Source organism: Mustela nigripes, chromosome 14 (genome assembly GCF_022355385.1).
Source record: "Mustela nigripes isolate SB6536 chromosome 14, MUSNIG.SB6536, whole genome shotgun sequence".
NCBI classification, from domain to species: Eukaryota; Metazoa; Chordata; class Mammalia; order Carnivora; family Mustelidae; genus Mustela; species Mustela nigripes.
This window is the reverse complement of record NC_081570.1, coordinates 19,013,203-19,081,058: the sequence shown is the minus strand read 5'-3', so window position 1 is coordinate 19,081,058 and position 67,856 is coordinate 19,013,203. Positions and strand designations below refer to the sequence as shown.

Here is a 67,856-nt window from a genome sequence, read left to right as displayed (position 1 = left end):
TGGCTCAGTGGATTAAGCCTCTGCCTTCAGCTTGGGTCATGGTCTCAGGGTCCTAGGATCGAGCCCCGCATTGGGCTCTCTGCCCAGCCAGGAGCCTGCTTCCCCCTCTCTCTCTGCCTGCCTCTTTGCCTACTTGTGATCTCTCTCTCTGTCAAATAAGTAAAAATTTTGAAACAAAACAAAAGAAGGTGGTATAAAACTCGAGATTCTGAGACAGCCACTCTCTGTCATGTGTGCTAAGAGGTGGGGGAGCCAGTGTGTAGAGGGAGGAACAGAGCAGGTTCAGGTAAAGAATGGGAGGAGAGAGAAGGGGAGTTCCCTGATTCCTGCCACTTGGACAGTTCCAAGTCCTAGTCTCTGGAGAACCTGCTTGGAGCCTATCCTTGGCCTCCAGGAGACACTTTTTTTTTTTTTTTAAAGATTGTATTTATTTATTTGAGAGAGAGAGCACAAGCAGGGAGAGCAACAGAGGGAGAAGGACAAGCAGACTCCCCACTGAGCAGTGAGCCTGAGTAGGCCTTGACGTGGAGCTTGATGCAGGACTCAATCCCAGGACTCTGGGGTCTTGACCTGAGCTGAAGGCAGATGCTTAACCTACTGAGCCACTCAGGAGCCCCCAGGAAACACCCTATAATAAGTTCTCCTGTCTTCACTGAGCAGCCCAGTTGGGTTTCTGTTACTTGTCTGGCAAGGTTGTTTTTTTAGAGATACTAATTTGATTTGTTCTTTGATTTCTCTCTCATTCCAACAGGCAGTCTGGGCTTTGGGGTGTTTGAAGGACGCAAACTGTTTGAAGTCAAGGGCTCTTTTTGTCTCCTAAAAGTCGAATCTGAAGCCTGGCACTAGGGTGCCGGGCTGCTGTAGTCGTGGAATATGGGGCTCTTGATCTCAGGGTTGTGAGTTCAAACCCCACGTTTGTTGTAGAGATTATTTAAAAATAAGATCTTGAAACAAATGAAGAGACAACCCTGAGGGAGGGAAGGGAGAGGAGTAGAGGGGAAGGAGGGAGGAGGTGGGGAGGGAGTCACTCTCACTCTGGGAATCAGGAGGCTGGGGCGTCTGCATCTTCAAGTCCTCTTTAGGACATTTTAGTTTCATGGATCAACAAATTCTGTTTTATTTTTTTTCACGGTATCTATCTATCTATCTATCTATCTATTTGACTCAAGCCAGTCAGAGTTGGGTTTTCTGCCACTTGCAATACACAGTGTCCTGATACATGTCAAACAGTGATGCTTTTGGGGTGATGAAAGAGAAGCTCATACTTAACCCTTCCCTTCTTTCTGTGCCTGCTCTTTCCAAGTTTTTTTTTTTTTTTTAGATTTTATTTATTTATTTAACACAGAGAGAGCACAAGCAGAGGGAGCAATAGACAGAAGGAGAGGGAGAAGCAGACTCCCCATTGAGGAATGGGATGTGGGACTCGATCCCAGGACCCTGGGATCATGACTTGAGCCGAAGGCAGATGCTTAACCAACTAAAACACCCAGGCGCCCCCTCTTTCCACACTTCCTACTGAATTTGGGATGAACTGTTTAAAAGTCATTAAAAAGCAAAACATAATGGAGATACTAGTGTTAAATGCATCTGGTCATTAAAAAGCAAAACATAATGGAGATACTAGTGTTAAATGCATCTGGGCTTATTATTTTGAATTTAAAGACTTTTCTCCTTTTCCTTTTTAAAAGCTCACTGTTTTCTGTTTTGGCAGGCAGGTTTGGTTGGAGGATTGGGTTATAATTTAAGAGCAGGTGCTTTGTACCAATATGTGCTCGGCGGGGGCAGGGTGGGGGTCAACTCAGTCATATAACTTTCTGCTGTTGCAGTCAGCAGTATCTTGTGATACAGAATGCCAAATAATCATATCAATAAAGCTAACCCTCATAAACACAAATGCTATGCAGTAAACATGCTCTTATTACTCCCAGCAGAAGAAAATGAGGCGTAGTTCAAACCCAGACAGTCTATGTTGCAGAGTCCATGTTCCTACCAACCCGGAAAAAAATTAACACCAAAACAAAAGCTGTCTCATTCTCAGTGCATGAAAACACAATGATATACTTCCTAATTTCTAGGGAAGGATTTTACAGCATTTTGCAAGTATCTCACCAATACGGTTTGTTGACAAATGGACAACCTTCTAATGCACCAGCACATACTCAGGGCTTTACTAACCCCCACCCCACCCCGGGTTGGGCTGGTCACCCCAGTCACTTCTGCCTGCTCCACTCTGCTCTACTTTCATTTGAATTCCTCTCCTCTGCAGCTGGGTATATTCCAAGGGGCTGCATAAGTGTTCCTCAGAATGAGGAGTCTAGGAACAGATACTCTGGGGAAATGCATGCTATGATCTGCTTTAAAAATATTATTTTTAAGGGAGTCTTGGAATTTTAAAGGCTCTGAAAAGTCCTGCAGTCAAGAAACTATTTTGTTTAATCTGGTATTTTCCCAATATATTTAACAACAGAACCCTTCTGAGTGTGTGAAACATCTGTTGAAATCCAACATTGAAATCCCATTCTCTGGTCAGCTGGGGTCCCTAGGGTTGGGGGCTGATGAATTGTCCATTCTAGCTCTGCTACAGAGTGAATTTTTATGTTAGGTTAAATCCTAACACTGAATAATGATGGTATTAGGAGGTAAGAACTTTGGGGGTGATTAGTTCATGAAGACAGGTCCACACGGATGGGATTATTGCCCTTATAAAGGAGACCCCAGAGAGCCCTCTTGCCCCGTTGTACTACGTGAGGACACAGAGAGAAGACTGCGAACCAGGAGGTGGGCTCTTACCAGATACCTAATCTGCTGGTGCCTTGACCTTAGACTTCTAGCCTCCAGAACTATGAGAAATAAAATTCTGTTCTTTAAAAGCTGCCCAGTCTGTGGTATTCTCTCCCAGCAGGCTAAACCTACTGTCACAACATATGCTCGGCTGCTTGTCCTCTTCCTAGAAAATCACCTCTACCCAACGGACTCTTCAGATGCCAGTGTCTGGCCAAACCTCACTGGTCCTCCCATAGTCGCTGGACGCACATTTTGTCTGGGCCGTCCCAGAGTTACAGTGTCCATTCTGGCCCCCGCCTCTTCTTTGCTGTAAAGACAGGAGCTGCTCCGACTCACCTGAGTGGGCGCAGTAGTTGTCCTTGCACGTATAAACACCCCCACCAGCTGGGTACTCATCCAAAGCATGGGCTCCTGCTCCGGGACTACTGCTCTCGGTGCATTTAGGGACACCTGACTGGACCCGTTCAAGTCAGAGGACTTTGCTGTCCCTGAGGAGCTGGGTGATGAGGGCTGTTGAGTGAGCAGCTACTGTCTCAGGTGACTAGGCTGCTGCAGCACCAACACTCGGGCTGATTCCACTGGCCAGGAAGGTGTCTGTGTGGCAGCGCTGTGATGTGTTTTAGACAGTATGCTTATCATGAGGGCTATTGTTGGGGCTGGGTGTGCAGCTGTACTTTCCCCTTGCTGAGCCCTGGACATGCTTGTTCCAGGAACAGTTATCCCTAGGATGGTCAAGGCTAGTGAAGTGGTGTGGATGACCGCACTAGTTGTCGTGGGTAGAGATTCTTTCACATTGGTGATCTTGTTCAGTGTGGTTGAGGAAATCATTGTAGCTTACTCCTCAGACACAGTGGCTGTCATGGACCCCATTGATAGGACGCCATCGCCTGGTATGCTTAATGCTGTTAGAACTGTGATCGTGGCTGATATCTGAGAGTCAGTGGACACTGATGATTCCAATCCATTGATTATGGAGCTTGATGCTAATGGGGCTCTGATTGGAGCTCTCTGATTTTGTTTTAGTGCTTAGCTGAAGTAGCTGTTCTAGATGAGGCTGTGCTTCTGGATCTCTCATTTGGAGTCTCAAGTATTGGGGTAGTCTGCTCAGTGGACCCAGCAGAGCTGTTGGCTTGTGGTAAAATGGGAGGAGTAGCTAGTGGTGTACTCTTCTGGACTCTGACATTACTGTCCTCCTGGTTGTTGGTGAGAGGTTAAGGGGAACTGCAGAGCTGTTGTCTCTTCCATTGTTGGATACAGCCAAGGTTTCAGTGAGCATGCTGTAGGTCCCTTAGGCACAGAGATTTTTGTGGAGTCTGCTGTATTTGATTCAACCCCCTGAGTTGTAATAGTGCCTGCAAACAAACAAACAAACAAAAAGAAACCAATACACCTGTTCCCTCCACCAATCCAGAGTTCTTTTCAAATGTTCTGTTGATGAATTATCTTTATTTGAAGAGTCAATAAAAATCTTATCAACACCAACTACACTATTGCGGACTCACTTTCATTTATGTGCCAGCCCTGTGTGAATAGATCTGAACTGATGCATGATCTTCATTCCTCTTACAGATGAATTTCACTAGTGCTGGCAACTATGTCTCCTGTTCAATGACTACTCTAGAGACAGAGTCAGCAAAAGATGGAAATCTGCAATTGCATTTGGTCTTCAGTATCCAGATGACTTTCTTTTTCTTTTCTTTTTTTTTTTTAAGATCTTATTTGACAGAGAGAGAGAAATCACGAGTAGGCAGAGAGGCAGGCAGAGAGAGAGGGGAGGAAGCAGGCTCCCTGCAGAGCAGAGAGCCCGACGTGGGGCTTAATCCCAGGACCCTGGGATCATGACCTGAGCCGAAGGCAGAGGCTTTAACCCACCGAGCCACCCAGGCGCCCCTCCAGATGACTTTCTTGATGTGAATTTCCTACTACATTGAATATGGTTCTAATATTTAAAGATATACATTTTTTGGTATAATGTGATCCCTACTTGCAATCCAAGTGCTTCATTTAATGCAGTAGCTGTCCAGGATAGTTTTGACATCATTCAGTTTTCACCTTGACCAAGTAAGGTGCTGTTCCATTGCACAAGTATTGTTGCATTTAATCCTCACAAGCAACATGAGGTAAAGATTATTATTTCTATAATAATGAAATGATGAAGAAACTGAGGTTCAGACAGGCAAAGAGAACTGTGCAAGGTCACACAGCCAGAAAGTGGTGACACTGCATTTGAAATGAGGTCTGTTAGATTCTAGAGCCCAATGTCTTCCCTGTCACACTCTACCACCCTGCAAAAATGTAGCTTCGTACTCCTGGTTGAGTCAACCACTCTAGAGAGAAAGTCCCAAATCAGCTAAGAGCTGGGTCTCTTGGAAACCTTCCTCTTTCCCCTGGGCGATGGGCAGAAATAGGTCCTTAACCCAATGTTCTCTCATTGCATCCTTGGCACAGTCATCAAAGGACTAATTCCAAAAACTTGAAGTGGCCCAACCCAGGTGTTAGGCTCATCATCCTTCCCACAACCTAGCTTTGAAGAGGCACTAACCCTTGTCTTCAATCCTGCCCCCATCTGGCACCTGCCCCCTCCACACCTCACTTTATTCTAGCCTTGTGCAGAGCTAAGGGGTCACAACAGGGCAGGAGAGCTGGCCAGAATGTGTGGAAAGAGTAAGAAGACCAAGGTTCTAGAGCTGGCTCTATTACTGACTTGCTGTGTAATCTTGAGGAAGACCCAACCCTCTTCATGCTTCCATGTCCCCCTCAAAACAGTGAGGGGCTTGGGCTCAATATTATAGAAGTTCTTTAAGTTCCAGTGATCTGTGAGTCTATTTGCAACAAAAATCCTGATTGTAATGAATAGAGGCCATGCCACAAATTTTAATTTGCAGGGAGAGACGTTTCCATTGGATCTGATTTTATGGGTTTTTTCCCCCTCATGTATTTAACCAGTTGTCCCTGCCATGCTATGGTAAAGTCCATCCTTCCCTCACTGATTTGTCATGCTATATGTCATTATATATCCAGACCAATTTCCATGCTCTTTTGTTCCTTTGGTTCACTTGTCTATCACTGCACTGACATCATATTATCTTACTTTAATGTAAATCTCAGTATCTGGTAGAGTGAGTTTCCCATCTTGCTCTTCAAAATTATCTCAGCTATTGTTGGCTTTTAGTTCTACCATATAGTTTAGAATCTGTTTATCAAGTTCTACAAAACCCCTGTTGGGATTTTGGTTGGAAGTGTGCTACAATTATAGATGTGGTAAGAGTGGACAACTTTATGATAATGAGGTTTCCCCATCCACAGCAGTATTTTTGAGAAGGAGTGGGGTGTAGGCTGGCCTCTGAAGTCTGACCTGGGATAGAATCACGTTCATGAGCCTCAGTTTCTTCAGCTATACAACAGGGATATTAATAGTACCCACTTCGCTGATGGTCATGAGGGTTAAATGAGAAGATACCTATAAAGCACTTAGCATGGTGCTTAGCCCATAGTAGGTGCTCAATAAGTAGAGCCTGCTAGTAGTAATGATTATCCCCTCTGTTCCTTTCACCAAGATCGGTATCTGCTTCCTGGGTGCTCGCCAAAGATACTTCTCTCTGGCAAAAGTTATAGATTCATGGGAGCAATAAGACATCTAATTTCCTGCCACCTCCCAAGATCTTCCCCCATACTGTCCTAGAAGCTCAGGACCCAGGGATGCACTCCTATCTGGGCTCAGAGAGGCTTTGGAGATGGTCGTTGTTCTTCACTGGAGTAGGGCAGGGGAGGGCAGTAGGGGTCCAAGGCCTCCAGTCTGGGCCATCTTAAGAGGGAACTACCCAAGCTATTGGCCTGGCAACAGATGGGAAAGACAGAGAGCAAGGGAGAGACAGCTGGGCTGATAGACAAGATGGAGGGAGTGGACAAAGATAGCATCCTGGGAGAGGATGGATGAGCAAAGCCAGAAGTCCCTTGGAGGTTATCCTGTCATGCTCCTGCCTCCAAATTCACTGGTGTCCCAAGCCATTCAGACAACTTAGGGTTGGGCGGGGGATGGCTATACTCACATTATATGATCTTCTTGGGGACATTACCTTCTGTCTCTTCTTTTGACAGCTTCTTCCCCTCTATTTGGGTCTGTGAGAGCCCCCAGAGCAGGATAGATGGAAAAGGTATAATGTGGGTGCTCACCAGGAAGATTAAGGTCTCCTTCCAAAGAGATGGCAGTAGTCGCAAAAATCACTGGATACCCATGGTCCTGCTGTTGATGGTCCTGGAGAGCACTGAGCTCAAACAGGGGAACAGACAGCAGGTGATCCAAGACAGCGAGGTGCTGCTGGCACTGGTGCCATCTCTCTTCTGCTTGAGTATATTACCACCCCTGTCCCCAATTGTCCAGACTCCTTCCTAGCTGGCCCCAGGGGACTTTACAGGGCTGGAACCAATGCAGACAAGAGGTGGATGGAAGGTGAAGTTTCCCACCAGCTGCAATGAGTGGGCCTTTGGGGACTCCCATTCCAACTGGTAAATATTCCCAAGGCCTCTGTCAGCCTTTGCTGACCAGCTGGGCAAAACTCTGGGCCTTCCAGCCTTCCCCCCAGCACAACACCAGGGAATCTGAGTCTCAATGACATGGATGATCTTACTGGTCTCCCAACTCTTGGGCTAAGAGCTGGCCACTTGATTTTAGAGCTGCAGATCAATCTCACCATCTCTCCACTGCACACCTGGGGAAAATGAGGTCCGATGACTTACCCAAGGATAAGAATCCAGCCCTCCAGGGCAGGTCTTCTATGGGGCAGCCTATGACTGCCACAGCTTTCTTAGATTCCTGCATTCCTAGCTCAGGAGCTTGCTGTGGCTCTCGATAGTCTTTAGTGTGAAGGTCCCAAGGAGACCTCTCAGGTCCCAAGTATCCCACCAGATCTCATTCATCTGACCCACAAACTCTTTCTGCGACCTTCCAGCAAGCTCCAGGGCTCCTCTCCTCTGTAAAGCTGTACCTGCATGACTGGTTGGTGTGACCTCATCAAACTAGCCCCGCCCCCCAGAATGAAGACCAGTCTTCTCTACCTTGGGGCTGACTCCTTCATCAGACTAGGGCTCCCAACCATGAGAACCAGATTCCCACCCCCTCCCCTGCCAAAAATAAAAATTTAGAACACTAAGGGGAGATTACATTAAGTCAGAAATTTTCAGGGTACATTCTGTCTCCCATTAGACTGGAAAGCTCTAGAGGGCAGTCAGTAACTCTCCCATCAGAAGTCTTTTAAGGGGCAAGACTGGCCCAAGTTTGGAGATCTATCAGTCAGACATATTGATCCCAACACAAAACTTTATTGTCAATACATAGATTCCTGGCCCCACTGGCTTCACCTTTCTCCTCTAAGTGCTTAGGTCAACTTGGGTCCCAGCTAGCTCTGGCCTAAAGCAGGGGACCAGGGATGTCCATCCTTAGGACTAATCTTGGCTGCCTTGGCCATCACTCCCTTTCCGCGCTCTTTCTTTGCTGTGGGGCTCCTTCTCTCATCCAACATCCTTCTCCATCTGAATTCCTCCGGACCTGGGGCTCACAGACACAAGCCCTGGAGAAGCCACCCCCTTCACAGCCCCAGGCATTTGCCTAGGTGTAAGGCAGAAGGTGGGCTCAGGACAGACTGTGCCAAGTCACATAGAGATGCAGGAAAATGCCGCAGGGTGTGTGTGTTCAGGCCCCTTGGCTCCCATTCTGCCTCTCAGCGGCTACTCTTGTTTTTGTTAAGGAGTACGTTTGTGTTGGATTCCTGAACCTGCAAACCAAGGGGCTTGTGTCAGTCCCCCAGCTTCGCATGGCATACACCCCCTCACTCCCCTCTGCTAGCTTTACCAGCTACGCCACCGGGCTTCCCAGGGAAGTCCTTCCTATGTCTGACTCTAGCCGCCTAGTGTCCTCTCCAAGCTTGGCAGCTGTGGACATTCACAAGGCTCTGGGTCATTCTAGCCCCCTCAGGTGGTATGGGAAGCAGAGAAAGAAACTAAGGAAAATGGAAAATGGGTGTGTGCCTTTTTCTCCTTAGAAGCTTCCTCCCTCTGGAGGAGGCTGTTCTGGGGCGCTCTAGTGTGAACCCAGGGGTCCTCTGCCCACAGTGAGCCTAGGTATCTGCCACCATGCAGAAACGGAGTTGGTTCTTACCACCCTAAGAAGGAGTAGTAGGTTTGAGGGAGACAGGGACTTAAGTGACTCAGTGGGAGGAGCCTGATGAGGGGTAGAGGCAGAGCCTCTCAGAGGGGGAAGGGGTGGAACTGAAGGGACCCGCCGAGGCTGCCGCGGGCATGCGAGGGTCCAAGCAGGGGATCCGATCTCGGAGCAGACAGAAAGCTTGGCTCATGGGGCAGAGGCTACGCTGGCCTGGGGGTGCGAGGCGGGCTAGCACTTGCTGGGTAGGAGAGGGAAGCTGCACGCACCTTCTCCCTGTTGATGAGTGCCGTGATCAAGTCTTGCTGGTAGGTCATATCGCGGATGTCCAGGGAGGAGCCGCTCACCACCGACAGGTTCAGTGACAAGTGCTTGTTCAACAGCTCCTCCTCCTGCTCCTGGTTGAAGCGGATGGAGCGGACCTCCTCCACTATCCTGCGGGCGGAAGGGTGAGTACTTTCCGAGGGCTGAGCGAGTGGAAGAAGCGAGGCTGCCCTCCCAGCTCTTCCCTGGCCTCCACTCCGCTCCTCCCTGCCCCTTCGCTCCTATGGAGATCCAAGCCAAGCTGCGCGCTCGTGTGAGATGGAAGGAGCAGGAAGGTCTGGATTCCGGCTCCTCCACCCACCGACCCCAGCGAGTCATTGAAACCTCTCTGAGCCGGAGGGTCCGCCTTATAAAATGGTGAGGGCGTGAAGCCAGAAAAATCTGAGGCTCCGCTCAGCCCGGACTCACAGGACTGGGGGTACCCCCAGTACCCGCCCTACGTGTTGAGCTCATCTCGGATCTCCTTGTACTGTGTCAGGTTCTCCTGTATTGCCTCGAGCACCAAGCAAAAGTTGTCATAGGTGTTTTCTGAGAGGTTAGACAGGTGGCCCCCCGACAGTGGCTCCTGCGGGACGCCAGACATCTCCAGACGGGCAACCACACAGTGCACCACCGGCAGCTCGTTACTTTCATCCAGCTCCTGCTTGCCTCCCTGGGAAGAGGGAAATGGAGAGGAGACAGACAGCTCAGCCGGCACCCGTCCCCCAGCCCCTTCCCGCTTGGTTTGGGGGAGGATGAGTCTCTTAGGACACCAGGGTTCTAATGCCCTTCATTTCAGCTCCAACCAATCTTAGCCCTCCCACCCTGCTGCGGGAGCTCAGCTTCAAATGCATTACCCCCTCCTCCACCTCTTGGAAAATTCTCATCCCTTTTCAAAACTTAGCACCCAGTTTCACTCCTGATAAATCCTACCTAACCAACCTCTAAAGCTCTACCTACTCTCAAGTCATAGTTCCCACCCCTCAACATTTGGAACGTACTCCCCTTCCACTCCACCAACATTTTGGAAGTCCTACCCATGAATGAATAACACTGTAACTAACATTTAAGGAGTTCTACCTGTGTGCCCACTACTGTTCATTTATCCACATAATTCTCATAATAGTCCTATGAGAGCAATATTATTATTATTCCCATTTTACGGAAGAAGACGTCAAGGTTTAGATTGGTTACCTGCCCTAAGGTTACCCAGCCACCAGCCACTCCGTTTTGAGTTGCCATGGAAACCAGACATCTAGGGAACCCACACCCCTCAGATGGCACACAAGGTGGGGGATGCTGTCCCCACGTCTCAGGCTTGACTTTCTCTAGGCCCTTAAGCATGTATGCACACATGGACACACACACACACACACATACATGTGCTCCAGTCAGCACCTATACATTCACCCTCTCCTCCCTTCTGCCCTCCCCAGCCCACTTACCTCACTGAAGTTTATCTGATGCAGTTGCCCCTGCTCTCCTGCCTTCATCATTTGCTCCAGATTGGTGGTGACCACGACAACAAACAGGTTGATGCCAATGAAGGCACCAATGGTGATGAAGGTGGCAAAGTAGATGGCGCCCCCAATCTCCATTGCATAGTCTCTTGTCCCTATCCTAGAGATGACAGGCAGGGGCCCCATCACCGCCCTGGTCCTTTGAGTCTCCATTTCCCCATCTATGAAATGTGGACAATATCTCAAGACCTCCCGGGACTTCTGCTACCTCACTGCTATTGGGCAGATCTAGTGCCTGCTCTGATTGTCAAAGGATCCACTCTTTGCTGAGCACCTGCTGTCCTGCCAGGGACAGAGCATAGGCCTCAAGCCAGCCCTCCAAGGTGGGGATTTGTACATCGGCATTATCAAGTTTAATCTATTGGCTATACTCTTTATTCATGTTTTTCTTATTATCAAAAGTAATTCAAGCTCATTATAGAAGGATCAGAAGGAAGAAGTGATATATGCAGGAAAAAAGCCCATCCATTCTTAATACCTTATTATGAATCTCCTAAGTAAGAAGGTCTTTCTCCCTTTCTCTCTCTTTCCATACATCCCGCCACCACACACATATGTATATATACACTCTGTGCCAGGCTCTATGCTAAGAGATTTATACAGCTTTTCTCTATTGATCATAGCAGTTCAGATATAGTTAATTATTACAATTCCCAACTGCCAGGGAAAGAAGTTGAGGCTTAGAAGAGAGATGAAGTAACTTGTCCAAGGTTGCATGGCTAGTGTGATGGAGCAAGGACTCAAAAGCCCAGCCTTCAGTCTACCTTTACTGCTCACCCTGTGATTTTTCCACTGCCTACATCATACTGGGCAATGCCCGCAGAAGCCCTTTGCCAACTGTTCTATTCCCTCAAGAGAAAAAAGGTATCAGTCAGAGAGATCTACTCTCTAGAGGGGACGGGAAACAAGTAGGGTTGAGATGTAAAAGGAAAAGACATAAAGAACGGAACCTGGTGGCCATCTGTGGCCAAAAATGACCTTGGGCAGCGGCTCTATGAATGAATGAAATGAGACTCCCAGGAGTCCAGGCAGTTTGATGGGCTCGAATGGGGACTGGGAGGCTGTCCTGAAACCACAGATCTGCTCTCTTGCTCAAGGTCTCGCTACCCAGCTGTTTAGCATGACAGGGGCCATCTTCATGAATGGGTCTGCAGTAGGACTTCGAAAGGGGGACAAGGCCTCGAGAAAACCAAGACCAGTCCTAGGGGGTCTCCTTTTCCCTGATTTGAAGGCCCAGGCAGCCCCCTCCTGCTGGGCCATCCTCCTCCTAAGCCCTGGATCTCCACTCCTACTGCCTTGTCCCACTGGGGGTCGGGGGAGGGGGGAAGAGATACCCTACAGACACTCACTTAAAGTTATTGTAGATATCCACCCAGCCATCTTGGGTGATGCAGATGAAGAGGGTATACAGAGCAACCTGCATGTTTTGGAAATGCCTGGGCAGAAACGCACCAAAGAGAGTGACCCCAAACACGGAAAACACCTGCCGGAGAGACCAAAGAAGATGCCTGAACTTTACCCAACCACCTTGGAGACAGGGCAAGCAGCTGCCATGCAAAGCTGCCAAGGGAATCCAGGGGTTCAGGCTCAGAGGCCTCTCCTCTTCTCTATCCACCCCCTCCCCCCAGTCCCCAGTGACCTGGGGGCTCTGGTCAGGGAAAGGGAGCAGCTGGGGGTGGGGGAGGGCACTGACCAGCATGAAGAAAAGGATGAGGGTCATGATGTTGGCCATGTCAGGCACCGACTGCAGGATGACACGGATGATCCGGGCCAGAGGCTCCACCGCCATGCACACATGTACCAGACGAAGTGCCCTATGGCACAGCCTCTCAGGGGTGCCCCTCGGCCCCTCCCGTGCCCCTCCGCCCCACTTACCCCCAACCTGCCCAGAGGGGCAGAGACGATCCCCACCCCATTTCTCTCCCGGGATCCAGACAGGTGCCCTTCTTTTCCCCAGAGTTCCCAGCTCACCTGAGGGTATAGGTGATAGTGTTGATATTGAGTTCGCTAATGAACAACCCCAGGAGCAAGGTAAAGATGATAAGGAAGTTGAGGATGTTCCAGCCGTCCTGGGGGTGGTGGGGGATGGGGAGGTGGGCCAGCCCCAATGGTGTCTATCAGACCCAGCCCGTGGGGACATCCTGGGTCTGCCCTCCCACCACCCCAAGGATGGGGGAGCTCAATGTTCTTCTCAGGGCAGGGCCAGTCATCGCTATCCACTGCTGTTATTTCTCCTGCTGCCCCGCAAATGTGCCACAAAACACACAGGCACTTGTTGTCTCCTGTGTATGTCAACAGCCAAGTGTATTCTCAGAGACACACGGTGGAGACTCTCATACACACAGCTGATTCCCAAGCTGAGCACTGGCCTTGGCCAGTGCAGTGCTGAAAATGGCCCTGACCTACAGTTAGGGGACAGAAGAGGGTTTGGGCGCTCCAGGCTTTGTGTGACACATGCTACAATTAATAATAAGATGATGGGGCGCCTGGGTGGCTCAGTGGGTTAAAGCCTCTGCCTTCGGCTCGGGTCGTGATCTCAGGGTCTTGAGATCGAGCCCCACATCGGGCTCTTTGCTCAGCAGGGAGCCTGCTCCCCGCCCCCCGCCTGCTGCTCTGCCTACTTGTGATCTGTCCCTCTCTCTGTCAAATAAATAAACAAAATCTTTTAAAAAAAAAAAGATGAAAATAAAAACCAAGAAAACCATTAAAGAATACAGCTTCGGTAGCCAATTTAGAAGTGGACTAGCTCTCACTGTGCAAGAGAGAGAGAGACACAGGGAATTTTTACAAGCCCTTTGTCCAGCAAGGAATAAAGTCATAGAGGAATAGGGACAGAGGAAGGAAGCTCCCATGTATGAAAAGTTCAAGCATAGCCACTGAAGATGGAAACTTATGTAGCAAACCATGGATGCATTTAGCTTTTAACCAGTGATCCCACTTCTAAAATGTGAACCATGGAGACTCTGATCCAAGTACAAAATGCCATTTGTGTAAGGCTGAAGACCACTAAAGTGTCCGACAATGAGACACTGCTGAGTAAAACACGGAGCATTTAGTCAGTGAGCACTGCATAGTCAAAAAAGAGGAATGAGAAAGATCTCCGTGTACTGATACAGAAAGGTTGCCAGGATCCATTAAGTGACAAAAGCCAAGTACAAACGGAGGGAGGACAAAGGAAAGGGAGGACTAAGATACATACATATTAACTTATGATTGCAAGATACACACTATGAGGGGCGCCTGGATGGCTCAGTGGGTTAAAGCCTCTGCCTTATGCTCGGGTCATGATCCTGGGGTCCTGGGATTGAGCCCCTCATCGGGCTCTCTGCTCAGTGGGGAGCCTGCTTCCCCTTCTCTCTCTGCCTGCCTCTCTGCCTACTTGTGATCTCTGTCTGTCAAATAAATAAAATATTTTAAAAAATAAAAAAATAAATGAATGTTTATTTTTATAAAAGGTATAAGTACTTGATTTTTTTAAAGATTTTATTGATTTATTTGACACAGAGAGATCACAAGTAGACAGAGAGGCAGGCAGAGAGAGAGAGGGAAGCAGGCTCCCTGCTGAGCAGAGAGCCCGATGCGGGGCTTGATCCCAGGACCCTGAGATCATGACCTGAGCAGAAGGCAGCGGCTTAACCCACTGAGCCACCCAGGCACCCAGTACTTGATGTTTTTTTAAAAGATTTTATTTATTTGCCAGAGAGAGAGAGATAGAGTACACACAAGCAGGCAGAGAGGCAGGCAGAGGCAGCGAGAGAAGCAGGCTCTCTTGCCGAGTAAGGAGCCTGATTCAGGACTCAATCCCAGGACCCTGGGATCATGACCTGAGCCGAAGGCAGTGGCTTAATGCACTGAGCCACCCAGGCGTCCCTCATTTTTACTTTTTAAAAGGATTTATTGGGGTGCCGGGGTGGCTCAGTGGGTTAAAGCCTCTGCCTTCAGCTCAGGTCACGATCTCAGGGTCCTGGGATCAAGCCCCACATTGGGCTCTCTGCTCAGCAGGGAGCCTGCTTCCCTTCCTCTCTCTGCCTGCCTCTCTGCCTACTTGTGATCTCTGTCTTTCAAATAAATAACTAAAATCTTTTTAAAAAATAAATAAAAAGATTTATTTATCTAAGAGAGAGAAAGCAAGTGTGTGGGCACACACATGGAGAAAGGAGCGGAGGGAGAGTCTCCAGACTCCCCACTGAGCAGGGAGCCGATATAGGACTCCATCTCAGCACCATGAGATCATGACCTGACCCGAAACCAAGAGGATTTGGGTTCAATCAAATCAAGATGCTCAACCAACTGAGCCTCCCAGTCACCCCTAAAGATTTTATTTTTAAGTAATCTCTATACCCAACGTTGGGCTTGAACTCACAACCCTGAGATTAAGAGTTGCACACTCCACCAACTGAGGCCCCCGATTGTTGTTGTTTTTTTTTCTTTTTAAGATTTTATTTATTTACTTGAGAGAGGGACAGATAGTAAGAGAGCATGTGAGTGGTGGGGAGCAGCAGAGGGAGAGGGAGAAGCAGGCTCCCCCTGAGCAGGGAGCCTGACTCAGGACTTGATCCCAGGACTCTGGGATGATCATTGCCTGAGCTGAAGTCAGATGCTACTGACTAAGCCAAACAGGTGCTCCTTGATAGGTTTTGGGGTGTTGCTTTTTTTTTTTTAAATATTTTATTTATTTATTTGACAGATAGAGATCACAAGTAGGCAGAGAGGCAGGCAGCGGGGTTCTATTCCAGGACCCTGGGATAAAGACAGAGGCTTTAACCCACTGAGCCACTCAGGCGCCCCCCTGATAGGTTTTTTTAAAGCCTCTTCTCAAACATGCCCAAAGGCAAAATAAATCCCTTGACTTCAGAAACCACTTGACTGCAGAAGTCCTAGTGAAGCAAAGCTTGAGTCTCATTTAATGTAGCATTAAGACCTGTTCCCACCCAAATAGCTCTGACACTCTCCCGAACAGGGGTCAGCAAGCTACAGCCTCTGGGTCAAATCTGGCCAGTAGCCCATTTTTTGTAAGACCCTCAGGCTAAGAATGGTTTTTATATTTTTAAATGATTAGGGGGCAAAATCAAAAGAATGGTACTTTGTGACATGTGAAAATTATATGAAGTTCAAATTTCAGTGTCTGTGAATAAAGCTTCCTGGGAACACGGCCATGGTCAGCATGTCTGGACTGTTTACAGGGCAGTTGTGCTCTGGGAAGAGGTCAGTGTCTGTCACAGGTCCTGTACGGCCCACAGAGCTTAAAATACTTACCTGGCCCTTTGCAGAAAGTCTGCTGACCTCTGTTCTTGAACCTTGTAAATTAAGGTGGAGACTCTCAAGCCCATTTCTCAGGTAAGCAAAGCAAGGTTTTCCCAAGATCACAGAACTGGGGAAGACTAATCCAGGGACTGGAACCCAGGGAGGATGCACTTCTAGGACAAATTATTTTCTGCTGCATCTCAGACAAACATCTCAGAAATAGTCAGTCTCTTTCTACACATCACAGACACAGACACACCCACGCACGCATGCACGCGCACATGCACACGCATTCTCAGCTTGTTGGGGCAGAAGCACAGGGTTGGGGTACAGTCCCTAAGGAGGAGCTGGGGAAAGGGCAGGAGGGCCCAGGATCTTACCTTCCAGAAAATCCAGAAGCCATTTAACCAGCCGAGGAGAACCTCACAGATGAGGATGGTCAGCACAATGTCATCTATGGTAGAGAACAACTCATAGTGTTTCTATATGGAAGACAGAGAAAAAGAGGAGCCGAGAGGTCAGTGGAGCAGAGCCTGGGGGAGGCCGGAGAGAACGGGCATCCACGGGGGAAGGAAGGCCTGTATTCCTGCTGCTTCTCAGCCTCAATATCCTTGCGGCGCCCTTTAGAGCACATTTTCCATGTACATGGGCCGTTCATGTTAGCATCACCCCCTCCTACAAAGTAGGTTTTATTCCCATGTCACAGAGGAGGAATCAGAGAGGTGCCCAAGGTCAGATAGTTAGCAAGAAAGACTGTTGTCTGGCTATAAACTTTCCCTCCTAACCTCTAGAGTAGGGACACGCAAGAAAGGGGTTTGGGAGAGGTAGAACAGTCCCCAGGACTGGGAAGAAAGGCCCTGCCCCCGAGAGGGCAGATACAAGCCTCATCCTTCCTTCTCTGGTTGTCCCAGCCACTCCTGCTTCTCCAGCTCCCAAATCCCCCAGACAAAGCCTGGCCAAACTCCTGTGTATCCCCCTTCCTCCTGGGTCCAGTTCCCTGGGTGGACTGATGGATGGATGGATGGATGGATGGATGGATGGATGACTTGATGACCTTGAATTCTTTTTGAAATCCAACTCACTTTCCCCACCAATCTCTCATACCATACTGACCCAACTATAGTTGTGACCCCACTAACGGCTCCGAGAACCTGTGATTCCACCCTGGCAGTTACCAAAATTCCTGTAAAGACTCTTCCCTTCCTTTACCTCCATGGTCCAGACTCAGTGCCTCAAAGCTCACTGCCACACACAGAGGCCTCCTGACTCCCCCACCTTACCAGCACCCATGTCCTCTGGTTCATGAGAGGCTGAGCAGAGCTCCTTAAACCCAGATGGGAGGTTAAGGTTATGAGCCCGCTGCCTGTTCCACATTCCCAAAGGGCATCACAGGCCAGGGATGTCTGTTTACAACAAGGAAGAACTTTCTTTCCCATCATCTGTCCCCTCAGCTCCATCCCGCTGGCCCTGGGAGGCAACAGCTCTCCTCACTGTTTACTACGTGACCTTCCTGAGTAGGCCTCCTGCCTTCTCCAAGTCATGAGATTCTAGAGTTTGCTTCCTCTGCCCACAAGCCTGCCATGGCTCCCGATGGCCTACAGGGTCTAAACCAGGTCAAAACCAGTCTGACATTCACAGGCCTCTAGGATTTTACCTTCATGGACACATATCAGCATTTTTGACCAGGACCCATGGGAAGATGGATGTGCTTTGTATTTTGCAGCAGAGTACTCTCTCTTCCTCCTGCCCTCCCCCGCCTCTCTCTCTCTCTGTCTGTCTCTCTCTCTCTCTCTCTCTCACACACACACACACAACTTTTACTTCCTTCTTTTTCATTTGGCTTCATTCTATCTCAGAAGCCTGGTGTCTGCAGTCTGGACCCATCTCGCAATCTGTGAGGGGTAGAAGCGGCCATCTTGGGTTTCTGCCTCCACCACACCAGAGGCCGTTCTTGTCAAGGCCACAAGAACTGAACCTGAGGGATGCTCCATGATCCTTCTCTGGCCTCCTCTCTCACCTTCTCTGGCCCTGCACCCCACCCTCCCCGACAGCCCATTCTCCCGGGTGTTCCCACTCCTCTGCCCACCCCTCCTTATTCTCCTTTCATTTGGCCGCCACCATTCTCTGTCTTCACTCGAAGGCTCTCCTCAGAGCTCTGTCCTGTGGTGCTTCCCTTCTCACTGGACACTCTCTCCTCAGGTGGCCTCATCTCCTTTAGCTTCTGGCCACCACGTACCCAGATGCTGTCAACCCTCACGCTGCCATCTCTATCCCTGATCTCTTGGTTCAGAGTTGACCTCCAACCTCTCCCTAGACCTCTCTGTGTGGATATTGCCCTGGTACCTCCAACCACCACACCACTCAACTCAATCTGACCCCAGCATCTTCCCCACACCCTCTGTGTCCCCCACATCCCAAAATCAGCACCGTCCCCACACAGTTGCTCAAGCCAGAAATGTGAGTCCTTGCTCTCCCTTTCTCTACATGTGTGAGAGGATAAGGTATGTTAAACAGTGTACATACATTAAGCGCTTACTGTTTGTTGGAAAGAATAGTGATCGGGGACGCCTGGGCACCTGGGCTCAGTCGGCTAAGCCTCTGACACTTGATTTAGGCTCAGGGCATGATCTTGAAGTCCTGGGATCAAGCCCCACATCAGGCTTCCCACTCAGTGGAGAGTCTCTCCCCTCCCCCTCTGCTCCCTTTCCCTGCTTGTTCTGTCTCTCTCTCAAGAAAATAAATCTTAAGAAGAAAGAAAGAAAGGAAGAAAAAAAGAAGGAAAGGAAGGAAGGAAGGAAGGAAGAAAGAAAAAGACCAGTCAGGAAGGCCCATGGATTTGACTCCTACAGAGCTTTAGACACATGACCTCTTTCACCCATGGCCCTTGCCCAAGTCCAAGTCCCACCACCTTTCACTGAACACAACACAGTCTGCCTGGCCCATCTTTTCCCATTCCCAGCTCCCTCCATTCTGTGTTTCACCCTGTGGGAGCAAGTGTAAGTTTTCTAAAACACATGTCTGGTCATGTGTTTAAATCATGGTTACTTCTATGCTTTAAACCATTCCTTGGCTTTCCAATGACGTAGGGTAGAGGCCAGCATCCTTAAGATAACTTAAAGACCCTCCAACAGCTGGCTGCTGACTACTTCTCTGAAATCATCAGCCATGGCACTGGACGCTTTTACAATATGGATTTCAAATGGCGCAGTTCATATATGTAGCATATTCCTTGTAGGAAATTAAAACATCAAGGATAGGGGCACCTGGGTGGCTCAAGGGTTAAACCTCTGCCTTCAGCTCAGGTCATGATCTCAGGGTCCTAGGATTGAGCCCCGCATTAGGCTCTCTGCTCAGCAGGAAGCCTGCTTCCCCCACCACCCCACCTGCCTCTCTGCCTACTTGTGATCTCTGTCTGTCAAATAAATAAATAAAATCTTTAAAAAAACCCCACACACATCAAGGATAAGACCAAAAGCATACTGGATTTCAAGATGGACATACAGAACTTGCTCACAAGATCTTTCTTCTATCCGTAAACACTCTTTCCCACCTCTCTCTGCCTGGATGACTCCTACTTACTCCTTCTTCCCATCTGAAGCATTCTTTTCCCCAAGAAGCCTTCCCTAACTGTAAGATTAGGCAGGTTCGATGCCTACTTTGAACTTCCACGTACTCCGTGACACTCAGGTATCCGTAATGACATGCTTGTGTCTGAGACAGCATTCGGTCTACTGTGATCATACCTAGAACTACTCATAGTGACTTTTGATTAAATTGGAATACCCTCCCCCGCCAGGCACCCATTTGTCTGCCTCTGCTCACACTATTTTTCTCCCACCCTCTCTACAAGTCTGGGCCCCCTCCACCACGAAGTCTTCCTTGATCTCTAATTTCCTAGAAGGTCAGAGCTGGCAGGCCCGTGAAGAACATTCAATGCAACCGTCATGAACAGGTAAGGGTCCTGAGGCCCAGAGAGGAAAGTGGCTTGCCCAGGCCCCCTGTTAGATCCGTGGGGGCAGAGGTCAGGCTGGAGTCCCACCTGGCCAAGGAAGGAGTTGGTGCGCAGAGCAATGGTGATGGCGTTGACCACCAGCAGGAAGGCCAGCAGCAGCTGGAAGGCAGGGTGTCGAAGCAGCTGCTGGATATACATGCGAGTGATGAACTCCTGGATGTCCCAGGCATCCTGGGAGAGGGCGGGGGACCTTCCTTCAGGCAGGCGTCACATGGGAGGCCTTGGCCTGGACATTTGTTCTCAGTGAATGGGGGCCCCTGGATGAGGGCCGCTCTAGGGGGAGAAGCTGCCTGAGAGGGGTCTTGAAATGGGGGTGTCGATGTAGGGGATCACTACCTAAATGGCCATTGAAAGGGGGTGACTGCTGGGGAATCTTTGTGGGAGTCATTGCAAGGGAGACCTTTGAGGGCTCAGCTGGTAAGTGACTGTCATTATACGGGGCTCCCATGGGGAGCACTGCCAGGTGGGTACTACAATGCCATGAGGGGGTCACTGCAGGGGCCACCGGGAGGGTCCTCAGGGGGATGTTTAGAAACTAGAAGGGGCAGAGTTATGATGGCAGCCCGTGGTCCCTGGGATGCAGCGGCACAAGGCTGACTGTGGAGGCAGGGGAGGAGCTGCAGGCCGCCGCCCCAGCCTCCTCCTTACCTTGGTGCTCATGATGTCCTGGCGGTTGATGAGGACTTGCTCCTCTGGCCGGGCGTAGGGCTCATCAGGGGCCCTCTGCAACGGTCAGCAGAGCGCCCATCAGTGCAGCCGCAGCCCCTGGGACCCAGGGCGATGCCCCTGCGCCCTGCCCCTCCCTGGCATGCCCAGCTGGGGTGGACCGAGGAAGGGGCCACCTACCAGGATAGTCAAAGGTTTAATACTGGTATCGGTCCACTGCTGCCACCAGTTGTCTTGATTACCTATCATAGCTGCTCAGTCTCCTCCCACCCGTCAAAGAAACTTCTTTCCAAGTGGTCTTGCTCCCCCTCGTGGTGATATCATAGAGGACTCTGTGACCTCCAGCTGTCTGCATTCCACCAAGGAATTCTGAAACCGAGAAAAGCTCCTCCCACTGACTGCCCTCGGTACCCCACGGACAGAGCCAGGGACACCAAGGGGCTGGGCGGCGGTCAGAGGTCAGAGGCTGATGGGAGAAGGTCAGGGCTCTTGTGCAGCCTGGTTGGAGACACGGGGCTTGTCCCTTCTTCAGGTCCAGGAGCTAGAGGTGAGACTGGGAGGAGAGAAGAGAGGCCCCGAGGCCCTCCTCCCAGCTGACCTCAAACTGTACCGCTTCCCACCAGCTATGCCGCCCATGACCCCAGTCCCCAGGGCTGCTCACCCTGTCCTTCTATGCAAGGTGTGCTTCTCCGTCTAGAGTTAAAGGCCCGTCTGTTGCTGTTCGTGCCCCCACTGAGGATGAGGCAGGAGAGCAGCCCTGATCTCCGAAGTGCTTGGAGAGATGCTTACGTGGAAGCGCTCACTCGTCATGGATCAGCAACTCCGCATCCTGACGGGCACAGACTTCAGCTACAGGGCCCAGGCCGCTGGTCTGCACACATGGTGGCCTAGTTGCCAAGATTATCTAGTTACCAAGTTAGTTCCCAACCAACTACTAGTTACCAAGACTAACTAGTTACCAAGACTAGTTACATTCATGTCCTCCTGATACTTTCCATCCTTGTCCCCTGCGGGAGCAGATTCGGGGTTCTAATATACAAAGGCACACGCAGATTCATTTTAAATAAACTGATTTTATTTTGTTGAAAGTGTGTGTGTACCATGAGCACCTATACAAGACTGGTTTGGGGAAGGGAGAAGGGCCAGAGATGGAGGGGGACAGGTTTGTGCCCCACAGGTGGGAGGATGAGGGGGGAGAAATTTCAGCCCAGCTTGCCACTCCTTCATTGGCAAGAAAGAAGATGGCACAGAGTGCACTTCACTTTGACCCACTCCAAGGGAGAGAGGAGCAGAAATGGTGACACGTGGGCAAAGGGGGGCCTCTGGGAGTGACACACAGACTACTTCCAACCCTGAACAGAACCCAGGGATGCTCTGTCCTGGACATGTCAGGACTTGGGGGCTGAGGTGGTCCTCAAGGCCAGAGGTCAGGAGCCAGGGTATGGACCAGGGTCAGAGGTCAGGAGGTCGGAGGTTGCTTTCTGGGGTCAGGGGGCAGAGATGGGACTGCTCCTCAGGGTCAGAGGGCAGGGGGTGGGAAGACTGTTCTCTGGAGTCAGAGCTCGGGACTTGGGAGGGGCCCTCAGGCTGCACCACTCCCCAGCCTCCCAGGCCCTCTGAGTAGAGCTCTTGATTCTGCTCCTTCCACTGCCGGAACTTCTCTCCTGTCAGCTCCGGGTCACCGAGCACTTCCTCCAAGGCCTGCAGCTCCTGCAGCTTTGCCTGTGAAGAGAGTTGGGGGGGGTTAAGGGGTCATGATCACGTGGAGAGAGGGGCCAGAGCCCAAGTCCAGAGCTCACTCTGGAGTCCAGGTTTAGAACCTAGCACCTGGCTCCGCCTAGCCCCAAACCTGACATTGAGAGGCTGGCTCCAGGAACCTAGAACTTGGCCCAGTCCAGAGCTGAGCCCAGCGCTCAGGGCCTGCAACCAGAACAGAAAGCCCAGAGCCCAGTCCCTCCCCATGCCCAGTGCCCTCCAGCCGACCTTGAGCGTGCTCTGTAGCGCGCGCACGCGGTGCACTCGCTCATTGAGCTGGGGGTCTCGGTTGCGCCTCATGAAAGAGCTCCGCCACTGTTCGTGAGTGAAGGGCTGCAGCTGGCCCAGAAGGGACACGCCCCCCTGCCTCAGCCCCTGCACCATTCCCTCCAGCGCCCCTTCGCTGCTGTCTGTGGGAGGGAGAAGCAGATGAGGATGTGCCCATCCCAGCTTCCCCCACCCTCCAGCTCAGCTCCGAACCCCAGCGCAACACCTGATGGCGGGCCAAAGGAAGTCCGTGGGCTGCCCTGGGTGGGGGTAGCTGCAGGTGACGTGTCTCCATGGAGTGGACTCCAAACTTGGGCTGGGCTGGGCTGTGGGCAGGGTATACGGAGAGGTGGGTGTCACTCTGAGCCCTATGGTCAGCTTTTAGCCCCCACCAGTCTCCTACTCACCGAGGCTGAGCGGGACCCAGCCTCATCGTCAGGGTCTTCTGCTTCTGTCTCACTGTAGCAGTCTGGGGGGGAAGATGAGCAGAGAGGGAGCCCACTAAGCCCATAGGGTTTGGGGAGGCCAGGGAGCAGGCCAGGGCACTGGAGTTTCCAGCCCCCATTCTAGGAGAGACAGAGGCTCAATTGAGACCCACCTGGTGGGACCCACCCCTGTGAGATACCCACCTTCCTCTCGCGGCAGGGAGGCCCGGCCTGGAGACTGGTACTTGGAAATGCAGGTAATGAGATGGCGTACCCACCTGTTGGGAGGTCGGGGCGGGGGGACAAACAGGTCTTGGAGTTTTCATCTACCATATGCCAGGGGATTTTCACCTTTATCATCTTCTAACTTCATCTGCAGAGCACCTCTGAGAGGTAGGAACTCTTATTAACCCATTTTATAGATGAGGAAACTGAGGCTTGGAGAAGTGAGTGCCCTGACCAGCCACTATCAGACAGTGGGGCTCGGGATTCAGGTTCCTGAGCCAGGCTCGCAAGCCCTCATGTGGGAGCGGGGGTATCAGGGGGAGGTGGCACTCACATGCTCAGGTCCTCCAGGGTATCAGCAGCAAAAATGAAGGGTTTGTACATGTCATGCGTGAGCTGGAACACACTGCCAGGGAGGCCATGGGAGGCCTCACTCAGCCTGGTGGTGCCCATCCAGAACCCAGGAGGCTGCCCAGGAATCCCCCCCTCCCCCGGTCTCCTCCTCCTCCTCTCTTTCTTGCCCCAGCCCCCCATGTGTCACACTCCAGGACTTAACTATTTTTTCTTCTGATCCTGTCCACTTTCCAGACTGTAGTTGGAAACATTGATGAGGCCCTCAGCCTTCTCATCCTGGAGGGGAATCACAGAGTGAGGGTCAGCCTGAAGTCCCATTACCCTGGAGGCCCAGTCAGGCTCTGGGGGCAGGGAGAGGAGAGTGTGGTTCCTGGGCTCTCCAATCACAAATCTCCCAGTGCCTAGAGCTCAGGGCAGGAATCTGGGGTGGGGGGAGGGGACACAACCAAGGGGGGGCTCTTAAGCCAGGAAAGGGGAGCCAAAGGCAGCCAGGAGAACAGCCACAAGGGAGAAGACTGCTTATGCATTTGTTCTGTTATCCGATGAGCTTTGCAGAGCCCTAATATGCAGAGCGAACAGGACTCTCTACGCTGCCCATGATGCCTTTCTCAGCCTGCTTTCACACAACGTATCCATTCGTTTCTCTCCAAAGAGCGAGCTCATTTTATAGATAGGGCTTGGGGTGGGGTGGGGGGGTCTGTGGCCTGCCTGTGACCACAGGTGGAGGGGCTGGAGGAATAAGGACAGGACCGTGGCTCTGACTCCCGCCTTGACCCGTGCATGGGGCGGGGGAGGAGGGGCCTCACCTGGGGCTGGCGGTACCAGTAGAGCGTGTGTCTCTTCAGCACAAACCAGCAGCGGCGCCAGCGAGGGCCCATGAAGCCACCCGGCACCTTGCGCAGCAGAAGCCATCCGTCACAGTCCGGCTGGCCCAGCTCCCGGCATGACACCCGCCGGCGACTCAGCCGCGTCGCCACGCCTGCAGGAGCACGGCCCGGCCCGGGTGATCAGACACCCCCACCTGCCCCCCACCCCCCGCACCAGCATTCCCAGCTGATCCTTCTGAACCCGTACTGTGCTTGAAGTGTTACAGGTCTCCCCCTGAGGTAGGGCTGACTCTTCCCATTTTAGAGACGAGGAAATGGAAGATCAGAGAAGCCCACAGCCCAAAGCCACAGAGCTGGTGAGAGGCCCAGGCTGCTGAGGAGACGCTGTGTGTGCAATGGGCAGGGGTGGGGGGTTGCGTCTTGCCAAACACTGGAAAGACTTTGAAGAGCTCCTGTCAGGGGACCCTCAGCCAATCAAGTATGTCTCTTACCTTTTGATTTCTTCCGACCAGAAACAGGACTCTGAAAAGGCCCTAAATGGTTAGAGAAGGGTCTGGGCCCAGAGCCACACACCCCTCCCTGCGGAGCTCTCCCCTTACCGTGTCAGGCTGTTCTGGGGCTTCCTGAGTCTCTGCTACCCCTGCTGGGTATGTGGCTAGAGGTGCAGGGTGAATGGGCCGGGACTCAAGGTCAAGGGAGGTAGAGTCTGTCAGGAAAGAGGAGAGAGAGAAGGGTCCATGAGCCCAGCCCCAGGCTGGGCAGCAGGGTGAGGATCTCAGAGTCGGTGGGGGGAGCAGGGTCAGAGCCAGGCATCCCACAAGCCTTGCCGGGGACATCTGCCACCTGCTGGGACTCTGCAACTACCTGTCCAGGTAGGGCTGGGTGCAGGACTTGGGTCTGAAGTCAGGTCAAAGGCAAAGACGTCTTCGGATGGGGCCCTGGGGAGAGCAAGGGGAGATGTGGTGAGTGAGCCCATGGCACCCCCGCCCAGACCCACCAGCGGCAGAGCCTGTTACCTGGGAGACAGTGGGGTGAAAGCCAGCAGTGGACTCGACAGTGGTGCGGAGCCCGGGGTCTGAGCAGGGGTCTGGGGAACAACCAGAAATGGTGACGGAGCTGCTGACAGGGGTCTGAAAGCGGGATGGGAGCAGGGTTGGGGGACTGGTACCTGAGGAGGGGTCTTTGGCACGGGGACCTTCTTCAGCACCAAGCTGACCCCGGCCGGCTCCCGCAGCAGCTCCCTCAGCACGTTCTTATGGGGCCAGCCCACCTGGACAGGGCAGGGGGCGGGGCAGGGCAGGGCAGGGCAGGGACCCTGGGCTGAGGCAGCGGCCCAGGAGGCTCTGGAGTAAGCCAACAGCCCCCCACCCTTGCCCTCAGCCTCCGGCCACTCCCCCTCCAGCCCCTTCCCCTTGGCCCTGCCAAGGCCACTCTGGCTCATCTCACAGACAGCAGCTCCTACAAGCCTGGTCTCCACAAGGGACTGCATGAGGCCCCCCCCACCCCCACCAGCCCTGGGTTTTCTCAGCAGCCCCTTCACCACCTCCCCACCCCACCCCAACCCCACCCCCCTCTGCCCCGAACAGCCACATCCCTCTCCTCCTCACTCACCACCACCTGCTCATTGACCTGGACAATCTCGTCTCCGGGAAGGATCTGCAGCGGGGAGTCAGCAGCGACCTGGAATGTGGGGTGGGGCTTATGGGGTTCGCTCTCCACAGGCCTGAAGCGGGCTCAACTGGAGAGTAGGGCCTTGGGGCGGGCAGCTGAGAAGGACGTAGGATTCTCACCTGGGGGCCCACACGGGACACGAAGTGCAGGCAGTTACCGGTGGTATGGATTTCCAGGCCCTGCCCAAGCAGAGGCCATAGTCACTGAGTGCTGGGGGGCCAGGATTATTCTGTGGATAGAACTGAGGGGACAGCTGGCCCCAGGTAGGTGCTGCCCAACTTGCTGTGTGACTTTGGGCCTGTCACTCCTCTCTGGGCCCCTGCTGCCTCCTCTAATAAGGGCCAGGAAGAGGCTGGGCTTGCTGACTAATGAGGTCTCAGATCCTCAGCCGCCCTCCTGAAGGGATCAGTAGGGCTGGGGCAGGACAAGGGCAGGGCTGGGGACTCTGGTGTTTTCAACCAGTCAAAGATTAAAGCAACTAAGTCTGTGTCCTTTCCCCAGTCCCCTAATCTGCCACATCTGTGTCCAAGGGCTGGAATGTGTCCCCTGAGACCACATCAGCTAAAGCCCCCCAGGACTGGAGAAAGTACTTAATGACCTAAGACCCCAGTTAAGTCCTCTAGGCCTTTACCAGCTGCACAGAAGAGGGCTTCCAGCCGTAACTGTACAGCATTCCGGGGGCTCCTAGAACCATATTTCAGGGCCCAGACAAGGCTGCTGAGAGGTCATTGCTCACCAAAGGGTCATCCAGCTGCACACGCTCCAGCAGGGCCCTCTGTTCCAGCAGCTCCTGGGGGCTGCAGCGCAGGATGTGGTGGCAGATCCCGGCCACGTGGCTGCACTGGGGGAGGGGGCATGGGAAGCTGAGCCTCGAGTCCCTTCCCACTGCCACCCAAACGCCCCCACTCAACTGAAGCCACACTCACAATTCTCAGGACTTGGCTCTCCCTCTCGGCTGCCGGACTGTCCTGGAAGCAGAGAGGGCAACAGCCTTCCTTGAGGCAGGAGCACTGCCTTTGCCCAAGGGAAGGGTGGGCTTCCCTGTGGTCCCTTCCTGTGACCTGAATGCTGGTCTCCTCCCAGAATGACAAGGCCTCAGAGCTTTGGCTCCAGGGTCTCGTTCTGCTGATGCCAAGCCCCAGAAATCACCATACATCCCCTCCCCCGCTCCACCCCCATCCCCAGAGATGAACTTTCTGAGCCGCCCCTGCCAGCTAGAAGACCCCATGCCCCCATCGCCCCCTACCCCGTGGTCAGGCCTTCTTTCTTCCTGCCCGTCTCTTCCCAACCCCCACATGCCATCCTGTGCTGATTCACAGGTTATAAAAAGCTCTAGCCTGACTTGGTCTGTTACGGCCTGGGCCAAGCCTGGCCCTTGGTTCTCCTACCTCCTGCAAGGCCTGGCCCAGCTCCCCGCACAACTCCCCAATCTTCTGGCAGGCCGAGAAGTCATTTAAGTGGGAGAAGAGGTACCTGGCAGGGGGCAAGATGGTAAGGGCAGTGGTTAGGGGACTCTGATGACCAGTCAGTCATGGAACCACTCATGGGCAACTACTCGTCTGCCAGACGGGAGGTGGCGGGGGGGGTGGGGGTGGGGGTGGGATATCTGCTCTGATGGGTTTTGCTTGGGGTAAAGGAGAGAACTAATACATCGACAGAGCTTAGCACAGGGCTCATCTGTCAAGCACCCAGGATGTGCCAGGCCCTATTCCAAGCACTAGGGAGAGACCTTACACACATGATTACATCAATGATGATATAACTCCAGGAGCTGTGAGATGTAGGGAGCTCTGAGAACCTACAACAGGAAGGCTTCCCAGAGGAGTGACATTTGAGCTGGCATCTGTGGGACCAACAGCAGCGGCTGAAGGGAGTGGAGAAGCTCTCCATGCAGTGTCGGGACAGTTATGATGACGAGCCGTGGGGTGAATGGGAACCCAGGCTTCCCAGTGCCTCTGCATGGACCAAATAACCTCTTTGCCCATCTCCACAACATCTGAACATCAGCATAGCTCTATTCTCTCCCAGGCCGCAGAGGAGGTCAAGGATGAGAAGGGTCCCCTCCCCAGTAGGGTTTTAGGTACCTATTGAGCCAGAAAAGGAGGGTACGGGCCTCATGCACCAGCTCCACAGCTGCACTGAGGACATCAGCAGGGGGCTTGGCACAGCCTTCCAGGTGGCCCTGGACTAAGCTCTGGAAAGCATAGGTCCTCTGGAGCAAACCCTCTGTCAGGCTCTGAAGGTTCTCCGTCTGTAGGCCAGAGCTCTGGACCAGAAAAAAGGCAGGTTATCTCCTGGCAGCAGCCAGCCCCCCATTCTCGGCCAGCGTGGCCACCATTCATTCACTCACCAGGGCCCGGAGCTGTTCCACCCCTTCTAGGATGAGCTCCTGGTGACCGAGAGGCCACACAGTCAGGGCCTCAAGGCTGCGGGGACAGAGCTGGAGCAGGTACTTCCCGGGCAGCTCCCAGTCCTCAAAGCTGTAATGCTGCAGGGAGTCATCGAGGCCTGGAGGGAGGACAGGACTGCCATGGCCTCTCGGGCCACTTCCTCACTCCCACAAAGTCCCTTTCTCTCCCATCTGTTCCTAACCACAATCCTAGGACCCAGGCTGGGTTCTGCCCATTTCACAGATGAGACTACTGAGTGAGTAACATAACTGCTCTGTGCCTCAGCTGGGAAATGGCAGTAATATAAGCACCTATTTTCTGATCCAGTGCGTACCAAATGACAGGATACATGTCAAGCAGTTGGCCCATTCCCTGAATCATGGTAGTGACATCTCCCATTGTATCATTAGCAAACTCTTTCCCGGACCTACAAGGCCTTGTATGAGCAGGCCGCCACCTGCCTCTCCAGTCTCACCCCCTGGCACAGCCCCTCGAACTCAATACTTTAGATCCAGAGCACGAACTCCCTGGGGCTCCTGGAATGCTCTTTTGCCTCAGGGTCTTCGTATGTGCTATTTCTTCTGCCTGGGTAGTTCTAGCTACTTTACCTGCCTTTTTAATACAACTCCCTCCAGGAAGCTTTCCATAACTCCCCAGAGTGGGTCCGGGGCTCTCCTGCTCCCACTGCCCCTCAAGTTCTGGGCCATAAATAACTGTTCATCTTGAACTCTAGCCCATGCCTGGCACAGGGTAGACAAGGCAGACCAAAAATAGGAATAATATCTATTAAAAGCTTATCATGGGCTAGGCAAAATTTCAAGGGCAATCTACATGTTAACACATTTGGTGCATACTGAGTGTAGAAGGTAGTGACTCCTGTCATCCCCACTTTACGGGGCGCCTGGGTGGCTCACCCTTCGGCTCAGGTCACCATCCCAGGGTCCTGGGATGGAGCCATGCATCAGGCTCTCTGCTCAGCAGGGAACCTACTTCCCTTCCTCTCTCTGCCTGCCTCTCTGCCTACTTGTGATCTCTGTCAAATAAATAAATAAAATCTTAAAAAAAAAAAAAAAAGTAGCTTGCTCACCCTTTGAAGGAATTCCTTCCATTCCAAGTCAGGCTCTATCACCAGGGAGTGTGAGTGTCATTAATATTTCTCCTTCATTCCCCAGGTGACATTAAGAACACTGGACTGCAAGTTCCCAAACCTGTGACTCCAGGTATACAGCCCCTGGACAGCCCCTCTGCCCTGTGCAGTGACCCTGCTGCACTGCCTTCCTCCCCCAAAGTCTCCTACACTGAGCCACACAGGCTAGGCTCCTGCCATGATTGTCTCATTTTGTCTACCTCATGAGAGTTGCAGACTCTCTCACCTTATGGATGGAGAAACTGAGACCTCTGGTCGCAGAGCTGGTGAGCGGAGGGGAGGGGCCTGGAGCTCGGCCTAGGAGTCTGACTCCAGGCCTGAATCCGTGCTTTTCAAGGGCTGGTCGCTCTGAGCCCTGAGCCTGCCAGCAGCGTCCCCCGTTCCCCTCCACTCCGTTGCGAGCTTCCCTCCCAGGAAGGCTGTCAGGACTCCCCTCCCCTTCCCTCTCCTAACTGCAGTCTGGGCCGTTTCCCACCCATCGGGGCTGACGCTGGCCAGCATGTCCTCCCTGGAGGCCCCCAGGGTGGGGCTGTGCCAACCCCTTCGGTCTGGCTGGGCCTTCTGTTTCTCTCACTGGGAACCTCAAGGTGGTGAGAAAGGAAAACACAGGAGGACCGGGCCTATTCCAAAGCCCAAGGAAATCACTTCCTGGCTCAGTGCGTCAGTTTCCGCTTCTGAAAAATGGGTTTAAGAACAGCCCACTGAGCTCTGGGGCCGAGGGAAGATAAAGGAGATTGAGTGGGCGGGGGCGCGCTGGGGCAGTCTCTCTGTTTTCCTGACACTACCTCCGCCACCCTGGCCGCCACCGGCGTTATTGGGGCGCCGGGAGACCCATTCTGAGTTCTCGGGGCCCCCGGGGTCATGCCGCCGATCCTTCTGCCTAGCACAGTACCGGGTACCTGGCAGACCGTCTATACAGGACTTGTTGACTAACCGACAGACCTGGCTCCTCCTTTTTTCCTTTCCCTCTCCCCTCGCAGCGCCCCTCAAGCCCGATTCTGCCCAGGCCCACCTCTCAGCCAAGCTGCCACCTTCCCGGGGGTCCAGGTCGCCACTGGTTCCATGGCCGAGACCGCCCGCTGGGATCTGCTCTCGCCGGGTCCCGCCCGCGCAGGAATTTCCGCCCGCGGAGTCGGGCCTGGGGAGGGACCTGGGCCGGGCGCGGGGCGGAGCCACCCGCACACCTGGGCCCAACTTGCACCGCCAGGTGAGGCGCTGCGACCGCCATTGGCCCGCCGCTGGCCCGCCTCCTACCCCGCCCTCCAGGCGTCCTCCGGCTACTCCGCGGCCCGACCCGAAGCGGTGTCCCTGCTGTGAGACCCTAGGATCCCGCCCCAAACTGCACTTTGACTTTTAGGCTTTTCAAAAAAGAAAAAAAGAAAGAAAAGAAAAAGGTGAGCAGGGAGTGCAGCAGCAAAGCACAGAGGTTAGGGAGCCAGAGCCCTGACTGCAAATGTCCCCTCCGCAGCTTCTTAGCTGTCCAGCCTCACTTTGTCTGCAAAATGGGCTGCTGTGCATAGTACCTGCATTAACAGCTCTAAAACTTTTTGGAACAGGGGTTTTTAGTTTCCCTCTTTTTTGGCACACAGACCCTTCTGGCACTCTGATGAAAGCTACAGACCCTTTCTCAGAATAGTGCTTTTGGAAGCATCCCACAAATTTATAAGACACCTGGGTGGCTCAGTCAGTCAAGCGTCTGTCTTTGCATGATCCCAGGGTCCTGGGATCCAATTCTGCATCAGGCTCCTTACTCAGTGGAGAACCTGCTTCTCCCTCTGCCTGCTGCTCCCCTGTTTGTGCTCTCCCTCTCTCTCTGGCAAATAAATGCAATCTTAAAACAAAACAAGACACAGATTTATGATTGGGGTGCTTGGCTGGCTCAGTCAGTACAATGTGTAACTTTTCATCTCAGGGTTGTGAGTTCGAGCCCATGTCCGTTGGGTGTAGAGATTACTTAAAAAAAATAAAAATCCTAGGGGTGCCTGGGTGGCTCAGGTCATGGTCTCAGGGTCCTGGAATCGAGCCCCGTGTCGGGCTCTCTGCTCAGTGGGGAGCCTGCTTCCTCCTCTCTTTCTGCCTGCCTCTCTGCCTACTTGTGATCTCTGTCAAATAAATAAATAAATAAAATCTTTAAAAAAAATAAAATCTTTAAAAAAACACACCACAAATTTATGATACAGTATTATGTTTATTAGCATTAAATAAGACTATTAAATTTTCCTTTTGTAACAATATCAGCATGTTGTTCACCTAGAAGAACGTTCAGCTGTGGGGGAGTCTTTGATTCACCTTTTTGCACGTATTTATCAGTTAACAACTAAGCAGAGGGAATGCAGGAGATAATGGGGAAGCCTAGGTCACCAGCGTGAGAACGGGTAGATGAGATGCACCATTTGGTCACGGATCCTCTGCTAGGCCACAGCTGCCCAATCAATGGTGGCTACATAGCAGGAGTGTCTGAAAGAGTGTGATTTAGCAGTGGGCTAATAACTATCACGATTTTGAAATAGTCATGAGCATATATAATGTGGAGACCGTTGAACAACTGTATATTTTGATATGAAAATATCTGTGATTTCAATAGGTGACAAAGACACAAAGATTGATAAGTCAATCCATATAGAAGGGAATGGTAAATTTGGGTTATAAGTTAGTGAAAAATGTAACATTTTTTCCCATCCAAATTTATGGGGCCCCTGAATTCTGAATCCCAGTTAAGACCCCTTCTCTTTGAACAAGTCTGAAACATACTGTTTAGACTGTCACCATCCTCACCACCACCATCACCATCATCACGCCATGCCAGGAGACTCCCCGGACTTCGTAATCAGACAGAATCAGTTCCATCTGCTCTGTGACTGAGACTAACCTCAATACCTCTCTGAACCTGTTTTTTCCCATCTAAAACAGGGACATCTACACCTTAGCACAGTGAAGATTTGCTCAAAGTACTTTGAAATCTGTCACATAGGATACACAGGAGTTATTATTGCTTTGATTTTGTGGAGAGGGGCTTGGCCCTCTGGCTGTGTCACTCTGGAATCCCTACCAGTGCCCCAATGCTTTCAAGGCCTGTCATGATCTTGCCCTAAAACCCAAATTCTGCACTTGGCCTATGGATGGCTCTTATAGTGTGTTTCAGTTGTCATCACTGAATAATTTCACATACAAATCCAGGTCTCTGGACCTTGGCCAGCTCTGCTGACCCCTTCCCATTTTCACATGGGGCATCGAACATGAATGCAGACTACTGGCTGTATCTTTCAAGGTCCCCGCAGGTCCCTGCAGGCCTTGCTCCCTCACTGGTGACCCAGGAGGCTCCAAATGTGCAACACAGCCCTCACCTCTGGCTTCCTCCTTTGACTGACGCCTCCTTACACCCTGCGCAGCATGTGTCCCTCCATCACTGCTCCACGCTGCACCCCCCTTTCACATTTTTGCCTCTTCCTTCAACAGCCTTCCTGTGGCACTCTGCGGAATCCCAATAAACACAGACCCTGTCTCCACCATCCTGATTTCGTCAAACACCTTCCCTGAGCCAGCCGGCCCCTGCCCTCCCCGAACACGAAATCCTGCAGGGGAGAAACAGACAGGAACTCACCGCTCATACTCAACTGCTCCCCTGAAAGGCCTGGGGGCCTCACACCCACAACCTTGCCTTTATTTTGTGTACCTGGTAGGGCTCGGCAGGTAAGGGTAGAGTAAATGGTAGTAGTTTTACGAGTTTATAAGAGTTACTTCTATACATTTGCTGTAAAACATTCAAAGGTTAACAGTAGGGCATTCTCTCTCTCTCTTCCATTCCCAAACGGGGACTACTGAAAGTTTCCATTCTCTACATAGGCAGATACGCCACATGCTATGTTTTTCATTTTAGGAGATAGTCAACACCAAATAAAATAATATACATTCACTGCTTAGAATACTGCCTGACACGGTTGGCCACTGGTTTTTAGCATGCCGTGGACAACTTTCTTAATCAGTATATACTGATCTCCTTTTATTGTTCTCAAGCCAAGAATAGGAAAGTCCCTATAGGAACTTCATCTTGGAGAAAGAAGTGGTATGTGCCTCTCCCCAAGGTAGGGGCCGTTGATCCAACAGAAACCAAGTGAAAAGGCCTACCGCTGTTTGGGAGGATAGGAAGTTAATAAGGCACTCTGCTCCTCCTTTGCTGAGGACTGACTGGTGATATCCAACCATCTGAGGGGTAGGGAAAGAGCCGGAACCAGGGCTGGGGAGACCCTCCCAATACCTGATCCAGGTCTAAGACTCCTGAGCGCTGCCAGGCAAGGCCTCTCCTGACTACCCAGCCTGGCCTCCCTGGCGAGTGGGGGAGGTGCTGCTCAGGCCTGATGCTGATCTCTCTTGACAGCTGTTCCTGAGGCTGGCAGGATGGGCAGGAGGGGGAAGGGACCAGATTTAAAGGTTTAGCTGCCCCGCCCCCTGCCAGACTTGGGAGAGCAAACACTGGTGAGCATCCTCTCAGGCATGGCTCTCATGCATATGGGAGGTCAGAAACCTCTATGCCCTGATTTCTGCTCCTGGGTATCACCAACACCACTACCCCTCATTCCTGCTTCCACCTCACAGGCCGCCAGGGAGACCAGTGGCATCCACCATGAAATTCCGACGCCTGACCCCCGGCTACTTCCGGGTATTACAGGTAAGTACCTCTCACTGATGGCTTCGGCCACCGACCCCCCGCTTTTCCATTACCATAGCTGGGCTGACACCCCCAGCAGCCAGGCTGTCACGTTTGCTGCCGCCTGAGCAGCCAGGGCCCAGATGGGCAGTGAAGCGAGAGGGATTGGGATGGAATCTCCCTGGGGCAACAATGGCACACGTATCTCCTTCACCCAGCCGTCCCTTCTCAGCTCCTTCCCACCCTCTACCTTCCCGGAAGTCTCAACTGACCCACCCCTCAGATGGAGCCTCTGTGTATCTCCAGATGCAGATAGCTGGGGAGCTGAAAGCAGAGCCCCGAAGTCCGCTGGCTGGGGTTGTGGCTACGCTGCTGGCTGTCCTGGGACTGGGTGGCTCCTGCTATGCTGTCTGGAAGATGGTGGGGCAGCAGCGGCGGCCACAGGCCTGAGGATAAAGTAGGCGGCCTCTTACCTGGGTCCTGGGGGACGTGACTCAGTGGGGGCTGTAATCTCGGGAGCCCATTTCTTTTCTGAGGGCCAGTCCCTGCTCTCATGAGAGCAGGACAGTATAAACCTGATCCTTCCTCTCCCCTTCACTGACCTGGGTTCCACTTTGGGTCTCCAGCTAAGATGCAGGATCCCCGAGGGAAGGCAAGGCTGTAGGTTCCAAAGCTGGACCAAGTAGGGAATAGACAACCTAGGCCCTGTAAACAAAAGTAGCAGAAACACCCGCCCCCACCCCCACCCAGGGCAGGAGCTGGGGGGAGTGGCTTGGAGGTTAGGGTCAGAGGCAAATCTTCTCTAACCAGTTCCTTTATTGAGGGTGAGGCCATCCACTCCCCAAGCCCAGGGCCAAAAGAGGTTGGCACAGTCTCTCCCAGCATAGCCCTTGCCTTGCTGTCCACGGGCAGCTCCCCTGATTTGCACCCTCAGGTCATGTCAGGGAGTTGTGTCCATCTCAGGGACCTCAGTGGATACTTCCGTGGGCACTGCCAGTCGCTGGGGGGTCATATAAGAGCCCATTCCCGCTGCCCTTTCGGCCTCTTCCTGACTGTAGGGCTCCACGCTCAGCTGCTTTAGCCTGGGAGAAAGAAGAATGAGAGTTGGGAGCTGACCAGACGCAAGACCTGTCTGCCCAGACGTTCATCAGTCCTCTCCTTACTCCTTCATACCTTTTCTTGTGGTCTTTGGATCGGAAGTGGGTCTTCAGGGTGGCGGAATCGATGAAGTATCTCCTGTAGGGATGGGAGGTGGGTAAAAAGAGTGAGGTGATGCCTCTCAGATATGCCTATCTCCCTGAACCTAGCTATTCCTGACACTTGGCAGCGAACCTGAAGGGATGGGAAACCAGGAGACCCACGGGTCGCACGAGAAAGACCCTGCACGTCCCAGGGCCCGGACCTCACGCCCCTGTCTGTCCCGCCCCGCCTATGCTTCTCCTCCCCAGGCCAGGCCCGGGCGGGGCGGGACTCACGCGCAGGCCAGACAGCGATGCAGGCCGCCCCCTGGCAGGTCGGGGTCAGGCTCAGGGCCCGGGTCTGGCCGAGACCGTGCGGGAACCTGGGGCCGCAGCTCGCGGTGAATCTCATCCAGGTCCGGCCGCCGCCGCTTCGCCTTCATCTGGCGGGCCAGGGAATGGGCTCGGTGCGCACCCGTCCGGCGGGAGCGACCCATGGCCGGTGACAGAGGGGCCAGGACGCCCAGAGCCGGGTCGGGCGCACACGTGTGGGAGCTTCCGGATTGTGGGATGACGTTACGTGACGCCTGGAGGCAGCCCGGTCCTCCAGACCGCCTCAGATGACGTCACTTGCGCAGTTGGAGTCTTGAGCGCCCCCACGCGGCCATCAACGTCAGTGACGGAGCGCGGGGCGGGGCCCAGAAGCGGCTTCATCGGACCTGAGAGAGGCTATTGCTGGGGAGCTGCTGGGTGGTGCGTGCCCCCGGGGGATTCCGGTCCCTGCCCTCCCGTCCTGCCTGGCCCAGCGTATCTCTGCGTCATCCCCGGGCACTGTCACCCCTAGCTTCTTCCCAGATCTTAGACTCTGAGGTCAGTCGAGAGAGGGAAAATGCTTCGCGCATCTCTGGAAGGCGCTGGAAAATGTCCGTGATGTGAATAAATGAATTAATGAGTAAGAGTGAGTACGTTTGCGATCCTGGCCCCCACAAAGATTCCTGAGATACTTCCAGTTCCTGACAAAGCCCTCACCACTTCTCACCGTTCCCCACTTATTCCCTTGGGTCTCCATCCTTCATCCACCCCAGTCAGATCCCTGAGCAAGGAGTGTTCCTCCTCGGGGAGGACAGTGCACAGGCATGTCCTCAGACTGAATGGGGGTCAGCTCCTCTCACGGGAAGAGGAAGTGCGCACAGAAGGACCTCTCATCTTTGCCCCCTTTCTCTGAGCCCTGGATTCCCAGGCATGGGCTGGCAGCAAAGGCAAATACAGCCGAGGTGTTGTGTGCTCAGAATGGGGAGAGGGCCAGAGGGCCTTTCCCCATTCATCGGAGCCTGGTGCCTTTCTGGCTGACCAGAGGAGCTCAGCAATAATTCAGGGACTCCAGCTCTTTGGAACCTGTTGCCAGGAAACAGGTAGACGTGCACTTGCATCCCTGAGGAAGGGAATCAGTTTCCAGCCCAGACAAAGCAATGAAATGTAAGCCCAGGATGCCAACTGGGGACCTTAGAACCTCCTCAATCCAGTTCACAGCTGAGTAGGGATCTAGGGCAGGCCCTGTTTAGGGCACATCTGGTGTGACTACAGACACAGGAGCACCAGAGTGGGTCTTGGGCCCAAAGACTTTACAAATGGACTTTGTGAATGAAAATAGATTTTTCCTAGAGCCATTCCGAGAGATCAAATTCAAACTCAAGTACCCCTAGGGCCAGGAAGGAGGCCTCCATGGAGATGTCTTCATTATTCTTGGCCAATATGGGTCAAGACCAGGGACTGAAGCCACAGAAGCCAGCTCTGTCCCATCCCCACCCCAGACTCCTCTGGATCAGATTCACCTGCTGGACACTGTGCCAGATGGGGAGACTGGTGCATCTTTAATGAAGTCACCTGATCCCTGGGACAGGCTCCTGGCCTCACCAAGTTCCTGGAGCCAGACCCACTGGGTGATCACTGAGTCACTGCCTGCCTGAACTAGGGTGCCAGGTGTGTTTCCCCTGCAGCCATGAACCAGGCCTTCTGGAAAACCTACAAGTCCAAAGTGTTACAGACCCTAAGTGGAGAACCTGAGGAGGACCTGGCAGAGGAGGTGGGTACGATCTATGCTTGCTGAGTGGGTCCTGGAAGAGGGGCAGCAGGTGTGAAAGTTACAAGGAAGGGCAAGGGACAGGCTCTGGGGGAAGGGCACATTTGTGCAAAAGCCAGCAGCACATTCAGGGATGACAAATGGCATGGTGCAGAAAGCCAGGGTATTGAAGAAAACAGGGAGAAGATTTGGGGACCACCGGAAGAATAGTCATTGTCACCAAAGATCTCAAGGGTTACCGCATGGAAGAGATCCTTCCAGCACCAGTGGGCAGTAGCCACCGGGGGTACGTGGGGCTTGACACGACTTTCTAGTGGGCAGGGCTCAGTGGAATGCAGATGGCTTGCCTTGAGAGGAAGAGGGTCCTATGGGACTGGAAGTAGGAAAAGCGGCACTTAACGTGGAGTCACCATTGCAGCATCAGGTCAGAGCCTGAACTTGGACCATCTTTGTCCTGACATTAAAGATCAAAAAGGCTCTGAAACTGGGAACCGTCTTCCATCCAGATGCTGTGATATACGGTAGTTGTGCAAACAGGTGTTGCAAGGGCAGGAACTATTTCTGTAAGGGTGTGTGTGTGTGTGTGTGTGTGTCAATGTGAAGAAGCATCTGTCTAGACAGGTGGGTGTCCCAGGCTGGGCTTGTGTAGAAGTAGCTGTGGGTTTGGTATAAGGACTGGGGTACGTGCAGAATGTCCATGAAATTGTACGGGTGGGCGTGAACTAGAGATAGGGATTTTCGGGTGTGTGGATTTGGGGCATGTCTCTTCCGGAGACCCTCTGTGCAGGCACTGGCAGGTGTTATATTTATCCTCTGTGTTCGTCTTGGCCTTGACATCTGTGGAGGGGTGGAGAGGTGGAGGGAGTTGTGGGTGGGCCTCCGGGCAGCCGTCTGCATTGGTGTAAGTGTACAGGTGTGAATGGGGTAACCAAGGACATGTTCTTGTAGAGGTGCCTCCCAGGACGTACATGTAGCACAAGGGAAGAGGTATAGCTGTGTGGGGTTGCTCACATACAGGTGTGTCTGCATTGGCATGCATGCCCTTATCCACACATTTCTGGGTGCGTGTGGATGTGTCTGTGGGTGAGCAGGTGTGTGCTCAAGGTGGTCTGCAGGGGTCTACTATCCAGGTAAGGTATGGGACTCGTGGCTTTATGTAGAGGGCCACCTGTCTGGATTTACGGGCTGTGTGAGTGGATGAGATGGGTGTTTAGGTGGGAGGGTTTGGGGTACTGGAGTGTGCATACCAGGCTAGCAGTCGGGGAGGGAGGTCTCATTCCTCTGGGGCCTCTCTCATCCTGGGAGGGGGTCTTGTGTCCCAGAGAGGGAACCCAGCGTTAGCGGAATCTGAGCCGGCAGAACCCGCAGAAGAGGCTTTCCATTCCATGTCACAGTTGGCCCGCCGGGTGAGTTTTCCCTTCTTCACCCCAGCCCCGGGGCGCCTGGCAGACGCTGCTGTGACCCCCTCCCTGACTCCCAGCCCGTTCCTCCCAGGTTCAGGGGATTGGGGTGAAAGGTTGGCTGACAATGTCGTCTCTGTTTAACAAAGAAGATGAAGACAAGCTACTGCCACCGGAGCCCTGTGCGGACCAGTACGTGCGTGTTGGTGGGGGCTGGGCTGGGCCTGACGTCCCAATGTCCTTTCCTTCTGATCTATTTGTCTATCTTTCTGACCAGGGAGCCAGGGGGAGAGCCAGCTCCTGGCCATTTATGTTTCTCTCATCAGGAAAGAGGCCAAGTCGACATATCTGGAGTTTAGGTTAGATCTCAGGAGAACTTTAAGGGCTGTTGGAATTGAGGTGCTAGAAAGGTACTTTATACTCTCTCTCCTCCCCATCTGCATGGTTGGGGGGTGGTCCTCTCCCTACAGCTGAGGAACAGAAGAGAGAACATTTAGGTGTTCAGAACAGAGGATGGTCCAGACCAGTGGTTCCCAGTGCTGGTCTAAACCCTCCTCCTCCTAGGAAGTTTGTGCCAGACCCTCAAAGCTTCAAAGCTTCTGATTCGGCAGGTGTGGGCTGAGGCCTGGGATCTGAATTTGCAGCTTGCTTGGGAGGACCTGAGAGGCACTAGTTTAGTTAGGAACCACTGATTTAGAAGGGCTTTGATGCTGGGGGTAGGGGTAGGACCCAGGGAAGCTCCTTTCTCCTAGCTCCATTCTGGCACACACTCCCGCTCTGCCCTTTCCTCCAGCCCAGTGACACCCTCTTTCTTTGACACTCCCTTATTCCTTTCTCCCCTGGGGGTCCCCCTGACCCACCCATCTCTCCCTCCCCAGGGGTCCCTTTCTTCCTCCTGGCGCTCATCCCCTGTCCTTCCCAGAGCTCCAAGGACTCCTCCTCAGATCTGAGGCTCCCACCTCAAGACTCGGCATCTCTCCTTGACTGCTCCTCCCCCACACGCCTTTCCACCCCTCCAGTCCTCCTCCCCACTAAGCCATCATCTAGGCCTTTCTCATTTCCTTGGGTCGCTCCACCTGTCCTTCTCTCCAGTGTGTCCTCATTTTCCCAGTCCCCATTTCCCTCCATCGCTCTCGCCCCCGCCCCGCCTCTTTCCCCAGGGCTGCAACCCTGGTTTCCCGGACCTCTTCTCCCCGAGCCTGACTCCGCCCCAACCATCGCTGGGTCCCGCCCCTCGTCCCGGATCCTCCCACAGCTTTCCAGACTTCACGGCTCAGGCTTTCTTCCCTCCTCTGGCTGTACTTCCTTAAACGCCTGACCCCGACTCTTTCCCAGGAATCGTGGTCTCAGTGCCCTCTTCCCAGACCCCTCACCTGATCCCCTGACACTGTCCCGTCCCAGCCGCCTTTCCCTGGGCCTCTGAGCCCTCCGCTGACCTCCAGTCTCCCGCCCCACCCCCGTCACCTGACCTCCCTCTGGCTCCTCCTGTCCCACTACTGGCGCCTGCGCCTTGTCTCCCCTCTTCGTTCTCTCCTTGGGCCTCTCGGCCGATGACACCCGTCCTAATCCCGCAGCCCGCTGGCGGCGCGGTCCCCCTCTCAGGCAGTGACTGCGACGGAGGCGGAGCCGCGTGGGCCGGGATTCTGGGACGCGTTCGCCAGCAGGTGGCAGCAGCAGCAGGCGGCAGCGGCGTCCATACTGCGCGGCGCGGAACCCAACCCGGAGCCAGACCCCGAAGCCCGGGACGAAGCCGCAGAGGAGGCCACTGAGCGCCCCGAGCCGGGGGAGGCCGACAACGTAGCCGGCTTCAAGTGGGGCTTTCTCACCCACAAACTGGCCGAGATGAGGGTGAAGGCTGCGCCCAAGGGCGACTAGTCGGCCGGCCCAGCTGGACACCCCCTTTCTTCCCCCACTCCCATAAAAACCCTGACCCGACACCCCTTGTGACCGCGTGCCTTTGTCCGGACGGCGGGGATGACTGCTTTTGGGTGGGCAACCTCAAGGCAGATCCAGCTCAAAGCGCCCTCACTCCCTTCCCCCACAAATGTACAGGGAGAAAATGACGAGACAGCCCTGGCGTCGGATTTAGGATACAACTTTCCAGGAAACTGGGGAACCCCAGAGAACAGGCCCCCATCACCTTGTTCAGCCTCTTTAATTCAACAAACGTTGCCTGTGGCCCTCCTGAGCGCAACGTCCCTGCACTGGGGGAAGGTCAGTGACTCACTGACCAGCGGGTTCCACGAAAGGTGACAAGTTGAGACACAAAAATAAGGCTGTACTTGGAAGCTCAGAGATGAGGCCAACTGAGGAATTCAGGAATTTCGGAGGGAGAATGAATATATGTAATCTTAGAAGGATGAGTGGAAAGGGGAAGGTAGCCTAGGCAAAGGAAGGAGGACCCTAAGCAAAGACTTGGAGATGTGGACTTGGAGGCAGTCGAATGACCTTGTGTGTCTTTGAGGGAAAGGAAGACAGTGGCCCTATGTGAGGCTGCCAATGATCAAAGTCCTGGTTTGAATGGTCCCTTCCTTTATTGTCCTCAATTCTGGATTTTTCCTGTCTCAGCCCATTCATAGCTAGTAACCAAAGAGTGCAGCAAATCTCCAGGAATGGGGGCCTTTTCGGGCCAGCAGACCCACATTTCTGGAGCAGACCCCTCCCCAGAACTCCCCAAACATGCTGTTCCAGGCTCCCAGATCTAGCCTGGATCGACCTCTGGGGGTCGATGGTGGAGATGATCATAATGGAGTTAGTACTGATTCAGTAGTGGTTTTAGTGGCTGTCGTTTATTGAACACTTCCCTATATGCCGGGCACTTTACCATGCGTTTTATGACCATTTCAAAAATATTTTGATCACCGAGGGGTGCAGCTGTGGTTCGGGGAAGTTAAGTGCTTGCCCAGGGTCACACAGTGAGCCGGGAACTTGCATTCTAAAAACCCAGGCGCTTAACTCGGCGCAAGCCCGCCCCGCCCCCTTCCTCAATAGCTGCTCTCTAAGCCAACATCACGACTCCTTTAAATAACGTTTTGGCTTTATTCAGCAGGTTCTCCGATCTCCCACCCCAGGCTTCTCTCCCCAGATCCGGCCTCCACAGGGGCCACATAGCTGCCCCCTCCCCCTCGGTCGTCTGCTCTGGGAAGGGCCTTCCGAATAATTCTGTCCCATCCTCCCAAGGTTCGCGGGGGGGGGGGGGGTACCAAGAATCCAGAGGGAAGGGCTTTCCTAAAGGCACCCGGCGCCTCAGAGACAGGGCGCCCCTGCCCGTGCCCGGGTCCAGCCCTGCATCCACCCCTTAGCCCTCCCGGGACCCTGGACCCCGGACCCCGGACTCCCCCGGAGCCCGCTCCCGAGCGGCCGCGATCACACCTCGGACTCGCGCGGCGGGCCGCGGGCGCGCTGGCAGCCGTACAACCACTGGATGACGCGCGCGTTGCGCTCCACCACCGACACCGGGGGGCGCCCGTCCCGCGCCGAGCCCGCTGCCTCCGAGCCGCCGCCGCCGCCGCAACCACCGCCACCGCCGCCGCCAGCTCCGTCCGGGCGATCCGTGTCGCTGTCGCTGGACGTCCAATCGCTGGCGTCCCCAGAGCCTAGCGGCGGCGACGTTCCGGGCTGGGAGCTGGCGTCGGCGCCCCAGCTCTGCGGAGAGAAGCGCTCAGCGCCCAGCACCTCCACCAACGCGCGCTCCAGGCCGCAATAGTTGAAGAAGCGCTCCTTCTCCGACAGGGGTAGTGAGCATGTGGGGCACAGCGCCCGCTTTCCTGCCGCTTCCGGGGCATCTTGGGGCGCGGCCCAAACCCCAGGAGCCGCTGGTCGCTCTGTTGGGCTCGGACTGCTGGAGGTGGCGTCTCGGGGGGCGCCCAGGAAGAGGCGCCTCACCAGCCCCTGGCCCTTGGCGTTCTCTTTGTTCACCGAAGCCTTGCAGTCCCGCTTCTGGCGGTAGAAGATGAGGGAGTCAGGCCTTGGCAGCCGCCTGCCGCTGCTCCGGCGGGCGGGCCCGGGCGTCCTGGGCGATGCAGGGGGCCCCAGCTCATTGCAGGGGTGCGGGGTGAGCGGTCCGGGACCCCCACGCAGAGCGGGCTCCTGGCGTCGTGCTATCACTTGGTGGGTCTTGACATACTTGGCTTTGTCGGCCTCCAGCCTCTCCACCGCGCTGGGGGTGCGTCCCCTGGACGGGGTGGAGGGAGAGGCCAGGATCATCTCAGCGGAGCTGGACAGGATTGTACCCCATAAGCCACTGGAAGTAGGCAGCTAGTTGAGGAGCCAAGAGTAACTGGCCGGAGCTTCCTGGTGCCTGCAGGGAAAGAGGAATGGTCAGGAAGAGAGTCCCTGAACTTCTCCTGCCGTTGGTCCTGGGAATAGGATCAGCCAGCCACCCCTCCTCCATCCAAATCAGCCGGTACCGTCCTTAAGGGGCAGAGAGGCTCAGGCTACCCCTCCCCCTCTCTATCCCTCAAAGACATTGAGCAGGGGCGCCCTGGCCACCCAGAAACATGCTCCTTTGAGGATGCCCCAATCTGGCCATAGAGCCATGCCAAGCAAGCATCAGCAAGTGGGACACTTGGAAAAGGAAATGGGGCTGGTCCCGGCTCAGTTCCCGAAAGTGGCCTCAACCGGAAAAAATACCTCTTCCCAACCCAGCAACTTTGAGTCCAAGACAAGAAGGCTCCCCAGCCACAGGCCGGCTCCAGCAGGGCCCACCCTTCCCGCCCCCAAGCACCCGAGGTCAGGGATATAACCACAGGGTAGGAGCCTCCGGTAATCACAGCCAACTGCCCTGCCCAGTCCCAGCTGGGCCACAGGGAAAGAGACAGAGAGGTGGCGACCAGGTCATGTCACCCAGCCACCTCCCACCTCTGTACCCCTGCCAAGGGAATTCCACAGTGCCCGCCTGTGAACACCACCTTGCCTACCTCTGCATTTCCATTTACAGAAAAGGAAACTGGTAGAGAGGAAAGGGCTTGCTCGGGTCTCTACTGAGAGGTAGGGGCTGGGATTGAAACCTGGGTCTCTAGCCTTGCAGTGCAGAACTAGTTCAGATGGCCTGTCTCTCTGTCCCTCTCATGTTTTGCTTCTCTTCTTGCTGCTATAATCCCAAGCACTTTCCATTAGACCTGGGCCCTTTGCCTCACTAAAAAGTTCCTTCCACAGATTCTTCCCAATTACTGGCACTCCCAGCAATCTGCCCTCAGGGTCTCTGTCCTCTTCTCATCCTGAGACCCCCCCGTGACCCTTGTCCGCCATCTCCTCTGCCACTGGGGAAGGGGACCAGAAGGGGTTGTAAATCAAGAGCTGATGATGCTGTTGGCAGTAAGAGAATGGGCCACCCACAAGGCTCAGCACAACCCCTCCCACCCCTGCTCCCTCCTCCCTGAATCCTCCATTCAGTTGAAAGGGACATAGAAATTTTGGGGGCTGAGAGGACCTCCAGTCAGGAGGTCACAAAAGAAAAGAACTTTCCAGGACAGGGGGAGGCCAGAGACCCTGCCAAACCCCCCACTCCAGAGTGTGTGTGTGTGTGCACGTGCACACACACGCACACACACGCACACACACATCCCTATCTAGTGTCTAGTAAGTCAGTCCATAGGTAGTTGGTGACTGGTGACTGCGAACGCAGGCAGCCAGGAGAGCTTGGCAATGACCTCCCTCCTGGCTCCCAAGAACTATACCAGGCAATGGGTCCGATTCCAAGGTCCCAAGAGGGCACTGTGCTTATCTGACCTTATGGGTATGCTCCCGTCCCTTTCCCTCTTCCCAGCCCTGAGCAGCAAGGCTATAAAAAGTCCCTAAACACAGGGACTAAAATAGTCTGCCATCCACCGTCTCTTCCTGCCTCCTGGGTTGGCCCTGATGCTCGACCACAGATGTTCCGCCCTAGAAGCCTGGCAGACATCCTTGTGCCCTCCGTCCCCTTTGCTCACCTTCTCCCAGTCCTGTGGTTAGTGGTCTGAACTTTGACCACAGCTTCAGATCTGGACTTGGTGGGGTGGGGGAGGGCGGGAAGCATTTGGTCACTGGTTTGGTGCCAGCGTCCCTGCCCTTGGGTCCCCTTCCCACCCCAGCCCTGGGCTCGGGATGCACTCACCTCTGTGCCCTCACTGAGGCTAGGCTTGCAGCAGGGGTCCCTGGGCAGGACCAGACAAGGGCAGGAGGGACAGTAAGGACTGGAAGTAACTTTGGTGGCAGCCAAACTCCACTCTCCACAGGAAAAGGAGAGAGAGCCTCCACACCCGCCCCTCCAGATTAACCCTTGCCTTCCTGACCTGGAGCCTGGTCTCCAGTTAACTCCTTCCTGGTCACAGTCTCAGTACTGGAGAGGACCTTCAGACCAGGTCCAGACCCTTTATTTTATAGATGGTCATACAGGCCCTGACAGGGTAGGTGATTTGCAGGGAGGCACAGCAAGGTTGGGGTACAGCCAGGACCCAAACAAGGTCTCCTGATTCCCTAGCTCCCTCCAGAGGCCTGGGGTAGGGATATGCTAGTCATGTGAGGTCAGCCCCCTCTGCTAGGCCTTGGCAGAACCTCTTAGTTAAAAGACAAGGTAGAGCAGGGTTCTAGCCGATTGTGCTTGTTTTCCTCTGTAGCAGGTTTAGGCCTGTCCTGGCTGGGATGTGTGGAGGGTGGCAGGCCTGCTCTCCCTAGGGGTGAGGCCAGGAATCTGCAGCCCAAGGGTGGGGTCTTTGGTGCTGCGGATGGACGTGCAGGGCGAGCCTGTCCTAGCATGTCATGTCTTGGCACGACAGTCACCTTGGAGCCCATTGGAGGTGCCTCTGCCCAAGGTCCTCTGATGGCCAATGGGATTGGCTGGGAAGAGGGAGGTAAAGGGATGATTCCGGGGCCAAGCCCGTGTCTTTGGCCTCCTTTCTGCTTTGCCCCACTGGGGACTTCTCAAGGTGACATCTCATGTCTCAAGGCGAAGCCCTGTCCCCACAGCGCTGGTGTCAGGTAATTTCCGCCCCCATCTCTCCAGTAACCTGCAGCACCCAGAGCTCATAGCTCAAAGCCCTTCCCAACAGGCCCCTGCCCCACCCCTAGCTGGCCACTTTCCACAAACCCCTTTCCTTCCCTTGTAGAACTGTGAATGTTTGCAAAGCACATTCACACCTGTGCTCTTGGATCTCCTTTGTTTCTCCTAAGAACTCGGAGAGGGGGGGGGGGGACTTGGCGGTAGGGGTGACCACCCCACCTGAAGGATGAGGAAATGGGATCTTGCCAAAACCCAACTCTGAAACCACCCGCCGCTTTATGCTGCACCCTCTGCCTGTCAGGTAAGGTAATGAGTTTGAGAAACCAGGAGGCCCATTTGCTGGTAAGAGATTTTAATCACATAGTCAAGGGAAGGTTTTTGGGTTTTTTTGTTTGTTTGTTTATTGGTCCACGATAGTTCCATATTGCATCCTGATGCTATCTATCTTTGCAAAATATTTTTATCTAGGGGCGCCTGGGTGGCTCAGTGGGTTAAAGCCTCTGCCTTCTGCTCAGGTCATGATCCCAGGGTCCTGGGATCGAGCCCTAAATCAGGCTCTCTGCCCAGCAGAGAGCCTGTTTCCTCCTCTCTCTCTCTCTCTCTCTCTGCCTACTTGTGATCTCTGTCTATCAAATAAATAAAATCTTAAAAAATTTTTTTTTTTTATCTACATGCTCACAATTCATTCCTGGGACAATCTTTGGGGAGTAGGGGGTTTTACTTCCCCATTTAACAGCGGATAATACTGAGGCTTAGAGATGTGAAAGGATCCATCCAAATTCACACAATGAGACTAAGAGTTAACTTTTTTTTTTAACAGCTAACTTTTATTGGGGGATTAACATATGCTAGGTGTTGTTCTGTGATTAACACATTTAATCCTCAAAACAACCCAGTGAAACGGTACTTTTATTCACCTAATTTTACAGATGTGCAGGCCCCTAGCACTGAGATCTGGTTGTGAAGGGGTTAAGCATGGAGGCTGGGCAGGGCCCAGCTGGGCTGCTGTCAATGGCAGGAAACCTGGCCTGTGAGGGAGGGGGAGGATGGGGCTGTTGTGTCTGACTTGATGCAACCCCCATCCCTTTGGTCTTAAAGGAGCCTCCAGGTTGGGTGGAAGGGCAGCCAGAGTAAGGGTTGGAGGGGGGCAGGGGACTTCTCAGCTCTTTTCTAGGGACTAAGACAGAGTTTGGGCTACAGAAAGAGGGGATTCAGAGTGGAACACAGGTGCCACCCTGGGGCAGCCCCGGGTCTGAGGACGGTAACTGGAAATGACCCTGCCTCCTTGTGCACTCTGTTAGAGTCAGAGAGGGAGCTCCAGGCCTCAGAGCACCCAGTTAGAGAGGGGAGACACAGCTCTGCCCTCAGCAGTCCAAGATGGGGGGTGTCTGAGGGGTGACAGTTCCCTGTCCCAGGATGCCAGTGGACACATACTGGCAGAGAGGCTCATGAAGGAGAGGTCAAACTAGATCGGCTTTCTGGGTAAAAGAGGCCCCCGTACCCCCCCACAAGGAGTTAGAGGGGATCGGTTGTGGGGGTTGGGGGAGATCATGAGGTGGAGATCCAGCAGCCCGCCTGCTGGGCTCTTGGTCATACTTGCTATGAACCGGATCCTCTGTCTTTCTGGTCATGGATCCCTAGGGAGATCCTTAAAGTGGCTCCTTCCGGTGCAAGAGCCAGGACTTTGAGCCCGTGGGAGGCCAAATCTGAGAGAGGTTTCCTTCCTATTTCCGAGCTCATTGAGCTCATTCCCGGACCACCTTGATGATCAATTGGAATGGGTCTGAGTCAGAACCGGCTCCTTCCGGAGGAGAGAGTTGGGGGGAAGGGGGTGTAGGCTGGGGGGCAGCTCTGGTCAGTGTCGGGAATAATGAGATGGCTCAGGAAGGCCTTCAGATCCAGCCCCAGACCCCAGACTAAGGGCGGGGGGGGGGGGGGGGCCGTCCGCCCCCCCCCCCCCCCCCCCCCGCGGGGGGGGGGGGGGGGGTTGGCTGTTCTGCCCGCCCCCCCCGCCCTTAGCAGCTAGCTACGGCCCCCCTCACCCCAGCCACAGGCACCTCAGCCCTATCTTTCATGCTAACCCTGGTGTGGCCGCTCACTGGCACCGTGGCCTGGAGCACAAGCTTAACCTCTTTGAGTTTCCTTCAGCGTAAAATGGGAATGACAAGACTTAGCTCTTGAGCGGCAGGAGGAAGTAGTGGCTGCGGTGACTGGGAAAGCCTCTGGTGCTGTAAAGAGCTCATAAATGTTAGACGAAACTGCCTTTTAGCTCCTGCCCAGCCCCGACACCTTCCCGACACCTCTGGCCCAAATCCTTTCTCTAAGTCCGCAGTCTCAGCTGCTGTCAACAAATCATCCTGGACACTGCAGTGAGCTGTGAGGTCAGCAGATAGGTCAGACATGGTTTCTGCTCTCAGGGAGCTTGGCCTGCTTAGGGGCTGGGGGTGGGTGGCGGTGGCGGTGGACAGAGGCATGACAGACTGATCACAGCTCCAGCCAGGGCAGTGCTTCTGTGACAGAGGCCAACAACGCAGGGGACAGCAGAGGACATTTGTTCTTCCAGAGAAGCTGGGGGCAGGGAGGAAGGGATTTCCGGTCTGGTTGGGAGGTGGGGGGTGGGTGTTGGGGGAGGGCCCGTGAGAGCTGGAGACCTAAAGACAGCAGGAGGGCCAGGGGGTCAGTGAGGGGGTGTAGGGACAGGGAGCGGGGAGAAGGGAGTGCAGGAGAGGGACAGAGACAGAGGGAGAGAGAAGGAGGAGAGGATTAGCAAGGGAGAGGGGCTGGGGGTTGCTGAGAGGGAATATGGGGTGAGGAGAAGGGAGAGGTTCTGTGAGGAGATGTGTGAGGTGGTGGGGGTCCTGAGAAGAGGCAGCTCCGAGGAGAGATAGGGCTCTGGGTGGGGTCTGGCTTAGAGAGCAGGAGGGGCTCACGCTGTTGTGGGTACCAAGGGAGGGACCCCTCCGCTGGCCCTATGCACCCCCACAGAGATTAGAGCAGCTACTGTGCAATTCGGGGCCTTCCGTTTAGGAAAGAATCTCAGCCACAACAATAGCCTGGCTCCAGCTTCTCCCGGTGAGAGGTGCGGCCTCTGGGCAGAGCTGGCGCCCCCCGCACCCACTGCGGGAAGTGGGGGGATGGCGGTGGGGGGGCGTGGAGAGGAAGGTGTCGTTAAGGTTGTTTGTGGAGCACCTCCGCGTTGCCAACCAACGAAGTGAATAAGAGATTGGATTTCTGCTCTCTCAGTACGTGGGGCATGGTGTTAGAATGAGGAAGCCAAGTCTATGTACTGTGTGCCCTGTGCAGGGCGCTTTGTGCAGTAAACCCCCCACCCCCCACCCCCTGTCCCTGCTTCTCACCAAATGCCATGTGAACGCGGTGAGGGAGCAGCCCGGGTCAGAGAAGTATCTCAGCTGGGTCCACAGCTGGCAGCCAGAGAGCAGGGCCTGCAGAACGAGCTCCCAGCTCCCTGCCCAGCAGAAGGCAGTACCTGCAGCATCCGGTCCTGCAAGCGAAGCCCGGAATGAGGGCAGCCCCAGCTGCGGTGCTCACTGCCTCCACCTCCGCGTCCACGTCTTCTTCAGCACCTCCATCATCCCCACCTCCCAAAGCTGTCCTAAGCAAGGTGCCTCCACATCCAGTACCAGGAACAAAACCCATCCTGTCTCCACCTAGTGCAGGAAGGAACATGTGGGCAAGAAACGGGGGTTCTTGTGGAATGCAGCGGCAAGAAATCTACCCTCCGGCAAGTATTGACAACTATGAGTTCATAATGACATGTTGAAAAATGCGGCTTGATTTTTTATTTCCTTTTTTTTTTTTAAAGATTTTATTTATTTATTTGACAGACAGAGATCACAATTAGGCGGAGAGGCAGGCGGGGGGGGGGGGGGGGGGGGGGGGGTGGAGCAGGCTCCCTGCTGAGCAGAGAGCCCCACGCAGGGCTCGATCCCAGAACCCTGGGATCATGACCCGAGCCAAAGGCAGAGGCTTAAACCCACTGAGCCACCAAGATGCCCCAATTTTCTTTTTTAACACAGAGAAAGTCATGAAAATATCAAACATGACAGAACTTAATTATTATTGAACATATATGGGTATTTTGGTCAAGGGATAGCAATACTGGATGAGTAAGAAAATAAAGATGTGACTAATTCACAAATTGTTCCATCTTTATCCCATAAAATCTATTTTTCTTGCTTTGATTTGAGCAAAATTACCAAGTATGTTGCTATAATGAAAAGTTGCAGAGCTACTGGCTGGCTCAGTCATTAGAGCATGTGACTCTTGATCTCAGTGTTGGGAGTTCAAGCCCCAAGTGTAGAGCTTACTTAAAAGGACAAAAAATAAATGGAAGAGTAAAATGCATTGTTTAATATTGCAATATAGTCTTTTTTTTTTTTTTTTTTTTTTTTTTTTTTAATCAGAGAGAGAGGGGCGGAGAGAGCGAGCACAGGCAGACAGAATGGCAGGCAGAGGCAGAGGGAGAAGCAGGCTCCCTGCTGAGCAAGGAGCCCGATGTGGGACTCGATCCCAGGACACTGGGATCATGACCTGAGCCGAAGGCAGCTGCTTAACCAACTGAGCCACCCAGGCATCCCTGCAAGATAGTCTTTAGCCATAATATGTTAACTATTGCAAAATCCATCTACACATCGGAAGGTTTGAAGTGGAGCAAGAAAATGGATGTTCAGTACTTGCTGGAAACAGTCCATTCTCACTACAGCACTTCCAATCTCTGAGAGGAAGGATTTGACCAGAGAACTAATTTGTCTCACCTAAGGTCCATCAACACTCAGTCTTCTCCATGTCCTGAACCGTGGTTGGCTGTGATGTCAGCAGAAGTGCAAAGTGTCATGGTATATGGATGAGGTCGACTTCTGATTCAAGGACATAGAGCAAGAGGTGTGGAGAAGTGTTTGTTTCCCCAGGGCTGAATGGTGTCAGCTATGAAAGCAGATGGTGAGGATTACAGCTTATGCTGTGTAGCACCGAGATGCTTGTATGGTCTTAATAAATGACTTTAGGGGCACCTGTGTGGCTCAGTGGTTAAGCCTCTGCCTTCAGCTCAGGTCATGATCCCAGGGTCTCCCACTCCCCCTGTCTTGTAGGGGAGTATTCCCTCTCTCACCGTCTCTCTTTCTCTATCAAATAAATAAATGAAATATTTTAAAAAGAATAATAATAAATGACTTTTGGGAAGATTTTGATATCATGTCCCCTTTGAAGGGCATGGATCCCTCTAGCTAGTTTTTTTTTTTTTTTTAATTTTATTTGTTTATTTGGCAGAGATAACAAGTAGGCAGAGAGGCAGACAGAGAGAGAGGGGAGGAAGCAGGCACCCTGCTGAGCAGAGAGCCTGATGCAGGGCTCCATCCCAGGACCCCGGGATCATGACATGAGCTGAAGGCAGACGCTTAACCCACTGAGCCACCCAGGCATCCCTACCTCTAGCTAGTTCTAAGGGTGGCACTGAGCTATGGCCAGGAAGCTGCTGTGTCACACTGAACATACCCAATGGTGGGGACATACCTTTCTGTACGTGAGGAGGGTAATTCACAAAGAAGGTGAAGGTTGAGAGCTAGGCTGATACCCCAAAAGGTGAGTATTATAACCATCACCCCTAATATCAACCTCGTATTGTAACTAACATCTTAGTGTTACCCCTGAATTCTAATCATCCACTCCTTCCCAGTCATTGTCAGCTTCTCCATGGTTCCTAGCACTGTAAACATCTGTGAGTTTTGCCATTCAACAATTGCTCTCATCCTACCCTGACTTTGGCCACCTGTGCTCTCAGAGTGGCGTAACTTGACTTGGAGCAGGGTGCTTGACCTAGGCTTGGGTCAAAAAGCCTATCATGTTTCTTTGGCCCCAATATTTCATTTAAAGATGGATATGTAACTCAATTACAGCCAAGGGGACTTTTGCTGAAACTGTGGCAACAGATCTCTCTCTTCCCTATAATGCAAGAAGCCCAGAGGGTCCAGCCTGCCCAAAGACTGAGTCAGCAGAGAAGGAGCAGCCCTGAGAGTCAGAGCCAGAGAAAACTGACCTTGAGGAGGGGGCCTTCTATATCTGGTCATATCTGAAGCAAACTAGTAGGGAAGCCAATACCTTTCCTTTTGGCTTAACCATGCTGGGTTGGTTTTTCAGTTACTTACAGTCAAAATAAACCAGAAGGAGATAACTTTCTCTCCAGAACTGTGTTACCTTCATCACAGTGCCTGTAGCATGGGCAGTGAACAGCCTTCCTTTGCTTACTATCACAACCCATCTCTACGCTAATTTCTCTGGAATGCTCAACAAATGCCTCCAGGTTTTTTGTTGTTGTTGTTGTTGTTTTTTGTTTTTTTTTTTTTCAAAGCTGACTTGAAAGAGCAGTTGAAGTTCTCATAAGGGGTCAGGACACCAAAGTCCTGGTCTTGGCTTTGACACAAACTCACTCTTGGTCTGGAGCAAGTCACACTCTCTTGTATTTCAGGTTCTGATATGTTAAAAGGAAGAAAGTAAATTTGACCATGGCGCCCCAGTGCTATTCCTTGGTGGATTCCAAATGGCTACATAAAACTACCTGCGGAGCTTGCTAACAAGACAGATGCCAGACCTCTGCTTTCTGAGAACCTAATTTAGTAGGTCTAGTGGAGAATCAAGAAGGAAAGAATATTACATTAGGTCAGACTGATTTTATTGATATGAATGCCCTTACTAGAGATTCTAGATTTAATGTGTTATCTCTTGCAGCTGAAGGTAGCTCTAATATTGCTTGTTCAGTTGAGGTACTCAACATGGCCTGTAGTCACTAAGGCTGAGATGTCAGCATTTTTCTGGTTAATATGTCTCACGTCTAAAAAGATAAGGAATGTTGGAGATTTATCACATGAGAGTGCATATATTCCCCCAATGAGGGCTCAGAGGGTAGTTCTTTGCCCAGGTGTTGAGATAAGCCTAAGTGAGAATAACACCAGCATTCTTGAAAGTTTTATGGTCTCTCTATATTGGAGAGGCACCACTGAGATGTGCTCCCTGATTTCATTAGGGGTGATGGTGTCCTGAAGGAGTAAAGGCCAAGCTGAACTTGGCCAGGGCTGCCAGAGTCAAGGTGGACACTTTCCCCGCAGGATGAGGTGATCTTCGCTTACTTGCAGGGATCTTTGATCAGAGTGTCCTAGGAATGAAATAGATGAGCAGCTTATTAGATATCCTTGAGTTGTATCACAGAAAACTCTCCATGTCTTGTGGCCAGAAGCCTAAAGTGAATTGTTGTCCCAATGGAGAGTCTCAGCCTTGCATCTAATTTCCACATCCACGCCAGTTCACAGAGCTGATGTCTCCACAGAATAGGAGGTCAGGTCCCACAAGTGGATAGTTTGTCAGTGTCTGTCTTCCTCTAAGGACGGGGGATGGGAAAACTCAGACCTTTTAGGCATGACTAGATATTTACTTCGGAATTGATGCTATCTCTGGAAACCCACTGTTTAACATGTCTGAAATGAAACTACTGATCTCTTATGCCCCCAGATCCATCTCGGCATCCTTCCAACCACTCAGGCCAAAAGCCTGGAGTCATCTTGGACACATGTCTTTCCTTCACATTCCTCATCTAATCCATAAGCCATCTGTTGGCCTATCTTCAGACTCCCCACTAGACCTACTAAATTAGGTTCTCAGAAAGCAGAGGTCTGGCATCTGTCTTGTTAGCAAGCTCCGCAGGTAGCTTTATGTAGCCATTTGGAATCCACCAAGGAATAGCATTGGGGCGCCATGGTCAAATTTACTTTCTTCCTTTTAACATATCAGAACCTGAAATACAAGAGAGTGCGACTTGCTCCAGACCAAGAGTGAGTTTGTGTCAAAGCCAACTATCATATGATAGTTGTCTTTCTCTGATTGACTTATTTCGCTAAGCATAATATCTTCTAGTTCCATCCACATCATTGTGGATATCTCCTGATTTAAGTCATCTCTGTCCCACCCCACTCCTACCACCTTGGGCCAAATGCTGTCCTCTCTTGCTGGCATTCCTGCAATAGCCTCCAGGGTTCCCTCCTAACCTCAGGCCACCCAGCAGAGATCCATCCTTTCCAAAGTGGAAGTTAATCACCAAGTCACTTCCAACCCAAATTCCTGAAAGAGGCTCCTCCTCCTTTCACTGGAGTGAGACCCAATGCACCCAAAGGCTTACAAAGCTTTTCCTGACCTGAATCTTTGGCTGTCCTCCCTCTCACCCACCCTGCCACAGATATTCTGGCCTCCTGGCCTGCTCCTTGAACACACGACCATGTCTACCTTTGGGCTTTGACCCTCTGCCTGGAATGCCTTACCTTTAGCTCTCAGCTTCGCTAACTCCTTCTCCTCCTTTAAGACTTTGTTAAACTCTTGCCCCAATGAGATCTCCCCTGACTGCTTCGTTTAATAAGTCAGCCAGCATCTTTTGTAGTGTTCCCAACACGGCTGCCGTGCTCTACTTCTCCTTTGCATCTTCTTGTCGGTTTGTTTTATAACTTCACAATTCTATCATACTAAATGACATGTTTGTTCATGCTCATACATGTCTCCCCAACTAGAGTGTAAGTTCGCTGAGGGTGGAGACCTTTACTTTGTTCACGGATGTGTTCCCAGCACCTGACATGGGGCCAAAGACTTAGTGGGTTTCTCAATACATTGTTTCATGACTGGATTTTGAAGAAACCATGGAGAGACTGGGAGGGGGGGCTTGAGAAGTTCTCTTGAGGGTCTTGGGACTGGAGTGATGCAAGCTCCAGGTCCTGAAAGCCTTCCAAAACCATAGAATTTATAAGTTGAATTTTGGGAAGTTTGTCAGAAATATCAGGACATTTAATTAATTAATTAATTAATTAGGAAATCTTTATTAAAAAAATTTTTTTTATTAACATATAATGTATTATTAGCCCCAGGGGTACAGGTCTGTGAATCGCCAGGTTTATACACTTCACAGCACTCACCACAGCACATACCTTCCCCAATGTCCATAACCCCACTACCCTCTTCCTAACCCCCTTCCCCTGGCAAACTTCAGTTTGTTTTGTGAGATTAAGAGTCTCTTATGGTTCTTCTCCCTCCCGATTCTATCTTGTTTCATTTATTCTCTTCCTACCCCCCAAACCTCCCACATTGCCTCTCAACTTCCTCATATCAGGGAGATCATATGATAGTTGTCTTTCTTTGATTGACTTATTTCGCTAAGCATAATATCTTCTAGTTCCATCCACATCATTGCAAATGGCAAGATTTCATTTCTTTTGATGGCTGCATAGTATTCCATTGTGTATGTATACTACATCTTCTTTATCCTTTCATCTGTTGATGGACATCTAGGTTCTTTCCATAGTTTGGCTATTGTGGACATTGCTGCTATAAACATTGGAGTGCAAGTGCCCCTTCGGATCACTACATTTGTATGTTTAGGGTAAATACCCAGTAGTGCAACTGCTAGGTTGTAGGGTAGCTCTATTTTCAACTTTCCGAGGAACCTCCATGCTTTTTTCCAGAATGGCTGCACCAGCTTGCATTCCCACCAACAGTGTAGGAGGGTTCCCCTTTCTCCACATCCTTACCAACATCTGTCATTTCCTGATTTGTTAATCTTAACCATTCTGACTGGTGTGAGGTGGTATCTCATTGTGGTTTTGATTTGTATTTCCCTGATGCCGAGTGATGTTGAGCCCCTTTTCATGTGTCTGTTGGCCACCTGGATGTCTTCTTTGCAGAAATGTCTGTTCTTGTCTTCTGCCCAGATCTTGATTGGATTATTTGTTCTTTGGGCATTGAGTTTGGTAAGTTCTTTATGGATTTTGGATTTTAGCTCTTTATCTGATATGTCATTTGCAAATCTCTTCTCCGATTCTGTCGGTTGTCTTTTGGTTTTGCTGACTGTTTCCTTTGTTGTGCAAAAGTTTTTTTTATCTTGGTGAAGTCCCGAGAGTTCATTTTTGCCCTTGCTTCCCTTGCCTTGGGCGGTGTTTCTAGGAAGAAGTTGCTGCAGCTGAGGTGGAAAAGGTTGCTGCCTTTCTCCTCAAAGATGATGGATTCCTATCTCACATTTAGGTCTTTCATCCATTTTGAGTCTATTTTTATGTCTGGTGTAAGGAAAAGGTCCATTTTCATTCTTCTGCATGTGGATGTCTAATTTTCCCAGCAACCGTTTATTGAAGAGACTGTTTTTTTTTTTTTTCCCCCATTGCACATTCTTTCCTGCTTTGTTGAAGATTAGTTGACCAGAGAGTTGAGGGTCCATTTCTGGGCTCTCTATTCTGTTCCATTGATCTATGTGTCTGTTTTTGTGCCAGTACCATACTGTCTTGATGATTACAGCACTGTAATAGAGCTTGAAGTCTGGAATTGTGATGCCACCAACTTTGGTTTTCTTTTTCAACATTCCTCTGGCTATTCGGGGTCTTCTCTGGTTCCATATAGATTTTAGGATTATTTGTTCTATTTCTTTGAAAAATGTTGATGGTATTTAAAAAAAATTATCTATTTATTTGACAGACAGAGAGAGCACAAGTAGGCAGAGAGGCAGGCAGAGGGGGAGGGGGGGAACAGGCTCCCTGCTGAGCAGAGAGCCTGATGCCAGTCTTAATCCCAGGGCCCTGAGATCATGACCTGAGCTGAAGGCAGAGGCCTAGCCCACTGAGCCACCCAGGCACCCCAAAATTGATGGTATTTTGATAGGGATTGCATTAAATATGTAAATTGCTCTAGGTAACATAGACATTTTCACAATATTTGTTCTTCCTAGGGTGGCTGGGTGGCTCAGTCCGTTAAGCTGCTGCCTTTGGCTCAGGTAATGATCCTGGGGTCCTGGGATCAAGCCTTGCATTGGGCTCCTTGCTTGGTGGGGAGCCTGCTTCTCTCTCTGCCTCTGCCTGCCACTCTGCCTGCTTGTGCTCTCTCTCTCTCTCTCTCTCTCTGATGAATGAATAAATAAATAAATAAATAAAATCTTAAAAAAAATTTGTTTTTCCAATCCATGAGTGTGGAATGTTTTCCATTTCTTTCTGTCTTCCTCAGTTTTTTTCATGAGTGTTCTATAGTTTTCTGAGTACAGATTCTTTGCCTCTTTGATTAGATTTATTCCTAGGTATCTTATGGTTTGGGGTGCAATTATAAATGGGATCGACTCCTCAATTTCTCTTTCTTCTGTCTTCTTGTTGATGTGTAGAAATGGAACTGATTTCTGTGCATTGATTTTATATCCTGACACTTTACTAAATTCCTGTATGGGTTCTAGCAGCTTTGGGGTGGAGTCTCTTGGGTTTTCCACATAAAGTATCATATCATCTGCATAGAGTGAGAGTTTGACTTCTTCTTTGCTGATTCAGATGTCCTTTATTTCTTTTTGTTGTCTAACTGCTGAGGTTAGGACTTCTAGCACTATGTAGAATAGCAGTGGTGATAGTGGACATCCCTGCCATGTTCCTGACCTTAAGGAAAAGCTCTCTGTTTTTCCCCACTGAGAATGAGATTCGCTGTGGGTTTTTCATAGATGGCTTTGATGATGTTGAGGGATATACCCTCTATCACTACACTGTGAAGATGAAGAAAGGATGCTATCACTACACTTTTGATCAAGAAAGGATGCTGTACTTTTCAAATGCTTTTTCAGCATCTATTGAGAGTATCATATGGTTCTTGTTCTTCCTTTTATTAATGTATTGTATCAATTGATTGATTTGCTAGTGTTGAACCAACCTAGCATCCCAGGAATAAATCCCACTTGATCATGGTGAATTATCCTTTTAATGTCCTGTTGGATTCTACTGACTAGTATTTTGGTGAGAATTTTTGCATCCGTGTTCATCAGGGACACTGGTCTGAAATTCTCCTTTTTGATGGGGTCTTTGTCTGGTTTGGGATCAAGGTAATGCTGGCCTCATAAAATGAGTTTGGAAGTTTTCCTTCCATTTCTATTTTTTTGGAACAGTTTCAAAAGAATAGGTATTAATTCTTCTTTAAATGTATTAATTCTTCTTCAAATGTTTGGTAGAATTCCTCTGGGAAACCATGTGGCTCTGGGCTCTTGTTTGTTGGGAGATTTTTTTTTTTTTTTTAAGATTTTATTTATTTATTTGACAGAGAGAAATCACAAGTAAATGGAGAGGCAGGCAGAGAGAGAGAGGGAAGCAGGCTCTCTGCTGCAGAGAGCCCGATGCGGGACTCGATCCCAGGACCCTGAGATCATGACCTGAGCCGAAGGCAGTGGCTTAACCCACTGAGCCACCCAGACGCCCTTGTTGGGAGATTTTTGATGACTGCTTTAATTTGCTTACTGGTTATGGGTCTATCTTCCCCACAACCTGAAGGGGGCTTCTGAGCTGCTTCTCCAACGCAGCTTTCTACTTACTGAGTCTTAGACACCTTTTCCCACGTCTTCCCTTCAACATTTGCTCTGCAAACGAATGTTAAGCACCCGCTAGTTCTAGAGCCTTGATAATTTTTAAATGCCTTCCCTATAGAGTGGGATTAAATCTTTTTCCCATAAAGGGCCTAGACCTTTGTGGTCTGCTCCCCTCGGCCTCCTGTGGTTCCAGCCGTAGGTAAGGAGGCCAAGCCTGCCAGCCTTAGCGATCAGGAAGAGACTGATAGTTAGGAGCCTAGACCAAGCCCGCTCTACGGCATATGTGGTCAGTTGCTTACTTCTTAGAGACTGCCTCCCAATGAGCCTCTGAGATTAGGCAAGCTTGGCACTGAGCCAAAGGCCACAGTGAGCGTTTTGTTTCCAAATTATCCACTCTACCCTCCAATGTCTAGAGGAAGCACAGCGGTTCAGTCCAGGGGATGTACAGGCTCAGACTGCTGAGAGGTTTCTCTGAAACGCGCACAGGGCCCCTTGCACTGGAGCAAAGTATTCCAGGCGTATCCACCAGAGGGCAGGCTTCACCCTTCAAGAAGCCTTCCCCATTCACGTTCACCTACGCCCTTCCCCATTCACGTTCACCTACGGACTCTGCCGTCTGAGCTCCAACAGCCCCAGGGTCCACGCCGCTGCCTGGCATTACTCTGCTCTCCCCGGACGACCTCAGCGCTGCTGTCTCCCTGCTGCCCACTCCGATGGTTACTTACCCTGATGCATGGTGCTTTGCAATACCAGTGAACCGGTAAGAGCAGTAATTCCTTCATTTATATTTTCTCCTGCAGTTTGTGAAGTATCTTCACATATATTATTCTCATTTACAAAGCAACTTGAAAAGATAATTTATTATATAGCCGCTTTTTAGAAGAGGTAACGGGCTCACAGAGTGAAGCGGCTACACTTAGTAAAGTCACATACTCAGTTTCTGGTGCGGCTGTCTTTGACATCTCCTGGGTACCTGCTCTATGCCCTGGGAGGTGTACAAGCTGCCTTGTAATTGGTTTAATTCTGCAGTAATTGCGACCATGAAGTACTGACAGTAGGGGATAGACAAGCAGATCACTGGACCATGGAGAGTTTATTAAGGATACGGTTCAAATCTCCCATGTTCTTACAGAATTTTTGTTTGTTTATTGGCCTATCAGTTACTAAGATTGGTGTGTTAATAAAGCCCATGAGGGGACGGTGGCTTTGTCCAGTTCTCTCCGTGGCATTTTGAGGCTATGGTATTAGATGCATACCAGTTTAGATATGTTCTCTTTCTCCCCCTCTGCTGAACTGAACTTCGTCATTATATAATGACCCTCTTTATCTCTAGTGACGCTTTTTGCCTATCGCTTTTATTTATTTCTTTAGCCTAGTATTTCTCTTCCCCAACATTGTCGGCCTGTGTTCTGATGTTCAGATCTGCCTTTAGTAAACAGAACATCATTGGATTTTTTTTTTTAAGATTTTATTTATTTATTTGACAGGGAGAGGGCACAAGTAGGTAGAGAGGCAGGCAGAAAGAGAGAGGAGGAAGCAGGCTCCCCGCCGAGCAGAGAACCCGATGCGGGACTCGATCCCAGGACCTTGAGATCATGACTTGAGCCAAAGGTAGAGGCTTAACTCACTGAGCCACCCAGGCACCTGGATTTTGTTCTTTTATTTGGCCTGGCATCCTTATCTCTAAACTCATTCATTGAGATTAATTTATTTTTATTTATGTTTCTCATCTTGGAATGTATATTTGTAGTTTTGTACTTTTTCCCTCTCTTAATTTTTTAAAAAATTAACAGGGGAATCTGCTTAAGGTTCTCTTCCTCTCTCTCCCCTTCTGTTCTACCCCCTGCTCATGCACACTCATTCTATCAAATAAATGAACAAATCTTTAAAAAAAATTTTTTTTAATGATTTTATTCATTTATTTGACAGAGAGGAGCAAGCTGGGGGAGCAGCAGAAGGAAAAGCAGGCTCCCCACTGAGCAGGGAGACCAATGCGGGGCTCGATACCAGGACCCTGGGATCATGACCCAGCTAAAGGCAGAGCTTCACTGACTGACCCACCTAGGTGCCCTGCAAATTATGAATTCTTTTTTTTAAAAAAGATTTTTAAAATTATTTATTTGACAGCGATCACAAGTAAGCAGAGAGGCAGGCAGAGAGAGAGAGGGGGAAGCAGGCTCCCCGCTGAACAGAGAGCTTGATGTGGGGCTTGATCCCAAGACCCTGAGATCCGAAGGCTTTAACCCACTGAGCCACCCAGGCACCCCCCAAATTATGAATTCTTTTTTTTTTTTAAGATTTTATTTATTTATTTGACAGACAGAGATCACAAGCAGGCAGAGAGAGGGAGAGGAGGAAGCAGGCTCCCTGCAGAGCAGAGAGCCCGATGCGGGACTCGATCCTTGGACCCTGAGATCATGACCTGAGCCGAAGGCAGCGGCTTAACCCACTGAGCCACCCAGGCGCCCCAAATTATGAATTCTTTTTTTTTTTTTAAATTTTATTTATTTATCAGAGAGAGAGAGGGGGAGAGAGCAAGCACAGGCAGACAGAATGGCAGGCAGAGGCAGAGGGAGAAGCAGGCTCCCTGCTGAGCAAGGAGCCCGATGTGGGACTCGATCCCAGGACGCTGGGATCATGACCTGAGCCGAAGGCAGCTGCTTAACCAACTGAGCCACCCAGGCGTCCCCAAATTATGAATTCTTAAAGGAAATTTTATTTCCCCCTTTTCCCAGGGCCAAAGGTGATACAAGCAAGTTTTAACTGTCCTCCCTTCTGGGTGCCAGTGTTTGTCTCGTATCAGCCCTTGTGCTGTGGTTATTATCCTTTGAGGTCTCCTATCCGTGGGAAAGGCCCTGGGAATTCTCTGTATCCTATGTCCTATGCAGACAGGGAAGGAGGATGTTATGGTGTCCAGGCATTGGCAGGCTCCCTGAGGGTTAAGAACAATTTGGGTATTTACTTTCCTCTCTACTTCATTTTGGGGCTTGGCACTCTCCTAACTTTCATGGCAGCTCTAGCAGCATAGTAAAAAAGAATTAAAAAAAAAAAAAACTTTCTTTATGCAACATTTTAATTTTTTTCATCAGGAGGGTCCCTTAGGTCTCTGATTCACCATATTGTTGGGAAAAAGTTTAAAACATAGGTTTCATGATCACAACTCCTATTTTTTTATGACATTTAATAGTCTTTTTATACATTTTAATATTATGAGTTTTATATGGTATGACTGTGTATATTATTATTTATAATGATATCATTTAACACTCACAACTACCCAGGGAGGTAGGTATCATTATTTTACCTTATTTTATTTTAATTCCGGTGTAGTTCACATACGGTGTTATATTAGTTTCCGGTGTACAATATAGTGATTCAACACTCCCGTATTTACTGCAGAGAAGTAGACATTACTATCTCTATTTTACAGATGAAGAAACATAGGCTCCGAGTTCTGCCCAAGGTTGCACCAACTATATGACTGAACAGGGACTTAGTCATTGGTTTTTACCCTCCACGGGTTCTTAAACTTTGGTGGAAGACATGGACCCCTTGAGAATCCAAGGAAAGCTTTAGATCCTCTTCCAAAAACATGTACATTGATACCAATATACTAAAATTGCAGGGGGCTTGATATCCTACGAAATCTGTCCATGGATTCTAGATGAAGAATCTGTGTTTGTTATAATACTGAGAGCAGATGCTGGAACAAAAAGACACATTCGTTTTTTAGCCTTGATCCCAAGTTCCCATTCCTCTGCCTGTCTTCCAAGACCCTTTGTATTCCGATCCCTCTGTCTTCGTGCACTCTGTGTCCTGACATGCATTCCCCGAAATAGCCCTTCCGGGCATCTGCATGATCTCTCTTCAGTTCGTGGCTTGGCTCTGTGCAGTGCGAAGCAGTGACTAAGATAATGGGCTCTCATAGCCTGGGTTCAGATCCTGAGCAAACTGTAGACCAAGGGTGGGTTATCTTCCCTCCTGGTGCCTCTGTTTCTTTACCTGTAAATGGTGAAGAGTGTTAAGTACTTTGCAGGGTTGTTTGGATTCTGTGAGTCAATGCACGGAAAGCATTCAGAGCAGAGAGGGGCACCCAGGGACTGCAGATATGTTTGAGGTGGTTTTACTCTTCTCCCCTGCAGAGTGGGTCATTATTTGCATCCTCCAGTTCAGTGGTCAACTAGGAGAGGATTCTTGTAAATAAAATAGTTCTGCTATTATTTTTTGGAAACCAAACATTGTCACTTTTTTTTTTTTGTAGTTTCACATTTTTATTTAAACTCCAGCTATTTAACACACTAGTTTCAATAGTTTTAAAAAGTATCTTAAAAAGTCCCAGGCACACAGTGGTGCTAATTTCTTTTCTTTTTCTTTTCTTTTTTTTTTTTAAAGATTTTATTTATATATTTGACAGAGAGAGAGAGATCACAAGCAGGCAGAGAGGCAGGCAGAGAGAGGAAGGGAAGCAGGCTCCCCGCCAAGCAGAGAGCCCGAGGTGGGGCTCGATCCTAGGACCCTGGGATCATGACATGAGCCGAAGGCAGAGGCTTAACCCACTGAGCCACCCAGGCAGCCCAGTGGTGCAAATTTCTTGAAAAGCAATTTTTCAATTGCCATTTGAAGAGGGCAATAGTGCTTTCTATGCTGGAGGCTTAGGGCTTCACTTGTCCCAATGGAGAGAAAAGTACTTTGCTTTTAAAGTCTCAAGGGCAATGAAATGGACAGGAGGACCAGCAACCCGACCCACCTCGGCAAAGGTGGGGTCTCCCGAGACTGAAGGGATGGACGGTGTATTGCTGATTTCTGTAAGAATTGAGCTCCAATAGTGACCCATGGCAGAGAGATTTCTGACGGGAAGGAATAGGCCTAAGGCCTCGGTGTTTGCGTAGGGCTGGCCTAGGGATTTAGTCAGTAAGCGTCTCAGTGGACAGAGTTAAGACCAGAGGACTTTCTACAGGTCTGGTGGATGATTCTAGAGAAGTTCTCTCTAATCATGGTTGTTCAAGAAGGATGAAGGAATGTGGTGGTTCTTATGTCTTGGTGTCTTTGAGGAAATTTATAGTGACACATTGTGTGTTTTGTTTTCTCAACCAAGGGCCAGGGATGTGTGACCCTTCCTTTGTAAGTCTCATAATCCTTTCCATTAGTAATTTTCCATGTCGAATTGACTCATTGCATCTTAGAACTGGAAGGGCTCTTAACTAGCTAGTGCTGGTGGTAATTAATTACCACCCCATTGGACTCTTTTGGTCCTATGTCCCTAAAAGAAATCCTAAAGTGACGAAGTTTCTTTTCTAAGGACGGGAGTCGGCCTAAAGTGAACCCAGATAATCATGTAATTTATCCTCAAAGAACATTTTCTTCTCCGCAGCCCACTGTAGGCCACAGGCACTGATTCCTTTGAAATACTAGAAGACCCACTGTATTGATATGATTAGAGCAGAAGGGTTGAGGTCATATTCATATAAAATTTTACTTATAATTCTAGTGGGTCCACTGACAAGGCTGGATTCCCTTGTTAGATTCCTGCTTAAGAAGCCCAGTCCTACAATAACATACCTGATAATGATTTAATGCATTATGTCTTCTGTTTCTCAGAAACAGTCTGAAAAATGAAGATAGGGACTTGAGTTTGGGGTGGGGTGCTGAAACGGGTCTGTGCTATTGGTTGTTAGAAGGTAAGCAAATCTAAAAAATACTACTACACTATGACTTTTTGCCTATCCTACAGTCTGACCTGTACTGTTTCAATTGTAATATTTTACCATTTTCACATTAGAATCGCCAATACTTAAAAAATACTAATGTGAGTACCCTTCCTACTGAAACTCTCATTTTATTAATATGAGATGGATCCTAAGGATCAGTTTTTAAAAAATTTAAATGACTTTACTGAAGTATAACTGATGTAAAATAAAGTACCTAAATTTAAGTACTGTGGTGAATTCTTATATATGTATGAAACCTATGAATATACCCATCATCCCGTTTCCCCTGAAATCACAGGCAGACATTTTCCTGAGGGAGAGGATGTTAATGTCTTCATCAGATTCTCCCAAAGGGGAGAAAAATGAAAGCTACTAAGCCTGGCTCATTGAGAGACCATTCATTCATTCAACATATTATCAATATCAGAACACAATTAACAACAATGGCTACCATTTGAGAACTGAATGTGCCAGGTATTATGCCAGGCACTTTACCTACATTATCTCTGACCCTGAGAAAAATTCTGAAAAGTACATATCATCATCCAATGTATCATCTCCATTTTACAGATACGAAAACTAAGGCTCAGAATGAAGGGACTTGCCCAATGCCACATATTAATTAGGCAGGTATTTGCAAAAGCTAGCGTTAAATAGATCTACTATAGCAAACCTATCCTTTAGCTGCTAGGCCATGATGCCTTCAGTAATACCAAGTTGCCTAACTTCTGTTCAGAACAAGCTAAGCTTGAAATACCAGGAATGAGCAGGAAGTGAAAGAGCGAAGTCAAAGACATCTTTTTTTTTTTTTTCAAACAATTCCCTTCTAACCAATGAGAAATCATTGCAAAAGAGAAAGTACTGCCTTTAAGAGACGCAGGACAGCCCTGAGCCCTCAAGAGGTGTGGCGGGAAGGTTTTCTCAAGTAGGAGTTATTATCTAACCACAAACCAACTGTCTGTCATTACACTGCATTTCACAGGACGTCTATGATTGGTTGACTAGGAGAGCAACGTTTGAATTTAAAGAAAAGACCAAAACAACCAGAGGTCAGTCCTTCAGTGAGGAAGATAAAGCTTTGTTGTTAGAGGAAACTCCAACTGGAGTCTGAGATTAGGTTCTAAAACCCTTACACCATTACCACCCTAACTGGTGTATTACTATTCATTTCATCAAGAAACCAGTCCTTGTTTTAAGTAAAACCCATTAAGAAGACACATAAAAACCAGTGAATGTTCTTTGTAAACTGCCAAGGATTACAAAAAAGCTAGTAAATGCAAATATTTATAGTTTAAGATGCAATGAAAAAAAATTAATCACTAAATAGAAAGCCAGATTTGCCTGTCTACAAAGGCTATGCCAGGACAAGGTGCCAGTCAGAAGCAGCCACAATTCCTGATGCCTGCTTTCCTATTTGTCACTAGATCACATGTAGCATTAATGTTTTCTGTCTCCCATCTTTCCCTCTGCTGCTCCTTTGGACCAGTAAGTGCACTGTGTCTTCAGTACTTTGTTTATTCTGAAGAAGGCATCTATAATAAAAGCTATAAAAGAAAAAAGTAGGCCAGCTGACTTTATAGAAAGGAAACCATGCTTTCAAGTTATAGCTTGAAATAATACCTCTTCCTGGCACATTTACCATATTTCATTCTGAGTCTGGGATAAATCTTCATCTTAATGATATAGAAGGGTTAATGAAAAAAATCATTTATTTTAGGCAATACAAGTTCTTCTGACAAAAACAGAAAGAAAGCATTAAAACTGGAGAACTTGAGAGACGCCTGGGTGGCTCAGTCAGTGAAGCATCTGCCTTCAGCTCAGGTCATGATCCCAGAGTCCTAGGACTTAGTCTGGCATCAGGCTCCTGGCTCAGCAGGGAGCTTCTCCCTCTGACTGCTGCTCTCCCCCTGCCTGTGTGTTCTCTCTCTGACATAAATAAATTCTTAAAATAAAATTGGAGAACTTGAAATGCTGAAAGAAATTCCTAAATTTCAATAATCTTTTCCTCAGCAATAGCTTCTATTACAGAAAGTTTCACTTAATAAGGCTGAATGAAAATGATATTGTTTCAAATTTTATACCCTCTATATATTATGTTCCGGAAGTAAAACAGTACAGAACTAGACAGAGCCACCAAATCAACAATATAATATTTTCAGGGTAGGGTTTTTTTTGTTGAAACTCACTTTATTTAAAAAAAAAAAAAACAGTCATGAACAATAAATTACAATCATTTCCCCTTTTTATAAATTCTTCATAAAATATATTTGACAATTTTAAAAGAAAATCTCAAAAGTTGCTTTCATTTTTGAAGTGCTGATGACTTATTTTTTGACCATTTTGTCATGCTGGTGAATTATTTTGTAGCTGCTACAATAGTTTGATTGATAAACATTTTACAATTAAAAACAACAACAACAACAACAACAAAGAGGAAAAACAGACCAGCAGAAAGAACTATTCAGTGTGCTATTTATCTGACACTTAACACTTACTTCATCATAATGACAAAGTATCCCTTAGCACCAAAAATCTACAGGAACCCCGTCTTTCTAAGTGACAACTAGTGCAAAATAACATTCTAGGAACTAACTGTACAACCCCATATTTTAACTGGCCACAGCTGCCTATAAGCTTATTTGAAATATTTGGTCTTTTCTTCAATTAAGACAAATTTCATAAAACACTATAAACCATGGCAAGAGACTCTGAGGAATAATTGTTTATTGAGTACCTATTATGGGCAAGGCACTGTGCACAAATTTTTGCTTTCATTTTTCCTCTAGCAAATAAATATCTAGGAATTTCCAAGTATCATCAACCTTCTTTTATTTCTTACTCCTGGCTGGAAAAGGCCTGTGGCTGTAGGCCATTTTTTTAAACTGTCATTTTACCACCGGACCTTTAGTGCTGAGCTCACAGTAGGTACTGAATAAATACCTCCTGATTGAAAAAAAAAACAAAGACAAAGAATTTACTATCCTTTTGCTTGGTATCATAGACTATTTTAGAATTTAAGGACTTGAGAAAATTCCAAGAGAAACTTCCTGATCCCCTCATACCTTTGCTGCCAATGAAAGAAAGAAATCACTTCACAGGTGAAATCTTTCAAAATAAATGATAATCGTTAGCTATTTTAAATGAGGCAAGACCAAAAACTATGTACTTAGGAAACGGGGGCTCCAAGCACATAGATATTTGAAGAGCAAACGAAGCACTGGCCCACTACCACCGAATCACCATGAATCTCTGCTGAAATGCCATTTACTGATGCAACATGATGATTCTTCCCACTTCCAGTAACTCAATCTCCTTGGCCAGATCTGTGTTACAGTAATTTGGAGATCCACAGGGTCAATTATCATGAGGTTCCAGTGTATTTCCACCTCTCATTTCCAACAAAATCTTGTATTTATTAGCTTGAAAGTGATGTTCAAAGTATACGATTTTTTTAATTTTAAAAGGTTTTATTTAAGAAGAAAATAGAAGGTTTTATCTCAGTAAAACCTTTCATTCCAAATTTTAAACTTCCAGGCCAATGAATGCAGAATTCAGAAATTTTACATACTCTAATTCTTTGTGCTTTTTCACCTTCTCAAGTTCTCAAATATATTTTAAGTAAGGAAAATATGATAGCAAAATTCCAAAAGTTATGGAAGTTCGAAAAAGCTGAGGAGGAGACACACTGGGTGTCAACTATGCTTTAATTAAAAAAACAAACAAACAAACAAAAAAACTCAGAAAAAAAAGCTGAGGAGACT

The 67,856-nt window shown here is 50.6% G+C and overlaps 6 protein-coding genes across 8 annotated transcripts in view; 1 reads left to right on the top strand and 5 right to left on the bottom strand.

Annotated features, from left to right (window-relative positions):
* Window positions 1-8,501: 8,501 nt before the first annotated feature.
* On the bottom strand, window positions 8,502-20,935 carry CATSPER4 (cation channel sperm associated 4). Its single transcript, XM_059377251.1, has 11 exons — window positions 20,867-20,935; window positions 20,669-20,743; window positions 20,048-20,191; window positions 16,389-16,490; window positions 12,736-12,833; window positions 12,458-12,578; window positions 12,114-12,247; window positions 10,690-10,864; window positions 9,706-9,917; window positions 9,211-9,376; window positions 8,502-8,555 (listed from the first exon to the last, which is right to left on the bottom strand). Exons 1-11 carry the CDS (start codon window positions 20,933-20,935, stop codon window positions 8,502-8,504), a joined length of 1,350 nt encoding a protein of 449 aa, XP_059233234.1.
* An 814-nt stretch (window positions 20,936-21,749) lies between these two features.
* CNKSR1 (connector enhancer of kinase suppressor of Ras 1) lies at window positions 21,750-30,876 on the bottom strand. Of its 2 annotated transcripts, XM_059376742.1 has the most exons (21): window positions 30,760-30,875; window positions 28,561-28,718; window positions 28,295-28,476; window positions 27,599-27,683; window positions 27,137-27,178; window positions 26,947-27,051; window positions 26,330-26,389; window positions 26,151-26,219; window positions 25,708-25,809; window positions 25,556-25,626; window positions 25,404-25,477; window positions 25,139-25,245; window positions 25,031-25,061; window positions 24,519-24,691; window positions 23,915-23,988; window positions 23,693-23,764; window positions 23,338-23,411; window positions 23,116-23,177; window positions 22,935-23,034; window positions 22,670-22,851; window positions 21,750-22,408 (listed from the first exon to the last, which is right to left on the bottom strand). In XM_059376742.1, exons 1-21 carry the CDS (start codon window positions 30,809-30,811, stop codon window positions 22,139-22,141), a joined length of 2,145 nt encoding a protein of 714 aa, XP_059232725.1. In that variant the 5' UTR covers window positions 30,812-30,875; the 3' UTR covers window positions 21,750-22,138. The 2 variants fall into 2 exon arrangements, with proteins under 2 accessions (XP_059232725.1, XP_059232726.1); XM_059376743.1 differs by lacking the exon at window positions 26,330-26,389 and having other exon boundaries at window positions 30,760-30,876.
* A 4,454-nt stretch (window positions 30,877-35,330) lies between these two features.
* On the bottom strand, window positions 35,331-36,177 carry ZNF593 (zinc finger protein 593). Its single transcript, XM_059376741.1, has 3 exons — window positions 35,868-36,177; window positions 35,566-35,628; window positions 35,331-35,474 (listed from the first exon to the last, which is right to left on the bottom strand). Exons 1-3 carry the CDS (start codon window positions 36,065-36,067, stop codon window positions 35,333-35,335), a joined length of 405 nt encoding a protein of 134 aa, XP_059232724.1. The 5' UTR covers window positions 36,068-36,177; the 3' UTR covers window positions 35,331-35,332.
* A 1,392-nt stretch (window positions 36,178-37,569) lies between these two features.
* On the top strand, window positions 37,570-40,953 carry C14H1orf232 (chromosome 14 C1orf232 homolog). Its single transcript, XM_059376740.1, has 4 exons — window positions 37,570-37,653; window positions 38,973-39,056; window positions 39,145-39,242; window positions 40,625-40,953. Exons 1-4 carry the CDS (start codon window positions 37,570-37,572, stop codon window positions 40,923-40,925), a joined length of 567 nt encoding a protein of 188 aa, XP_059232723.1. The 3' UTR covers window positions 40,926-40,953.
* A 1,116-nt stretch (window positions 40,954-42,069) lies between these two features.
* On the bottom strand, window positions 42,070-45,238 carry FAM110D (family with sequence similarity 110 member D). The gene is made up of 2 exons (XM_059375527.1): window positions 45,145-45,238; window positions 42,070-43,350 (listed from the first exon to the last, which is right to left on the bottom strand). Exon 2 carries the CDS (start codon window positions 43,254-43,256, stop codon window positions 42,417-42,419), a length of 840 nt encoding a protein of 279 aa, XP_059231510.1. The 5' UTR covers window positions 43,257-43,350; window positions 45,145-45,238; the 3' UTR covers window positions 42,070-42,416.
* Window positions 45,239-66,256: 21,018 nt separating this feature from the next.
* PDIK1L (PDLIM1 interacting kinase 1 like) overlaps window positions 66,257-67,856 on the bottom strand; it is a 12,121-nt gene continuing 10,521 nt past the window's right edge. For both annotated transcript variants that reach the window (XM_059376737.1, XM_059376736.1), the window contains exon 3: window positions 66,257-67,856. This exon is cut by the window's right edge and continues 2,288 nt beyond it. The gene's annotated coding sequence lies outside the window, so the exon portion shown is untranslated.

What these genes read in the sequence shown, in the direction of transcription:
- FAM110D (XM_059375527.1), bottom strand. Translation starts at nt 43,256, where the DNA reads ATGATCCTGGCCTCTCCCTCCACCCCGTCCAGGGGACGCACCCCCAGC.
- ZNF593 (XM_059376741.1), bottom strand. Translation starts at nt 36,067, where the DNA reads ATGGGTCGCTCCCGCCGGACGGGTGCGCACCGAGCCCATTCCCTGGCC. An exon ending in CATCGCTGTCTGGCCTGCGC is followed by an intron (nt 35,629 to 35,867) that starts GTGAGTCCCGCC and finishes CCATCCCTACAG; the next exon opens with GAGATACTTCATCGATTCCG. An exon ending in TCCAAAGACCACAAGAAAAG is followed by an intron (nt 35,475 to 35,565) that starts GTATGAAGGAGT and finishes TCTTTCTCCCAG; the next exon opens with GCTAAAGCAGCTGAGCGTGG.
- C14H1orf232 (XM_059376740.1), top strand. Translation starts at nt 37,570, where the DNA reads ATGAACCAGGCCTTCTGGAAAACCTACAAGTCCAAAGTGTTACAGACC. An exon ending in TGTCACAGTTGGCCCGCCGG is followed by an intron (nt 39,057 to 39,144) that starts GTGAGTTTTCCC and finishes CGTTCCTCCCAG; the next exon opens with GTTCAGGGGATTGGGGTGAA. An exon ending in CCGGAGCCCTGTGCGGACCA is followed by an intron (nt 39,243 to 40,624) that starts GTACGTGCGTGT and finishes CTAATCCCGCAG; the next exon opens with CCCGCTGGCGGCGCGGTCCC.
- CATSPER4 (XM_059377251.1), bottom strand. Translation starts at nt 20,935, where the DNA reads ATGATAGGTAATCAAGACAACTGGTGGCAGCAGTGGACCGATACCAGT. An exon ending in GCTTCTGGATTTTCTGGAAG is followed by an intron (nt 12,834 to 16,388) that starts GTAAGATCCTGG and finishes CACCACCCCCAG; the next exon opens with GACGGCTGGAACATCCTCAA. An exon ending in TCATCCTTTTCTTCATGCTG is followed by an intron (nt 12,248 to 12,457) that starts GTCAGTGCCCTC and finishes TCTCTCCGGCAG; the next exon opens with GTGTTTTCCGTGTTTGGGGT.
- CNKSR1 (XM_059376742.1), bottom strand. Translation starts at nt 30,811, where the DNA reads ATGGAACCAGTGGCGACCTGGACCCCCGGGAAGGTGGCAGCTTGGCTG. An exon ending in AGAGCCAAGTCCTGAGAATT is followed by an intron (nt 27,052 to 27,136) that starts GTGAGTGTGGCT and finishes CCCCTCCCCCAG; the next exon opens with TGCAGCCACGTGGCCGGGAT. An exon ending in TGCAGCTGGATGACCCTTTG is followed by an intron (nt 26,390 to 26,946) that starts GTGAGCAATGAC and finishes CTGCTTGGGCAG; the next exon opens with GGCCTGGAAATCCATACCAC.